General features: G+C 45.0%; 1 long non-coding RNA gene across 1 annotated transcript; it reads right to left on the bottom strand.

Moving 5' to 3' along the window:
- Positions 1 to 46,984: 46,984 nt before the first annotated feature.
- Positions 46,985 to 47,583, bottom strand: LOC126025624 (uncharacterized). The gene is made up of 2 exons (XR_007501489.1): positions 47,538 to 47,583; positions 46,985 to 47,419 (listed from the first exon to the last, which is right to left on the bottom strand). It is a non-coding gene; the product is annotated as an uncharacterized LOC126025624 (long non-coding RNA).
- Between the last annotated feature and the right edge of the window lie 24,506 nt (positions 47,584 to 72,089).

The raw sequence follows: 72,089 nt of genomic DNA, 5'->3' as shown, positions 1-72,089 counted from the left end.
AAGAGTGTATATTTATAAGAAATAAATATTATATTTATTATATTTTATTATATAAGTATGATATAAGTATATATAATAATATCATCTGCAAGAAACAAAGAAAGAAGACTGAAATGTCTGGCATGCATGCCTTGATGACTTTATAGGTCTACATTTTCAAAGAAAGGAGACAGAGTCAGCCTCTCTGGTTGATTTTGTATGCTTCCATCCTCTATGCAGTGGTCCTCAAACTATGGCCCGCGGGCCATATATTGTATTTGTATCTGTTTTGTTTCTTCATTGCAAAATAATGTATATGCAGTGTGCATAAGAATTCGTTCATAAGTTTTGTTTTCACTATAGTCAGACCCTCCAATGGTCTGAGGGACAATGAACTGGCCCCCTGTTTAAAGAGTTTGAGGACTTACCCAGAAAAGTCTTTGAGGGACAGGCCCAGTGGAGAAGTGGACCCCTCCCTCCTAGACTCCCCCTCTGAAGCACAGTAAGGAGAAAAGCAGGACCCGGAGAGATAGCACAGAGGTGTTTGCCTTGCAAGCAGCCAATCCAGGACCAAAGGTGGTTGGTTCAAATCCCGGTGTCCCATATGGTCCCCCGTGCCTGCCAGGAGCTATTTCTGAGCAGACAGCCAGGAGTAATCCCTGAGCACCGCTGGGTGTGGCCCAAAAACAAAAAAAAAAAAAAAAAAAAAGGAGAAAAGCAGCCCAAGGATGTGCTGAAGAGGGGGGCTGGTAGGGTGTTTGCCTTGTGCGTGGCCAACCCGGGTTCAATCCCTGGCAGCCCAATAGTCCCCTGAGCCTGCCAGGAGTGATTAGGCTCAGGAGTGATTTCTAAACACAGAGCCAAGAGTAGCCCCTGAATGACTTCCCTCAACCAAAAAAAAATTTTGCTGAAAAAATTCTCACCATTCTAAACCACCACTAGCTACTGCTGACCTATCTAATCCACTGGAATCTACTGGACAGCATGGCCAGCTATGGCCAGGATGCCTTTGAGTGATATAAGGCTCTGTTCTTCGGAAGGAAGAGACCACATAACTGGAGGATAATCACAGGAAGTCCAGACTCCCCAGGGTGCAGTTTAGGATGCAGAAATCCAAAGCCACCAATGGCTGCCAGAAGCAGATGAACCAAGTCAGCCGTACTTCTGAGCACAGCGGAGAAAATGCTCAAGGACTGTCAAAACTGAGAGTGGGGAATGATCACTCTGGGCCAGAACTGGGTGCTGAAAGGAGGGAAAGCCACAGGCATGGTGTCCCTTCAGCAACAGTATTGCAAACCAGTGTCTAAAGGGGTGGGAAGAGGAGAGACAGACAGACAGACAGACAGAGACAGAGAGACAGAGACAGAGAGACAGAGACAGAGACAGAGACATACAGAGACAGAGAGAAGAAAAAAATGTCTGCCCGAGGCAGGTAGGAGGGAGGGAAACTGGGGACATTGGTGGAGAGAAATGTGCCCTGGAGAAGGGAGTTGGACATTGTATGACTGAAACTCAATCGTGAATAACTTCATAACTGAAAAAGAAACTGTATTGTAAACAACCTTGTAATAAAGGTTAAATAAAATAATTAATAAAGAAAAAAAAGGAATGGTCAAAGTCTTAACCCAACAACCCTTATTCACCCTCCTGGGAGGAGCCTACTTCTACCTACACAGATCACATCTGCAGAAATTTAGCCACTGTATTCTAGGAGGCCTGATTTCAAGGATGCCTCCTTGGACAATTCAAACCAAACTTGGTTTGTGGAGTAGCACAGCCTAACTCACAAAGGAACTATAGGGGGCCGGAGAGATAGCACAGTGGTAGGGTTTTTGCCTCAGCTGCGGTTGACCCAGGACATACTCTAGTTCAATTCCCCATCTCCCATATGGTCCCCTGAGCCTGCCAGGAGTGATTTCTGAGTGCAGAACCAGGAGGAACCCCTGAATGCTGCCAGGTGTGGCCCAAAAACAAACAAACAAATAAAAAAGGAATTGTAAAAGACTATATACACGGTTGTTGGTATGGTGAGAACAACCGAAGCCAGAGCTTTTCGAGGGGAACTTCAGTTCCCAGAGCACGGAGTAGGTCTTCTTGTTCTTAACTGAGCCTGTCAATCATCTGAAGGGCTCGAACCCATGTCATACTGAGTTCAAGATGTTTTCTGAGGCCTCCACTTTCATGGAGCTATTGACAGAACAAGGATTCCAACAGATCGAACACGCCCCCCAATAAGGCATGGGACAAATTTCTAAAGCTGTGGGATGTACCCCGGGATGTGGTTCCAGTGAGTGGTTGCCTCGAGTGTGTGAGGCCCAATTCAATTCCCAGCGCTGCCAAGATATTTTCATCAAATCAAAACAGAGAAAGGACTTGTGGTGCAAGCAGTAGGGTGTTTGCCTTGCACGTGCTAACCTAGGATGGACCATGGTTCAATCCCCCGGCATCCCATATGGTCCCCCAAGCCAGGAGCAATTTCTCAGTCAGGAGTAACCTCTGAGCATCCCCAGGTGTGGCCCAAAAAGAAAAAAATATCAAGCCAGAGAAATAGCTTAATGTGTTGAATGCATGTTCCACCATAATAGCCCCTCAACTTTTTTCGGGGGGCACAACCAGCAGTGTTCAGGGGTTACTCCTAGTTCTGTGCTCATGAACCACTCTTGGTGGTGCTCAGGGAACATATGGGATGCTGAGGATCAAATATGGACTGGACACATGCAAGGCAAGTGTCCTACCCACTGTATCATCTCTCTGGCCCCAAACTCCCCAATCTTAGCCCTTCACGATCCCCTAAATGCCACCAGGTGTTATCCCAAAACTCAGAGTTCAGAGAATTCCCCCAGAGTACTGCTGCAGGTGGTCCCATACAAATAAAACAAATGAATAAAATGTAAAACTATTGAAAGCTAGACAGGGGTCCGGAGAGATAGCACAGCGGCGTTTGCCTTGCAAGCAGCCGATCCAGGACCAAAGGTGGTTGGCTCGAATCCCGGTGTCCCATATGGTCCCCCGTGCCTGCCAGGAGCTATTTCTGAGCAGACAGCCAGGAGTAACCCCTGAGCACTACCGGGTGTCCCCCCCCCAAAAAAAAAAAAAGAAAGCTAGACAAGCCCCTCAAGAAATGGAAGCTATGCACTGCAGGAGCCATTATGAGTGGAGTAGTAAGAAACCTACAGGAAATTTCCAGCTGAATATCATAAATAAAAGGAAAACTATTCATTTGTGTTCAATCTTGGGACTTGGACCTCATCCTGGGAGTCATTCTGCTAACCCAGAATACTCCACAGGCGACAAACAATGACCATTTCCCATAAAAAATTCATGGCTGGTTTCATGGCAAAAGACTTTTATAGCCACCTCAACACAATGGAAAATTAGACCACGATTACATGAGGCTCTCCACTTGGGAAAAGATGTTCCAATAGCTTTAATTCCAAGATGCCTTCCATTGGGAGGGGCTAACCGGGAAAGTGGGAGCCATAACTCAATTTTGCACATTTATGAGTTATGGCTATAATAAACCAATTCAATTAAATTTGTTTAAACTTTTAATGATTATGGTTGTTTAAAAAAAACTATTAACAGATAATAAACCTAACCCTGACTCATCCAGTTCAGCAACAAGGAAATTACCCAGGATTGGCACTGGAATCTAGATTTCACTTGCATGCCCAAAAGCTCAAGAGTCCCCATTTTTATTGGCCCTGATAGGTACCTTCAAAGGGTGGACAGAGGCCTCCCATACAGGCACTGTGAGTGTGACTTGCACTAATAATCCCAAGTTTGGTTTACCCAAGTCTCTACAAAGTCACAAAAGGACTTACTTCTTTTTTTTTTTTTTACAACTTTATTTTTCTTTATTTAAGCACCATGATTACATACATGGTTGTTGTTGGGTTTCAGTCATAAAAAGAACACCCCCTTTCACCAGTGCAACCTTCCCACCACTAGTGCCCCCTATCTCCCTCCAAAGATCACAAAGTAATATGCTGTAGTGCATCATTTCAGGAAGTATAAACTTGATGTTAGAAGCAGTTGTCATATTAGACATCATGATGAAGAGGTAACTCAACTGACTCCTTAGTTCGCAGGGGAAATAATTTCTGGAAGGGAAACAGGAGTAGTCAAGGTCAAACTATGCAGAAGCAAATTCAGGAGAAAAGGGAGGGTGTGACCAGAGCTACTTGGGAAGTTGCGTGTTAGAGGAAGATGGGAGATAAGGTTAGAGGGGAAGGATAAGGCAAGATGATGGAAAAATTTGTTCCTTAGTCCAAGGAGTTTTTCAGGCACAGTGGTTAAGAAATCTATTCTGCATTGCTTACTCTAAATCTTGCCTCAATGAGAGTGTGACTGAGTACTTTAGGAAACCTTTCAGCTTCTCTATAAAATGAAAAATAGAAACATTTACCTTGTAAAGCTGCTAGAGGATTTACTAAATTTACATCTATAAAATGTTTAGAAAAGTGCAGGTACAGAATAAACACTTGATGTTATCCATTCAATCAGTTATTTAATCAATATTAAATGAAAAATCCTTGAAAATATTGGCATTACACAATTCAGAAAATATATCTTTCAGAAAAATTATAGTAAACAGGTAAAATACTTACAGAAATATATCCATGAAGATTAAGGGGAAGAGAAAATAATATAAGTAGCTAACTGCCCTATTAATTATAAATTCATAAGAAAAATTATGTAATATTTATATCAGAAGAAATTTATAACATTAGTAGCTGGGAGTCATTGGGATGCATTAACTGAAATACTTAATGGACAGAAAAATTAAAAAACAATAAACATTCTCCATTGTGATGGATGAGTGAGAACTGTTGGTGACCATCATTTTACTTAAGCATCCTTTGAAGAGCTTTATGAGATCTTCACAACTTGATTACAGTATTTAGAGCAAAAACAGTTCTCATAGATGATCCATTCTCCTGCAATGTTCAAACTGATTTTGTCTAGCCTTTATAACACAAGAGCATGGAGATATCAGATTTTCTTGGGTATTAAGAAAGAGGTTTAATCTGGGCTAATTTATTATGATTGTTAATAACTGTCTTATATTTCTCACTTAGATAATCTATTAAGTATAGCATATACTAGTCCTACAGTAGAAATACTTATGGGTCAGAAAATATATTTATCTCAAACTACAGAAAAGCAAATCAAACCAATGGAGGATGCTGGGGACTTACTTCTTTCATTTCTAGTGTCACACAGAATTCAGTCTCTTCTTTTCAAGGATTGAAACTTTGGTGTGAAGGCAGAGCCCAAGTCCAGTTCAGGGAGAGTTTGCTAGAACAAGCAGATGGCCACAACCAAGACTAAAGAAACAAGTCTGGTTACCACCACTGTGACACTTTTGTCTTATAGATCATGGTGAATGCAGCTAACTTGCTGTCGGGAACTACAATTTTCTATCTCTTCTCTTAGGCTCCACATGCCATGATTCCACCCAGGAACATGGAATTGGAGCAGGGATCACTACAGAAATAATCCAGGTCAAGCTTGAGAGGGTGAAAGATGAGTGGTCAGGAAGCCTTTAGCCTCATGGAACAAGAGAGCTGCCAGCCAGAACCATAGTTTTTATGAAGCACCAAGACCATCCCTGGGTGGGGAAATGAGGACAAAAAGCCTCACTAGAGCCAGCCCCATCCAGGTAGGCTTTTGACATGGAGAGCAGGATGGTAAATCCGGAAGGTCTCTGTTTGGGGTGAAAACAGGTTGTAAACCAGCAAATACAAAGAAGGCAGGGAAAATCTTTGTTTGTGAAGCCAAGTTGAAAACTAACACTTCTTTTTCTCTCTCTGGGTACTTGACCCCAGTAAAAGCAGGAACTAACCCTAAGCTCTTACGTTGTTTCCACACACAACTCTAAATATGTCCCCAGATAGGTCGTGTTATTTCTAGGTCAAGGAAATAATAAAAATCTGGGCCAGAGCAACAGACAGCTGGGAGGGTGTTCGCCTTGCCTGCTGTCAACCAAGGTTTGATGGCATGCATTCCATATGGTTCCTCAAGAATGCCAGGAGTCATTTCCAGAGCAGAACCAAGACTAATTCCTGTGCACTGCTGGATGTGACCAAAAAAATTAATAATAATAAATATTAATATAAAGATCTTTTAAAGTTTCCTCTTGGTTACCACTTAAGGGCATCTAAAAATCTCAATATTGGGCCGGAGAGATAGGATGGAGGTAAGGCGTTTGCCTTTCATGCAGAAGATCATTGGTTCAAATCCTGGCGTCCCATATGGTTCCCCGTGCCTGCCAGGAGCAATTTCTGAGCATGGAGCCAAGAGTAACCCCTGAGCACTGCCGGGTGTGACCCAAAAACCACAAAAAAAAATAAAAATAAAAATAAAAAAATAAAAATCTCAATATAAAATTTTCCAAAGGTTGAGAGCCTTATAAAATTGGTTTCTATGGGTTTCTAAATTAAAAAAAAAAAGACTTAAAAATAAAAAAAAAAAAACATTGGTTTCTATGGGAAGTTCGCAGGTAACCAATACTTAAGGACTTCAGGTGTAGAAGTAAAAAAATCTTACAATAGAAGCAGAACCTATAGATGAGGCACAAGGAGGGCCAGAGGCTGAGCTAAGTAGCACTGGTCAGCAGCCTAGATGCCCCCTACCTCTCATTTACACTGAGATATCATCCTTTCTCTTCAGTCATGCCTGTGGCCAACTGGTATGAGGATTGAAGATTATTTACTTGTTGGGAAAGAGGTATGTTGTCAGCTTGGTATGTTGTCATTCAGAAAATGAATTGCTGTTGTACCACAATCCCAAAGAACTCAAGGGTGCTGAAGAGAGGTGGTGAGGGAGTTTGTCTCTCAACAGCAGAGCTTTAAGCAACACCTTTGTCTTCCATCTGGAGCAGCATGAGTGGGGTGATGAATACCTTGACTAATGAATTAGTGGCCTGACAGAAGTTGGGTGCAAGAGGCTTTGAAGGTGAACCTAAGAGACTGGACATAGTATTACACACACACACACACACACACACACACACACACACACACACACACACGTATAAATATCTTTCTGTACCCTAGGTATTCACTACTGAAAAGATACCAAAGAAACCAAGTCAAAAGAATGGCAAAGCCAATTGAGGTCATCCCCTTCCATTTTTTGACCTCACCAGTGCATGCCCAATGGGCACAAGGAAGGCAGGCAGGGTGACAGGGAAAGAGGCTCTTCAGGGTGCCAATAAGATGAACTCTCACTTATCAAGGCTTGTCTAGCCCTGTTACTCTTGAACATCCAACCTGCTAGAGAGACCAACCCTGAACTCTCAATATGGTACTGAAGCCTCATCCCTCCATTCTTCCTAGGTAACTTGACCTTACCTGCAAGACCCCGCCCATTTCCTGGGAGGGGTCTTGGAAAGGGTAGATAAGGTTATGACCAGAGGGGATTAGCCCTTTTTGGTTTTTGCCAGCATGGAGGTCAAAGGGAAGATGGCTGACAGGAGTTAAGATGCAGGGCTAGCTAAGAATGACTGAATGCGAACCGGCTAAGCTTTGCAAAAGCTGGCTCCCTGTGTGTGACACCAGGCGGGGAAAATCCGCGAAAGTACACCGGCCCAGTGGGGCCCAACTGTGAAAAACTGTGAGTGTGACCTGTCTATGTCTGTCTACTGTCCTCTTGCATGAAACTCTTGCGAGTGGGGCAAAAAGAGGCTCCAGCGGAGCACGGCCGCTCCGCTTTGCTACGCGGCCGTGCGCTCTTTCTAAGGAAAGAACTCCATTGCAACAAGAAGGAAAAATCACACTAAGAACGGTGCTATATCACAGAAGCAAACATTTCTCTCCGTACTGTCTTCTCTGTTGCATGCTCGGGCCTAAGATTTGACCCAGTGTGAGGCTTCATCCATGGAGGACTCCCCTACCTTAGAGGCAAGTCAGCCCATCCAGAAAGGGAGGAGCCAGAGGAGTGTGCTGCCTGCATCATATAGCCAATGAATACCACCACAACACGTAGAAAAACCCACAATACAAGTGTGACAATGGGGAAACAACGCAGGCCAGCATCAGACATAGAGAATGAAGATGACAATTCTGAGGACCAGATAATGACCAACCAACTAATCAACCTCTCAGATAAGGACTTTAGACTAGCAATATGGAAGATGCTCAACGGACTCCAAGAAACCATGGATCGAGTTGAACAGAACACTAATAAGAACCAAGAAAATATGAAGACAGAAATCACAAAACTCCAAACTGAAATAACATGTCAACTAACAGGACTGAAAAAGTCAGTAAACAAAGTGAATGACAAAATGGATAAGCTCTGGGACAGGGTATCAGAAGCTGAGAATAGACTTGGTGCTGTGGAAGATGAGATACATAACAATTCCATACAGCAGGAGAGATTGGACAAAAAACTTAAAGCAAATGAACAGACAATGGAAAAATTAGTCAAAGAATGGGAACAGATGAAAATAGAAGTCTATGATAAGATCAACAGAAACAATTTAAGAATCATTGGAGTCCCAGAGACCCAGGAAGAAAATTTCCAGGAAGAATCAATGGTCAAGAACATCATTAAAGAGAAACTTCCAGAGCTAAAGAATATATGTGATCAAATCCTGCATGCCCGAAGAGTACCAACCAAAAGAGACCCAGAAAAACCACCCCAAGACACATCCTAGTCACAATGACAAATCCCACAGATAGAGACAGAATTCTGAAAACAGCAAGATCAAAAGGGGAAATCACGTTCAAGCAAGCTTCCCTGAGATTTACAGCAGACCTGTCACCAGAAACACTCAATGCCAGAAAGCAGTGGTGGGATATTGTGACAAGACTGAATGAAATGAATGCTTCACCCAGAATACTATACCCAGCAAAACTCACTTTCCGGTTTGACGGAAGAATACATGGCTTCACAGACAAAAAATAGCTCAGAAACTTCACAGACACAAAACCAGTCTTAAGAGAAAAACTGAAAGACCTAATCTAAGACAAGACTACCCAAAAGACACACCAAATTTTGAAATAAAGATGGCGTTAAATCCCAGGACAATTCTTTCTCTCAACGTCAATGGACTAAATGCACCAGTTAAGAGACACAGAGTGGCTAAATGGATCAAAAAACTCAATCCAACCTTCTGCTGCCTACAAGAAATGCACCTGAATAGTCAGAACAAACATAGACTCAAAATAAAAGGCTAGAGAAAAATTATCCAAGCAAACAACACCCATAAAAAAGCTGGAGTGGCCATACTAATATCAGATAATGCAAACTTTATACTCAGGAAGGTTGTAAGGGACAAAGATGGACATTTTATATTAATCAAAGGGTACGTAGAGCAGGAAGAATTCACTCTCCTAAACATATATGCACCGAATGAGGGGCCAGCAAAATATTTAATACAACTGTTGACAAATCTGAAAAATAATATCAACAACAACACAATAATTGTGGGGGACCTTAACACGGCTTTGTCAACACTGGATAGGTCAACCAGACTGAAACCCAACAAGAATATACTAGACCTGAGGAGAGAAATGGAAGAAAGAGGCCTAGTGGATACCTGGATACACATTCTTCTCCAATGTACATGGGACATTCTCCAGGATAGACTACATGCTGGCACATAAAACATACCTCCATAAGATCAAGAGGATAGAAATTTTGCAGACTACCTTCACTGACCACAAGGCTCTGAAATTATTTGTAAACTCCAAAGGGACTCAGAAGAAACACTTTAACACCTGGAAGTTAAACAGCCTCATGTTTAATAACCAGTGGGTCCGAGATGAAATTAAGGAGGAAATCAAAAGGTTCCTGGAAACAAATGACAATAAAGACACAAACTATCAGAACTTATGGGACACAGCAAAAGCAGTACTGAGAGGAAAATTTATAGCTTTGCAAGCACACATCAGGAAGGAAGAAGGAGCTTACCTGGGTAGCTTAATGACACAGCTAATAGAACTAAAAAGTGTTCAACAAAAGGACCCAAGAATAGGAAGACAGAAGGAAATAACAAAGCTGAAAGCAGAAATCAACGAAGTGAAAACTCAAAAAACAATCCGAAAGATCAACGAAAGCAGAAGTTGGTTCTTTGAAAAAATAAACAAGATTGATAGACCACTGGCAAACCTAACAAAGAAAGAGAGAGAGAGAAACTTGATAACTCATATCAGGAATGAAAAAGGAGAGATCACTACTGATATGACAGAGATTCAAAGGGTAATCAGAAACTATTTTGAAAACTCTACGCCACTAAAAATGAGAACCTGGAAGAAATGGATAAATTCTTGGACTCTTATAATCTTCCACGGTTGAAGGAAGATGATGTAGCATATCTAAACACCCCCATCACCATTGATGAAATTAAAACAGTAATCAAATGTCTGCCGAAAAAACAAAAGCCCAGGTCCAGATGGATTCACTAATGAATTCTATCAAACTTTCCAAGAGGAACTACTGCCAATCTTGGCAAGACTCTTTCATGAAATTGAACAAACAGAAACACTTCCAAATAGCTTTTATGAAGCCAACATCACCTTGATACCTAAACCAGACAGAGACGCTACCAAAAAAGAAATTACAGACCAATATCACTGATGAATGCAGATGCAATGATCCTCAACAAAATCCTGGCAAATAGGATTCAATGCCTCGTTAAAAAGATCATCCACTACGATCAAGTAGGTTTCATCCCAGGAATGCAAGGCTGGTTTAACATCCGTAAATCTATCAACATAATACACAACATCAATAACAAGAAAAATAAAAACCACATGATCATATCAATAGATGCAGAGAAAGCATTTGATAAGGTCCAACACCCATTCTTGATCAAAACTCTCAGCAGATGGGAATGGAGGGAACCTTTCTCAATATAGTGAAGGCCATCTACCACAAGCCAGTGGCAAATATTATCCTCAATGGAGAAAAAACTGAAAGCCTTCCCTCTAAATTCTGGCACAAGACAAGGCTGTCCTCTCTCACCACTCCTATTCAACATAGCACTGGAAGTACTTGCTATAGCGATTAGGCAAGAAAAGGATATCAAGGGAATCCAGATAGGAAAGGAAGAAGTCAAGCTCTCACTGTTTGCAGATGACATGATACTCTACTTAGAAAACCCTAAAGACTCTACCAAAAAGCTTCTAGAAACAATAGACTCATATAGCAAGGTGGCAGGCTACAAATTAACACACAAAAATCAATGGCCTTTCTATACACCAATAGTAATAAGGATGAAATGGACATTAAGAAAACAACCCCATTCACAATAGTGCCACACAAACTCAAATATCTTGGAATCAACTTGACTAAATATGTGAAGGACCTATACAAAGAAAACTATAAAACTCTGCTCCAAGAAATAAGAGAGGACACACGGAAATGGAAACGCATACCCTGCTCATGGATTGGCAGGATTAACATCATCAAAATGGCAATACTCCCCAAGGCATTATACAGATTTAATGCCATCCCTCTAAAGATACCCATGACATTCTTCAAAGAAGTGGATCAGACACTTTTGAAATTCATTTGGAACAATAAACACCCTCGAATAGCAAAAGCAATCATTGGGAAAAAGAATATGGGAGGAATTACTTTCCCCAACTTTAAACTGTACTACAAAGCAACAGTTATCAAAACAGCATGGTATTGGAATAAGGATAGGTCCTCAGATCAGTGGAATAGGCTTGAATACTCAGAAAATGTTCCCCAGACATACAACCACCTAATTTTTGATAAAGGAGCAGGAGGAGCAGGGAAAGCCTCTTCAACAAGTGGTGTTGGCACAACTGGATAGCCACTTGCAAAAAATTGAACTTAGACCCCCAGCTAACATCATGTACGAAGGTAAAATCCAAATGGATTAAAGACCTCGATATCAGCCCCAAAACCATAAGATATATAGAACAGCACATAGGCAAAACACTCCAGGACATTACAGGCATCTTCAAGGAGGAAACTGCACTCTCCAAGCAAGTGAAAGCAAAGATTAACAGATGGGAATATATTAAGCTGAGAAGCTTCTGCACCTCAAAGGAAATAGTGCCCAGGATACAAGAGCCACCCACTGAGTGGGAGAAACTATTCACCCAATACCCATCAGATAAGGGGCTAATCTCCAAAATATACAAGGCACTGACAGAACTTTACAAGAAAAAAAACATCTAACCCCATCAAAAAATGGGGAGAAGAAATGAACAGACACTTTGACAAAGAAGAAATACACATGGCCAAAAGACACATGAAAAAATGTTCCACATCACTAATCATCAGGGAGATGCAAATCAAAACAACGATGAGATACCACCTCACACCCCAGAGAATGGCACACATCACAAAGAATGAGAATAAACAGTGTTGGCGGGGATGTGGAGAGAAAGGAACTCTTATCCACTGCTGGTGGGAATGCCGTCTAGTTCAACCTTTATGGAAAGCAATATGGAGATTCCTCCAAAACTGGAAATCGAGCTCCCATACGATCCAGCTATACCACTCCTAGGAATATACCCTAGGAACACAAAAATACAATACAAAAAACCCCTTCCTTACACCTATATTCATTGCAGCACTATTTACCATAGCAAGACTCTGGAAACAACCAAGATGCCCTTCAACAGACGAATGGCTAAAGAAACTGTGGTACATATACACAATGGAATATTATGCAGCTGTCAGGAGAGATGAAGTCATGAAATTTTCCTATACATGGATGTACACGGAATCTATTATGCTGAGTGAAATAAGTCAGAGAGAGAGAGAGAAAAACGCAGAATGGTCTCACTCATCTATGGGTTTTAAGAAAAATGAAAGACACCCTTGTAATAATAATTTTCAGACACAAAAGAGAAAAGATCTGGAAGTTCCAGCTCACCTCAGGAAGCTCACCACAAAGAGTGATGAGTTTAGTTAGGGAAATAACTACATTTTGAACTGTCCTAATAATGAGAATGTATGAGGAAAATGGAGAGCCTGTCCAGAGTACAGGCGGGGGTCGGGTGGGGAGGAGGGAGACTTGGGACATTGGTGGTGGGAATGTTGCACTCGTGATGGGTGGTGTTCTTTACATGACTGAAACCCAAACACAATCATGTATGTAATTAAGGTGTTTAAATAAATTAAAAAAAAAAGAAAGAATGACTGAATGCTTAAAAGGTTATGATATAGGCCACACATGTGGTGGTTAGGGTATGATAAAGCTGATACTTCCTGATGCCTGTCTCTGGATGAGTCTGATTTCGCCATTCACCTAAACCTGATGGCAGAGAAAGATCCCTCCATCCATCTACCTCCATCCAGCAACCATCGTTAATTATTTAACACTACATGGTACCATCGTTCACAGGGCACTGTGAACTATATTTTATTGTGGGTTTTTATCAACATAATACAAACATGATTCATCAACATCATCATGACTCAGGAAGTATCATTTGATAAAGGTCACAGGATCCACCAATCTGGATTCTGCATAACGTTTGACAGGCAACTAAGATTTTCTGGGAAAGGAGGAAGTTTGATAGGAAGGAAATGACTTACTGAAAATACATCACGCTGAAGCTTCTGACCTATAGCCCAGTGTAGCAAGGCATTGATTTTTTTGTTTTGCTTTTTGTTTGTTTGTTTGTTTTGTTTTTGAGAAAGGCTTTGAAGACAAGTAAAGCTTCTGCTTGGAGGATCGGGGTCTCAAGATTTGACCCAAAGAAAACAACCTCAGCACAGCCTGAAGTGTTATTTGGGGTGGTGCTAAACACCTGATGATGCATTCAGGCCCAAATCACAATGAGGAAGTCTCTGTAAAGAACCCCAAACTGAAGCATGCAAATCCTTCCAGGCTACAAGATAAAATCACCATCACTAAAAATTCAAGTTGACAGGTAGACTGGGGATATGCATGACACCCCTCAGTAACTATATTGTAAACCTCAGTGTCTAAAAGAAAAAAAAGGAGGGGAGAATGTCTGTCCCACAGGCAGGCAGCAGGGTAGGAGTGAAACTGGGGACATTGATGGCAGGAAATGTACACTGCTGAAAAGTACTGGATATTGTATGACTGAAACTCCATCACAAACAACTTTATAATTACAAAAAAATAAACCCAGCTGTATTATGAACAACCTTGTAAGAACAGTGTTTAAATAAAGAAATTTAAAAATAATTTTTAAGTAACATCAAAATTTTAGGGCAACAGAGAATTTAAGCTAATATAACAAATGCCCAGAGTTTTAAGAAGAAAACAAGATTAATCACCAAACTCCACTTGCAAACTTGTGTTTTGTTCTTAATTATCTAACTCTTTTGCTGTTTTGTTGTTGTTTTTGTGTTGTTTTGTTTTTTTTGGGCCACACCCGGTGACGCTCAGTGGTTACTCCTGGCTATGAGCTCAGAAATCGCTCCTGGCTTGGGGGACCATATGGGATGCCAGGGGATCGAACCCAGGTCCATCCTGGATCAGCAGAGTGCAAGGCAGATGCCCTATCGCTGTGCTATCACTTTGGCCTCCATTATCTAACTCTTGAGGCAATATTGAGTCCAGGGACTACTTGTCCCCCTGCTACCAGATTGGAATTCTTCAAATAAAACATTCATCTCCTCTTTATTGAGGGTAGTTTCTTTTCTTTTGTTTGGTTTTTGTTTGTTTGGGGGCCATACCTGTCAACATTCAGGGGTCACTCCTGATTCTGCGCACAGAAATTACTCCTGGCACATGGGGAGGTGTTGAGGGAACCCAGGACGAACACATGCAAGTCAAATGCCTTCCCTACTGTGTTATTGAGGTGAATTTCTCTTGTTTTGTTTTGTTTAGTTTTGTTTTGGGGTCACACCCAACTGTGCTCAGGGGTTATTCCTGGCTTTGCACTCAGAATCGCTCCTGGCTCGGGGGACTATATGGGATGCCGGGATTCAAACCACCTCGTTTGTCCTGGATCAACTGCATGCAAGGCAGAGGCCCTACCGCTATACTATCTCTCCTGCCCCCTGAAGTTAATTTCTTTTTTGTTTGTTTGTTTTGTTTTGTTTTGTTTTGGGTCACACCCAGCTCCACTCAGGGGTTACTCCTAGTTCTATGCTCAGAAATCGCTCCTGGCAGGCTCGGGAGACCATATGGGATGCTGGGATTCAAACCACCGTCCTTCTGCATGCAAGGCAAACGCCTTGCCTCCATGCTATCTCTTCAGCCCCTGAAGTTGATTTCTTTTTATTTTTTTTATTTTTTTTATTTTTTTTTTTTTTTTTTGGTTTTTGGGCCACACCCGGTAACGCTCAGGGGTTACTCCTGGCTATGTGCTCAGAAGTTGCTCCTGGCTCGGGGGACCATATGGGACACCGGGGGATCGAACCGTGGTCCGTCCAAGGCTAGCGCAGGCAAGGCAGGCACCTTACCTTTAGCGCCACCGCCCGGCCCCCTGAAGTTGATTTCTCCCTGAAGTTGATTTCTAACGTTGCACTGCCTCTAACATTCCAGACAAAGTCTCAGCAATAGCCAGTTTCCAAATTATTTATGACAAAGATTAAGCATTGTCTGTCTTCGTATGTTTATACAAAATGACATTGCCATAAAGTATGAGCAATATACTAAAGATGTCAAAAAGAGAAAAAAGAAGAAGCAAATGTTCTCATTTGCCTTATGATAGGATACAGCTGACCAGGTCTCTCTATACATCAGAATTAATGAATAATCTGAATAATCTGAATAATAAAATAAGATTAAAATCTTATTGTATTCAAATATGCTACAGATATTAAAACCTTTTAAAATCCTTATAGAAAAAATATAAATGAATAATAAATAAATAAATAAATAAATAAATAAATAAATGAATAAAATCCTTATAGAGGGACCAGAGAGATAAGCACAGTGGTAGGGCATTTGCTTTGCACACAGGACAGACAGTGGTTTGATCCCCAGCATCCCATATGGTCACTCGTGCCTGCCAGGAGAAATTTCTGATTTCTGAGCACAGAGCCAGAAGTAACTCCTGAGCACAGCCAGGTGTGACCCAATAAATAAATAAATAAATAAATAAATAAATAAATAAATAAATAAATAAAATCCTCATAGAAATTTAGCTATTATAGTCATTACTTAAAGATTATATTTTTATAGGATTACTACAACTTTATTTTCCTAGGAGATATGAAAAAATGTTAAGGTACACCTTCAAAAAACCCAGAGTTATTTAGGCCAGAACAATAATAAACCAGTGGGGTACTTACTTAGCATTCAGTCAACCCAGGTTCAATCCCCAAACACCACAGGAGTGATCCCTGAGCACAGAGCCAGGAGTAAGTCCTAAACACTGTAGAATGTGGCCCAAACTCAAAACAAAACAAAATCCAAAAAAGAGTTATAGCTTTGGCTTTAACAGGTTAGTTTAATTCAGTCAATCCAAACATTTCTGTCGTGCTTGATATAATCCATTGTCTGCTCTTACAAAGTAGCTCTAATTTTTTTTTCTTTTTTGGTTTTTGGGTCACACCCGGCTACACTCAGGGGTTACTCCTGGCTCTACGCTCAGAAATCGCTCCTGGGGCCCGGAGAGATAGCACAGCGGCGTTTGCCTTGCAAGCAGCCTATCCAGGACCAAAGGTGGTTGGTTCGAATCCCGGTGTCCCATATGGTCCCCCGTGCCTGCCAGGAGCTATTTCTGAGCAGACAGCCAGGAGTAACCCCTGAGCACCGCCAGGTGTGGCCCAAATACCAAAAAAAAAAAAAAAAGAAAGAAAGAAAAAAGAAATCGCTCCTGGCAGGCTCGGGGCACCATCTGGGATGCCAGGATTTGAACCACCATCCTTCTGCAAACAAGGCAAACGCCCCACCTCCATGCCATCTCTCTGGCCCCAGCTCTAAAATTTTAAGTTACCACACATCTCAGAGACATAATATCCCTAGACATTTCCACCACTCAGTTTAATCTTTTAGCATTCAAGCATGTTTACCAGACATGAACATTCTACTGGTATGAAGAATAAGAGACTGATTTGTCTTTATCTGAGTTAAAAACCTGGCAAGACCAAATCAATTACTTTCCCTATTTAGATAATTAAATAAAACTAAATTAATTTTGATTAATAAATACAGTTAGAATAAAAAATTGTGTCCAGTTTTTTGCTCCAGAAACCTGTATATGTTTCCAAATAAATGACTTTATTTCCAACCTATTCTTACTCTCCAAAATGATCTCATATCCTAAGCACTTAGGGCTAGATTTTCTTTTTTTGTTTGTTTGTTTTTTGGGTCACACCTGGTGATGCTCAGGGGTTACCCCTAGCTATGAGCTCAGAAATCGCTCCTGGCTTGGGGGACCATATGGGATGCCAGGGGATTGAACGATGGTCCTTCCTTGGCTAGCGCCAGCAAGGCAGACACCTTACCGCTTGCCCCACCGCTTTGGCTCCAGGGCTAGATTTTCTAACAATTTTGTGGTAGACAGGTATGCAGGAACAGACCTCTAGTAATGAGATGCTTTGGAGAAAATTAATAAAAAAAAATGTCATTTAAAGAAGTTACCAAGTGGGGGCCAGAGAGATAGCATGGAGGTAAGGTGTTTGCCTTTCATGCAGAAGGTCATTGGTTTGAATCCCGGCATCCCATATGGTCCCCCAAGCCTGCCAGGAGTGATTTCTGAGCGTGGAACCAGGAGTAACCCCTGAGCACTGTCGGATATGACCCAAAAACAAAAAAAAAAAAAAAAAAAAGAAGAAGAAGTTACCAAGTATATCAACCCATAGGCATAAAGGACCAAAGATATCACTCAGATGCAAAAACTGAGTCTCACAGAGAGAAATCTGGGCCCCTCAGAAAAAGAGCAGTTTCGAAAAGAAAAACTGTGTTAATATGAAAAAAGACCATGAAAAATCCAGGACATATTTTCAGAACAGGGTTGGGCTGAGGCCCCTCCACACCCTTCCAACCACAGGAAAATCCATCTACACCTACCTGTGGTTTTCCTGGTCGTAAACAACCCAGCTCCTCTATGAAGCTCCCAGAGACAACAATGGCAGACAACTTTTCTCAGGTGGCCCTCTGGGGCCTTCTCAGAAGAGAAGGGGGCAGATTCCCTTTTCTACATGAACCAGAGCAGCCCAAGTGCCACACCCAACACCCTCCCACAGAAATTGGCCAACTTCTCAAACTCATCAAACTGGCAAACCACTGATTCTATTTTAAATGTAAATCTCAGACCACAAGTGGTCACTTGCAGCTGTATAAGACGCCTCAGTATTTTATAGTAGTATTAGCCCAGGAAATCTGATAGGAAAATTCCATAAAAATCTACCAAGCTCAGTGAGCCTGAACAGTAGTAGCACAGAAGGCTCAACTACCACCAACCACAGCCCAATAAGTTCTTAGACACTGACTTTAATAACATCATGGAGAGAGAAAGAAATCATCTCAAATTGACTTTTGTTGGTCTAAGTGTTGATCATTCCAGTTGCCTTTTGTTGTTGTTATTTCAAACAATATGAAGTCAATTTGTGCCTGCAAGGAGGCAGGTGAGGGTGGTGGGTGGAGATTGGGGACACTGGGGAAGGAAAGGTCACACTGGTAGTAGGATTGGTATTGAAACATTTAATGCCTAAAACAACTGTCTTACAAAGAACTAAGTGTGTCCTGGTGTTATAATTAAAAATATTTTAAATAGGGGCCAGAGAGGTGGTGCTAGAGGTAAGGTGTCTGCCTTGCAAGCGCTAGCCAAGGAAGGACCGCAGTTTGATCCCCCGGCATCCCATATGGTCCCCCCGAGCCAGGGGCAATTTCTGAGCACTTTGCCAGGAGTAACCTCTGAGCATTGAACGGGTGTGGCCCAAAATATTTTAAATAAAAAGAATCCAAGACACTTTCTCTTAACAAAGCCCTACCTGACAACAGACCCTTACTTCCATAGAAGACCCCAAGAGGGACTCTTTCAATAAAATCCTATAAAAGTACCTTTGTGAAGGCAAGAGAGGCATATTCTCCATCCTGAGGAGTCACCTGCATCACTAACTGAGATATCTAATTTCTTTCTTTTACTTGATGGAGCATATTTTCCTTCTTAGGAAAATAGTCTCCAATTCTTGGGGTCTCAAGTTGAGATGAACTTTTGGCTTCTTCCCCTCTAGAGAAATTTGTGTTCTTTCTCTCTCTCTCCTCTCTCTCTCTCCTCTCTCTCCTCTCTCTTTCCTCTCTCTCCTCTCTCTCTCTCTTCTTGCCTCCCTTGCTCCCCAGTAATTGCTCCCCAGTAATAATTACACACACACAGAAGAAAAACACAAGTAGGAAAGACAAACATTCAAATGAAAAAATAAAAAGAAGTATCCCAATTTTGATTTAAAAAATTTCCCTTATCTGGGCTGGAGTAGTAGCACAGTGGTGGGGTGTTTGCCTTGCATGCAGCTGACCCAAGACAGACGGTGATTCGTTTCCCAGCATCCCATATGGTCCCCTGAGTCAGGAGCGATATTTGAGCACAAAACCATGAGTAACCCCTGAGCAACCGATGCCGGTGTGGCCCAAAATTAACACACAAAAAATTTTCCCATATCTTAAAATATAATATTTGAATTACCAGTGTTTGTAAAACCACAAGAAATTTCTCCAAGGTCAATAGTTCTATACCTCTGCTTCAGATATTACCCCTTAATGTGACTGAAATTATGCCTTCATTTGTAAGGAAAAGACAAGTTCCTAATAGATCCTGAGTCTAGACCTGTAAAATAAGGCCCTTGTGTAGTCAAGGTCTTAATCCTTCTTCTAGTAAATGAAGAGGGAAAAAAAAAAAAAAAAGTACAATCACAGACATTTCCTTTCATGATGGCACAAGATATAGCCCAGATTCATAGAAGACAGACACATGTTGTCTTATTCTCTGTAGTCCCTATACTTGAATTAACCTGTAGCAGTTTTTTTCTCTTTGGGTACATGGTTTTAAATTTAGCACAGTTTTTGACATTCACGAGCATTTTTAATGATCCCTGAAGTCTTAAGGTCTGATCTCAGGTTTGAAAAATAAAATCACTTTATTTTATTTTATTACATGGTAATCTGATATTATCTCCTTACCTTTATAATCCATTTCCTCTTTTCCAATAAGAAATTTAGATATGCTACATCCTCTTCCTTGAACCGTGGAAGATTATAAGAATCCAAGAAGTTATCCTTATCTTCCAGGTTCTCATTTTTAATAATCTCCATTTATTAGATGCTCAACAATTAGCATAGAAATAATCCAACTGAACTGCGATACAGCATACTACTAAAAACTTTTTATTAACCAACAGATCCAAAGTTCACTCACCATAAGGCATGAGATAAAAAAAGGAATCCTCATATGGACTTGCTAATCAAGCCTTGGATCTCTTGGAGTCTAGGTCACTCTAGGACCTACAATATTTGCTACTTTTGCTTTTCTTTCTGATTAACAGAAAATACAGAGGCTAGATCCTGCCAGCACATAAAGATCAGAGAAAAGCATGAAGGGGGAAAAATACTCAAAAACCACTCCAACACCCATAACACATAAGACAACAAGAACATGGCACACTAACAGAGAAGCAGCAGACAGGGATGAGAGGATCGTGAGAGCTTCCACTTTTCTAGCTAAGGGACACCTCGGTCTCTAAGAGTTTCCCAACTACATATTGTTTTGTTCTCCCTTCGTGATCCAGCTCATCAGAGCTTAGCACTGTGGCCTCTGCTTTAGACTCTAATGGGGCTTCTGAGTTCTCACAAGGTAGAAGAGAATATGCTCCACAAGAATGTCTCTTTCGGTGAGAGAGAGACAGAGACAAAGACAGAGACAGAGACAGAGAGACACAAAGACAGAGACACAAAGACACAGAGAGAGACAGACACAAAGAGAGACAGAGAGGAAAAATATCTTCCCTAGATACAGAAACAGCGGACATTGATAGCAGAAAATAGGCACTGGTGAAGGGTGTTGGACATTGTTTGACTTAAACTCAATCATGAACAGCTTTGTAAGTGTGAAAAAAGAAACCAACTGCGTTATGAACAGCCTTATAACCATGGTGCTTAAATAGAGGAATTAAAAAAGAGAAATAACAGACATGCATAGGCACAGCACCTAAAGCTAAGAGACAAACATGAAAATGTAAAAGTAGACATGAACCGATTCCCAGACCCAAGTAAGAAATCCACCACTGTGTCCTCTCCCAAAGATTTCTCACAGAATTGCCTGAGCTCAGGTACACCGGGAAGAAAGGGACCCAGAGTTCTTGGCCTTGCACACCAAGGTGACTTCCAGTTCACTTACCTTCAAGCTGCCTCTTGAGAGCCCACCAGGGCAATGAGACTCTGTGGACCAAGGTGTTTTGCCAGAAGTGTCTTGAGGAGAGGTCAGTTTGGTGAGTAGACTCCACTCTTGGCTGGCTCAGCAAACTCTCATCTCAAACATTTGGTTTTCCTGGTACCTGAGGGTCAATTAAATAAATAACAAGGCTGACAGGTCAAAGGTACTCTCTTTTGGCCACTAACCAACAGGTTGGAAACTGAGGAGAGAGGATACATGGCACCTTCCTCAACATAACAGTTTGTGTGTATGTTCACAAGAAGGGAGTTATAGAAAAAAAGAACCAGGAAGAAAGTGCATGTGTGACTCATGGGCTCCAAAACAAACAATAAAATTCTTCATGAACTGGTCCCTAGATGCACACTATATCTTGTTTCACACCTAAACAAAGGGCAAGAAAGAGAAATTGTTATTGTCTTCAGGCTTGGGGAAAGAGAAGAAGATCAGGGCAGGTATCCTTCTCTACAAGTTCCCAATTCTTTGAGCCAGTCTCACCATGCTCAAAAGATACACTTCCAATATAAGGGAGCACTAGGATCGAGTATCAACAGATGAAAGCATTATGGCATGTAAAAAATCAAGGAGGATGGGGCCGGGAGATAGCCTGGAGGTAGCGCGTTTGCCTTCCATGCAGAAGAACGGTGGTTGGAATCCCGGCATCCCATATGGTTCCCTGAGTCTCCCAGGAGCGATTTCTGAGCATAGAACCAGGAGTAACCCCTGAGCACTGCTGGGAGTGACCCAAAAAAAAAAAAAAGAAAAGTAAATCAAGCAGGGTAAAACTTCGATGACTATATTAGCACCAACTGAAGAATTAGTGAGGCAAATGGGATTATTTGATGAAACAGGCAGCCACATCCCACAAGCCTCCATCATATCCACTGAGCAGTCAGCTCCTTCTACTCATTTTCTTTTATTTTTTCCTTCTTTCTTTTCTTCTTTCCTTCCTTCTTTCCTTTTCCTTCCTTCCATTTTTCTTTTCTTTCTTTTTACTTCCTTTTCTTCCTTTCTCCTTCCTTCCCTCCCTCCTTTCTTTCCTTTTTTTTTTTTTTTTTTTTTTTCTTCTTTTCCTTTTCCTTCCTTTTTTTTTTTTTTTTTTTTTTTTTTCCTTCCTTCCTCCCTCCTTTCTTTCCTTCCTTCCTTCCTTCCTTCCTTTCTTTCTTCCTTCCTTTCGTCCTTCCTTCCTTCTTCCTTCCTTCCTTTCTTTCTTTCTTCCTTCCTTCCTTCCTTCCTTCCTTCCTTTCTTTCTTTCTTTCTTCCTTCCTTCCTTCCTTCCTTTCTTTCTTTCTTTGCTCTACCACTTTGCTATCTCTCTGGCTGCTACTCATTTCATTCTTAAAAGAGATGTCAACCTGTTGGTATAACTGGTCTTCACCTACTCAGTGAAACTCTTTTTGTTAGTACTTGGGCAATCATGGGATGGAAGCATCCTCTGGCTTGGTCTCTTACCCTACCTGTTCTCCCCCCCACCAGGGTGTGGTCTTGAGCTTCCCAATAAAGACACATGCACCCCTCCCCCACTCAGGAAAAATCACTTACAGTTTTGGTTTTTCCATGATTGAGTTATCTGCTTCTTGGGAGTGGAAGGCTTGTGTGTGGAAGTTCCTGAACCTGTTTTATCCCCATTAATCATGTGTGAATTATTTTCTGTGTCAGTGTTTGCTTCCAGACCTGTCTTTCCAATCCCCTAAGAATTGGGGCATGAGGCTTCCACTTCATCAACCAAGCTGAGAAAAATTATGGGTAAACCAGCCTCAAAGAGAAAACTGGGGTATTCTTGGGAGAAAGGGCAGGTCAAGTCCCCACTCTGCCAAGGCCTCGGCAGTTGTATCCATAACCCACAAGCTCCTTGACACCAAAAAAGCCAACTTCACCTGCAGAGACCTCTATAACTAACCAAAGCTTCAGGTATGCTTGTATTAAGGCTGAGAACTCCAGTGTCTTCTCAGAGTGAATGTGGGTTTACATGTGCACGCATACACTACCCCACCCTTCCATACTTCTGGAAGCCCTGGCAGTCACAGCCACTTGCCACAACTACCACCATGTCAGCCACAGAACCTGGAATTCCTAGACCATTCAGCCAACACCTCCAGATTTTTCAACACCAACACCCCAGTAAGAATGCACTAAATTAAATGTCAAAGTAGCTTAAAATCCACCTAAGGTTAACAAACAAAACCAGGGACCAGAGAGATAACACAACAGGTAGGGCATGCAGTTGACCTGAATTCAATGTCTGCCATCCTATATGGTCTCTGAGCCTACCAGAAATGATTCCTGAACATAAAGCCAGGAGTAACCCCTGAGCACCACTATATATGGCCTAAAAAAAATAAAAACAAACAAACAAAACGGATAACAGGGGAGTATCAATTAGCACTAAGCAGCTTAGTAAACCTTCAGACAATATTATCATGATCCCATTGTCAAAAAAACAATTTTTACAAATTTTCTTTTGCTAAAGGTTTTGGGGTTTTTTTTGTTTTGTTTTTTTTGGGGGGTTGGGGTTTTTTGTTTGTTTTTTTGGGGGGGGCCACACTCAGTGATGCTCAGAGGTTACTCCTGGCTATGCACTCAGAAATCACTCCTGGCTTGGGGGACCATATGGGACACCAGGGATTAAACCCAGGTCTGTCCTGGGTCAGCTTCATGCAAGGCAAGTGCCCTACCACTGTACTATCTCTCGGCAGCGAGTTTTTTTTAAAATAACTATTACCACTCAGTTGCAAACAAACAACATAAAGTAAATTTTTTCGTGCCTGCTAAGGAGATAAGCATAGAGGTGAGTGGGAATCCAGGGTCAATGGTGGAGGGAATTTTACGCTGGTGGTGGGATTGGTGTTGGAACATGGAATGGAAAAAAACAAATGTATTATGAGCAACTATGTAAACTATAGTGTTTAAATAAAGTAATAAAAATAAGGAAAATAAAACAATTCCAACTTGCAAATACCTAATAATTTGTCCTGGAAATATCCACAAGAATGGTGACACATAATCTTAACATTTCCCCATTAATGAAATAATTGAGCCCAAAACTATAGAAACAAATGGCAAAAAAGAACAAATGTGATATAATAAGCATAATGGGGAAATCACATTCCTAACTTAGCTAAACGTCTGAACTGAAATGTTATGGAAATACACATGTCAAAGTTGACAGGGGCCGGAGCGATAGCACAGTGGTAGGGTGTTTGCCTTGCACATAGATGACCCAGGACAGATGGCGGTTCGATCCCCAGCATTCCATATTGTCCCCCAAGCCAGAAACTATTTCTGAGCACATAGCGAGAAGTAACCCCAGAGCATCACCAGGTATGGGGCCCCCCCCAAAAAAATGACAGGCTATATCTGAAGCTAGAATTTTACATTTTATACCTTTAACTACATAAGTTAAAAAAGTAAGATTGATGAAGAGATAGCATAGAGTTGGGGATTTGCCTTGAACATGGCTGACCCAGGACGAACCTGGGTTCAATTTCCAGCATTCCATATGGTCCCCTGAGCCTGCCAGGAGCAATTTCTGAGTGTAGAGCCAGGAGTAAGCCCTGAGTGCTGCTGGGAATGACCCAAAAAAAAAAAAAAAAAAAGAGAACACACACACACACAAAAAAAAAACCAACCTTATCAAAAATGGGGAGAAAAGATGAACAGAAACTTGCTCAAAAAATAAATGCCAATGGTCAATGACAAGAGAGAGATTCTCTTGTCTCTCACACTACAGAGATCAGCACACATCAAAAAGAACAAGAACAAAACCAGTGCTGGTGCAAATGTAGAGAGAAAGAAACTCTCATTCACTGCTGGTTGGAATGTTGACTGGTCTAGCCTTTCTGGAAAACAATATGGATATTCCTCCAAAAAATAGAATTTGAGCTTCCTTTTGACCCAGACACTCCACTTCTTGGAATATCCTTCAAGGACACAAAAATAAACTGGAGAAAAGTCATTTGTACCCACCCCTGTGTTCCTTGCAGCACAATTCACAATAGCCAAGATTTGGAAACAACACAAGTATCCTAAGAATAGATGACTGGGGGGTGGGGGTGGGGGGAATAACTGTGGCACATTGAGAAGGAAGCCTCAGGCTCCAAAACCAGGACCTGGAGAGATATGGGTCTGAAGCAAATGCTGATGCAGGAAATGATCCACATAGTGAAAGGGGGTAAGAATGTGTTCAGGAATTCTGACTCACAAGCCTTCGGCTCCTAAGAGAAAGGAAGTTTAGTGGAGGAAAACCGGAGCATGAATGCAATGCCTTCCTAATAAAAAAGACCCAGGCTTTATATTAGCAAGAACCAGACCACACCTTAGGTTGGAGAATGAATACTAAGTAGGGTAGAACCCAATAATCCAACAATACATTGCACAATGAAATATTACTCGGCCATGAGAAGAGATACAATCGTGCAATTTGGTGCTCCAAGAAGGGACCTGGAGAGTGTCGTGTTGAGTGACATTAATCAGAGGGAGAGAGACCAACACAGAATGATCTATGAAGAATCCAAAGAAACATAATGATGAATGCCCAAAGACAATGAAAACAAAGAACATGAGGGGGCCGGTGAGATAGCAAAGTGGCAGGGCATTTGCCTTGCAGCCAATCCAGGAGGGACGGTGGTTGTTTAGTAGTTGTTTATTGTGTGTTTTGTAATTGCTTGGATTCTTTTTGTTCTTTTGTTTTTCCCTTTCTTCTTATTAATATTGATAGTTTCTAGACAGACTCCTACCAGCCTTTTTCTCCCAACAGAACCACAGAACTTGAATCATCTTGTTCTGCCTCATAAATTGAGGGGGGAAAAAATTTAAAAAGTGGATGGCACCAGTAGCAAACAATCGCATGAACATTGAGTGGAAATAAAAATAATCAGACTTTGGGGCCGGAGAGATAGCACAGCAGCATTTGCCTTGCAAGCAACCAACCCAGGACCTAAGGTGGTAACCCCTGAGCAACGCCGGGTATGGCCCAAAAACCAAAATATATATATCAGACCTAAACACCAAACCCAAAGTCAACCACAACAGAATCAAGATTCCCAATCTGGGCCGGAGAGATAGCACAGCGGTGTTTGCCTTGCAAGCAGCCGATCCAGGACCAAAGGTGGTTGGTTCGAATCCCGGTGTCCCATATGGTCCCCCGTGCCTGCCAGGAAGTATTTCTGAGCAGACAGCCAGGAGTAACCCCTGAGCATCGCTGGGTGTGGCCCAAAAACAAAAACAAAAACAAAAAAAAAAAAAGAAAGATTCCCAATCTACAAGTTATATGCAAAAGGGACCTATTATGCTAGCAGTCCAGGGGGCAAGTGGGGGAGGTATGGGATGCAACACTGGTGGTGGGAATGGCCCTAATTCACTGTTCAATATGTACCTTAAATATATAACAGTGAAAGACTTGTTATTCACATTCCAATAAAACTTAAAATAAAATAATAAACAAAAATGAATGCAATAAAAGCAAATGATTATCAAGCTAAAAATATGGGAAATAAACAAAAATGAATGCAATAAAAGCAAATGATTATCAAGCTAAAAATATGGGAAATAGACCGATTCAATTTGATTGTGAAATATAGAAAATTAGCTCTGAAATGCGGCCTTCAGACAGACCTGGGATGGTTGCTGGGCAACCCTGTGTGTGAGGAATAAATAAGGACAGACTCAGGAGCAAGCCCTCAGCCCTCACCCAGACAGCTCGGAGAGTTTGAGGAGAGGCAGAGCCTTCCCTGAGCTCAGGCCCAGTGCTTACTGCTCACTCCCCTGCTACAGCGACTCTGAGTTTATCCTTTATTCTCTGAACCAAAGCATATATTTGGCTAGATGGAGGGGGGCATGGGGCTCTACCTAATTTGGTTTTGGTTTTGGTTTTGGGGCCACACCCGGTGGCGTTCAGGGTTCACTCCTGGCTATCTGCTCAGAAATAGCTCCTGGCAGGCACGGGGGACCATGTGGGACGCCGGGATTCAAACCAACCACCTTAGATCCTGGATAGGCTGCTTGCAAGGCAAACACTGATGTGCTATCTCTCCGGCTGCAGAATTTGCTTAATTCTATTACTACATCGCCAAGAACAATTTTAGGAGAGAAAGCAAAAAACAAAATAAAAAACACTTTAACCTCAAGTTGGACCAACCCAGAGCAGGGATATAATTGGTTTTGGTTTTATTTTGGTGCCACACCTGGAGGTGTTCAGGAGTTACTCTTGGCTCTATACTCAGGAATCACGCCTGGCAGTGCTCGAGGATCATATGGGATGATGAGGATCGAACCTGGGCCAGACTCATGCAAGGCAAATATCCTCCCAGCTGTGCTATCACTCGGGCCTTTACAGCACTTTTATAGGAGTTTTTCTGGCAACAGTGAAGCAAAGAGAAGGATATAAGAATGGAGATTATTTTTTAGGGGTTACTTCACTACAACACACTGAGGTACATTGAGGCAAGAGGCACAGCAGGGAACTAAGTAAGGGGGGCCCGGAAACCTTGTTCCTGTTTTAGGTCCTGTAGAGACATTCCTTTACTAATTGATTCATGTCCCGCTCCTGCTGCCTCTGGCTGCCACCCAGCTACCGCGTTTGCTACAGGCTCAAGTTTCCAACTGTTCCCAGCACTGTAACAATACATCAAGACAAGGCATTTCTGGGACCAAAGCAATAGCACAGTTGGGAAGGCATTTGCCTTACAAGTTTGATCCCCAAAATCTTATAGGGTCCCCCAAGCACCACCAGGAGAAAGGCCCCGAGCACAGAACCAGGATGACCCTTGAGCACCACCAGATGTGGCCTCAAAACAAAAGAAACAAAAGAGATGAGTTATTTCTTAATTCAGAGAGTACAGAAGGAGCAGAGCAAAAACTGCACTTTAATCCCTAGAAATCACACTCACTACCTGAACAAGCTAGAGTTCTTCTTGTTCTTTGCCACTTGGCTGAGTTGACAGAGGTCAGAAGTGCCAATGCCATTAGCTTCATTGGAACAAACCGGCACATTTTGAAAAGCATAATGAAGTGGGCAGCAGGACTACCAAAAAAAAGGCAAGATGATAGTTTTTTTTTAAAAAAGCGATCAATAGTTGTTTCTTTGGACAAGAGTCCAAAGAAGTTTCTAGCATATTGTTTAACCTTAGTGTGGTTTCCTGAACTCACTGACCATGTCCCTAAATTTCACCATACGGGCATCCTTAATTTGTTATTTTTGTTGTTGTTGTGTTTTTGGGGCTTTGCAACGTAATTGAGAGACAGAGAACACGGAGCTAGAGAGACATAACACAGCAGGTAAAGTACTTGCCTTGCATATGGCTAGACCTGGTTTGAGTCTCCAGCACTTTCTATGGTCCCCAAGACCCACCAGGAGTAATTCCTGAGCATGAGAGGGAGAACAGTGAGCCCTGAGCACCTCCAGATGTGAGCCCCACCCCACCCCCAACACACACACACACACACAAACACACACACGCATATACTGAAAAGTCAACAGTGATTTATTTATTCTGGGAAGAAATTTTCATGCATTGCTTTCATAAGGAGAAAATCCAGCACAATCCAGAGCATTTTTTGTTCAAAACTTAATGAAAATGATACAGAACAATGAATAAATGAAGTAAACATGCCAACGGATTGAGGACAACAACCTCTCTAGGGGCTGGAGGACACTTGCCTTGCATTCAGCAGACTTGGGAGGGACCCGGTTCAATTCCAGGCATCCCATATAGTCCCCCAGACAGTCAGGGGTGATTTCTGAGTGCAGAGTCAGGAGTGACCCTGGGCACCATTGGGTGTGGCCCAACAACCAACAATCACTCAATCAATCTATCTATCAATAAAGTTAAAAAACTCTTCCACTTTCCAAAGCCAGGGGGCAGTAAAAGGCCTAGCGGCCTAGCCCAATCACAGGAGATCTTTCCAAACTCCCTCAAGCCTTCGTGATAGTTGGTTGTTTCGAGCAAAAGTTCAACACAAGGGCCGGGCAGTGGCGCTAAAGGTAAGGTGCCTGCCTTGCCTGCACTAGCCTTGGACGAACCGCGGTTCGATCCCCCGGTGTCCCATATGGTCCCCCAAGCCAGGAGCAACTTCTGAGCACATAGCCAGGAGTAACCCCAGGAGTAACTGGGTGTGACCCAAAAAAACAAAACAAAAAAAAAAAAAGTTCACCACAAAAGCAGATAATGGAGGGAAATTTACCAAAGTTAATTTACATAAAAATGATGCGAAATAAAGTCATTAAAGTTAGTTGCAATTAGTAGAGGTCATAAGAAGGATGTATTCTGTCAGAATTAACAGTTATAACTGTCTGAGAGAAATATAATGAAAGTCACCAATGTCGTTTTATTTCCCATGACTACAGTAAAATAAAAAAAAAGAACGAGAGAGGGAGAGGGAGGTGAGAGAGGAAGAGGGGGGAGGGAGTGAGGGGGCCGGGAGATTCCCTCAGGAGCAAGATAGGAGGGAACAATTACTAGAGTCTCTCCTAGGAAGGCCTCAGCTTCCCTATTCCTCAGGTTCTTTGGGTGGTTACAACACTTAGCCTGCTCTTAGACCCCCTCCAATATCCTTTAAATTTGTGTGTGTGTGTGTGTGTGTGTGTGTGTGTGTGTGTGTGTGTTTGGGTGTGTGTTTGGGTGTATATGTGTACTCACTAGAAGCTTCTTAATTCCCCCCACAAGTGTCGAGGAATGATGGCAAGGACAATTAGTCAAGACCAACTGGGTGGTTCAGAGTGACCCTATCCCTGAGGAGAAGGCCAAGAGCTTTATCAAGTGGAACATTTATCTGGAAAGGTACAGGTGAGCCCTTTGGCCTCCTCTGGTCTTCGGGGCTGGTTGGCCTCACCAATCCCCCATGCTTCGAGGAAACTCGAGTCCATGATCACTTTTTCTAGTTTGCTGAGTGCAGTGACAGTGAGAGGTGGGAGTGATCACTCTGGAGAAGAACTGGGTACTGAAGGGGATAAAGTGATAGGCATGGCACCCCTTCAGGAACAATAGTTCAAACCACAGTGTCTAAAAGGTAAAGAAAAAGAAGAAAAATATCTTCCAGAGGGGCCGGAGAGATAGCACAACAGCAAGGCATTTGCCTTGCATGAAGAAGGACGGTGGTTCGAATCCCGGCATCCCATATGGTCCCTGGAGCCCGCCGGGGCAATTTCTGAGAGTAGAGCCAGGAGGAACCCCTGAGCGCTGCTTTGTTTGACCCAAAAACCAAAAAAATAAAAAATAAAAATATATCTGCTAGAAATGTGGTTAAAGGGGAGGGAAACTGAGGACATTGGTGATAGCAAATGTGCCAGTCCTTGTGAAGGGAATCGTATTGGAGTATTGTATGACTGAAACTCAACCAGAAACAATGTTGTAACTGTGAATCTCATATCATCAAAAAAAAATTTTTTTTTGGTTTTATGGATCACACCCAGCAGTGCTCAGGGGTTACTCCTAGCTCTAAGTTCAGAAATCACTCCTGGCAGGCTCAGGGGACCATATGGGATGCCGGGATTCAAACCACCGACCTTCTGCAGGCAAGGCAACTGCCTTACCTCCATAGATAGCATATGGTCCCCTGAGCCTGCCAGGAGCAATTTCTGAACGTAGAGCCAGGAGTAAAACCCTGAGCTTTGCCAGGTGCAACCCAAAAAAACAAAAAAATAATAACATATATTATTTTTTAAAATAAAGTCAACTTATGAGAACTGTGAATAGATAGTACAGCAGGGAAAGCAATTTCCTTGTACATGGCCAGCCCAGGTTCCATCCCTGGCATCTCATATGGTCCCCAGAGCCAGGAGTAAGCCTTGAGCACTGTAGGATATAACCTCAAAATCTTTTGAGTTAAAATAAATAAAAGTCAGGGCCGCAGTGGTGGCGCAAGTGTTAGGGCGCGCTAACCTAGGACAGACCACAGTTCAATCCCCCAGCGTTCCCATATGGTCCCCCAAGCCAAGAGGGATTTCTGAGTGCATAGCCAGGAGGAGTAACCCCTGAGTGTCACCGGGTGTGGCCCAAAAAAGCAAAAATAAATAAATAAATAAAATAAAAGTCAACTTAAAACAAAGGAGATGAGAACAAACATGAAAGAGGGGACGGGGCTGGAGAGATAGCATGGAGGTAAGGCGTTTGCCTTTCATGCAGGAGGTCATCGGTTCGAATCCCGGCGCCCCATATGGTCCCCCGTGCCTGCCAGGAGCAATTTCTGAGCCTGGAGCCAGCAATAACCCCTGAGCACTGCCGGATGTGACCCAAAAATCCAACAAAAAAAAAAAAAAGAGGGGAGATGTGGTGATGTGTGCATGTTTGTTTGGGGGCCACACCTAGCAATGCCCAGGGTTAACACTTGAATGAGCTCTGCCCTCATGAATCACTCCCTGGCAGTGAGTGCATGGGGGATCTTATGAGATGCCAGGGATTGATTGCTTTGTTTTGTATTTTTTGTTTTTGTTTTTGGGTCACACCTGGTAGCCCTCAAGGGTTACTCCTGACTCTAAGCTCAGAAATCACCCCCGGCAGGCACAGGGGACCATATGGGATGCCGGGATTCGAACCACTGTCCTGCATGAAAGGCAAACGCCTTACCTCCATGCTATCTCTCTGGCCCCAGATGCCAGGGATTGAAACTAAATCAGCCACATGCAAAGCAAATGCCCTTCCCACTGTGCTGTCTCATGAGACGGGAACTTTCCTACATTCCTACTTAGGCTGGGTGGGCTACGATACGTAAGGGGTCCTCTCCACCTTACATTTGCTCTTCCTCTCTCCACTTCCTTGGAATTTCTAAATAAACCTGTTTAGACTTCTCAGAATTTCTAAATAAAAACCGTTTCTACTTCAAAGCTCATCTTCTCCTGAATTTTTTTTTTTTCTGACAAATAAAAGGCGTCGGGTCTGAAAGGCCTGAGTAAGACCTAGGAATTGTTATGGGGCAAGTTCCAGAACCCAGAACTGGAGGTCACAGCCAAGGTGAGTGGGAATGGGAAGGAGTTCATTTGACCTTACCAAGAGTTCAGGCAATTCTGCCAACTTTCTGCCCTCGGCAAAGAATCCAGGGAGGAAGCAAACGCCTCACACATGCGAAACTGCGGTTGTTTGATGTGGCTTTGAAGAACAAGGGGATTGCACAGAAATTATTTTCGCTTCAGCTGTTCCACCTTGGTGATCCAGATCTATGCCAGTAATCCTCCACCATTTTCCCTTCACTGCCCCTTTTGCCCTTAACTCTGCCAGCTGCCCTCACGGTCCCAGATTTCCATCCATTTCCCTCACACACTGCCTTTCCTTTCCTGCAAAGAGCAAATCCTCATGCCAGCCTGAGAAATCTAGTGGTAGGGGTTAAACTCCCATGCCTGGCAGAACACTGGACGTTAGATGCGGCTAAACAGCTCCTCATGTGGTGCCATGTTGTGAGGTCGATGCCATCTGGGGCTCAGCACAGCTCTTACAAGTCCCAGATTTTTTTGAGTCACTCCCAGGGTGGCAGAGGGAAAGGGAGAGAAGTAGATTCCCTTCGGGTGGCTGTCCTCACTCCCTCCCCATTTCACTGGAGTCACCTGAGGACCTCATCAGCTTCATCCAAACCCTCTCCCATGGCAAAATAATTAGCTTATCCCAAATACTTAGCTCAGGGGCCGGAGCAGTGGTGCAGTGGTAGGACGTTTGCCTTGCACGTGGCTGACCTAGGGCTGACAGCAGTTTGTTTCCCCCCCCCCCCCGTATCCCATATGGTCCCCCAAGCCAGGAGCTATTTCTGAGCACATGGCCAGGAGTAACTCCTGAGCATCACCAGGTGTGCCCCCCCCCAGAAAAACACACACAAATGATACCAAATACTTGAACCCCGAAAGGTTCAACCATGTTCATTAAATGCAGCTCAATGCAATGGGGCCGGAGAGATAGCATGGAGGTAAGGCGTTTGCCTTTCATGCAGGAGGTCATCTGTTCGAATCCTGGCACCCCATATGGTACCCTGTGCCTGCCAGGAGCAATTTCTGAGCCTGGAGCCAGAAATAACCCCTGAGCACTGCCGGGTGTGACCCAAAAACCACAAAATAAATAAATAAATAAATAAATAAATAAATAAATAAATAAATAAATAAATAAAATAAATGCAGCTCAATGCATTAGGGTCCTTTACATTTTCATGTCTGCCAGACTTTGTCCTCTGACAGCTTTTAAATTTCATAAAACAGTGTCTGTCTCCAAATGATATTTTTATTTGTACCAAGGAATGGTGTAAATGTGCCACTGTACATGCATAGAAGCAAATGTAACTGTTTGCTTCGGTGAATCAAAGTACCAAAGTTATGTGATGAGAAAGAGGTTCTCTGACCTTAACCCGAGCTGTAGGCAACTGTTCTGGCCTTTTCTTCTAGGTCTTTGCTTTCAGATATGGGCTGGAAAGGAAGTTACTTTTGTTATAGGGAGACAGGTGGGGCAGGGATGGGAGTGACTAGTAATGTGATTTTGGAAATAATAAAATTTAAAAAGCAATTACCTAGCCCTGAACTAAAATCCAAGGACATGAAAACCACATCTTTTTGATACATACAAATCCTGAATTCTATGGAAAAGAGAAACTGAGGCACCACCAAGGTGCAGAAAACCATTTCTTCCCCAGAGTAGGATGGTGGACCCCTCAGAAAATAAGGTGAAACTACAGAAGAATCCATGAGGCCATGAGGAGACCAGCAACAGTGCAAGTCTTTTTTTGCACTGATGCCCAGATTAACGTTTTTTGTTTTTTTGTTTTAGGTCCACATCCAGTGATGCTCAGGGATTACTCCTGGCTCTGCACTCAGGAATCACTCCTGGCAATGCACAAAGAACCATATGAGATACTGAGGATTGAATCTTGGTCGGCCTCCTCACAAGGCAAACCCCTTCCCCACAGTGCTATTGCTCCAGTTCCCCCTAATAACTCTCTTTTTTGGGGGGGGCAGGGGAGTGTAGGGAGAGCTGGCAGTGGGTATTTCCTAGGAGACTGGGAAGGGAGCCTGGAGCAAGCAGAAGATTTAGATGGCCATGAGGACCCCAGAGGGGCAGCTGCTCTCTCCCTAGGAAGCTCAGGAAGCTCCTCCAGAACTGTATCCTCTGAGCCTTGCAGGGAGGACAGCCCACCTGACTGTGGTGTTTATGTCAAGGGAGCGAGGGGACAGTCTTGGGAAAGGAAGAACCAAAGATGCACAGAGCCATGTCTTTGAGTGGTGAGTGTTTTTGAGCTCTGTGAATGTTCCAGAAGAAAGGGAGAAGATGGGGGATGGTCACAAGGGGACAGGAAGTGTCTTGGGAAGACCAGGCCTGTGTGTTCAGAGAAGGGTGACAACTCTGACATGTGTTCGGAGAAGGGTTGACAACTCTGACATGTTCCTTTCCCTTCTACCCTCCCAGGTTTCCTGAGCCGCTCACTGCTCTGACTAGTCCACCCTCAACAGCCCCTTCCACTCTATTTTGAAAGGGGCAGCCTGGATGGGTACTGTGGCAAATGCCACTGAAGCTAGAAGAGGACAAGTGTTTCCATACCTTTTATTTCCATGGAAACAACACTCAGATCAAGGATTCAGTCTACACTCCAAGCATAAGGACCACAAGGAACCCACAGATTCAACCATGGGCCATCACAGACCTTTATTGTAAAATAAAATCCTAAAGTTGTGAGATCACCCCACGCATTTTATCTCTACCCCCATGTGGATGGGTCTGAAGAAGCAGAGTATCGATGAAGAATTAATAAACCAAGCCAGTCAGGAAAGGAAGATCATGGCATTCATAGCTTTTCACCTGGTGGTCTCTGCCTGAGCCAAAAGCCAGAAAGATCTTTTTTTTTTAATTATCTTTATTTAAAACACAGTGATTACAAATATGATTGTAGTTGTATGGTTGCAGTCATGTAAAGAACACCCTCCTTCACCAGTGCAAGATTCCCACCACCAATTGCCCAGATCTCCCTCCTCCCCACCCCACCCACACCTGTATTCGAGACAGGCTTTCTATTTCCCTCATTCATTCACATTGTTATGATAGTTTTCAGTGTAGTTATTTCTCTAACTGCACTCATCACTCTATGTGGTGAGCTTCATGTCATGAGCTGCACCTACATGGGTAAATGGGGGGAAATAATGGTTGGGACTGAGGCAGTACAAGATCAGAAATGAGCTTTGTAGGGTAGTATCAAGGTCACAATAAAAGATGGATATTATGCATATATAAGCCATATGCATATAATACTATCAATATATATTGTATGCGTGGGGACACTAGCCCCCACCTGGTTTTTGAAATGGAGACCAAGGAGAAAAAATTTCCAGTGACTGTCCCAACATAAACCAGTGCTGCAACGGCCCACCCTCCTCCCAAAGCACATTCCCAGTAGTGTAGGGAGTGGTAGGGGGAAAGCCTGATGCCCCCTATAGAGTCCACCTGGACCAGCACCCAGGGAAGGCCTGGAGTCCAGAGGAGAAAGAGAGGGATGGCTGGGGGCCTGCCAAGCCTCCCAGAACTCCTCAGGCTAGGGAGAAGGGCTCTAGTATGGGGCCTTCCCAAACCCCATACCTGGCAAGAGCTGGTCTCCAGAATCAGAGAGGAAACCGGAAGCCAGATATCTGCCCACCCTCCTCCCCCTGAAGTACAGAGGAAGGGGGGAAGCCTGAGGACCCTTAAGAGTCCACCTGAACCCACTTGCCAGAAAGATCTTTATTAAACCAATACCCTTACACCAGGAAGGGGAAGGTCGAGAGTAATCGACATGGGTTTTTACATATCAAAAGAGATTTATGGGAAAGAGGAAGTTGGGGTGATGCCTTTGTTTTGGGTTGATAGTTGGATGTCATCTTATACTTCATGTCTTACATGGTAGCAACTCTAGGAAATACAAATCTACCTGAGAGAAAGAAAACGCCAAAGGATTGTCTCTGCTTCCTGGGTCTATGATTCCCAGCTGGATCCCACACCTCCCTCCTGGAAACCCACATCCTCCAAACACCCCTCAAGAGTTAAAGCCCCATAGGTTTGCTTCCCACATTCAAAGTGGGGATAGGGAATCCAGCCCCTACAGAGACAAACACGCCAAAGTCAGACAGCATGTTTTTCTACACACACAAAGTCAAAGCTGATTGTTGAAAATAGTTTTCCAAACATGGAATAAATAGAAGAAATATAGAGGGTAAACTGGAAATTTCCTTTTTTGTTTGTTTTCAGGACACACCCAATGATACCCAGGGGTTACTCCTGGCTCTGCATTCAGAAATCACTCCTGACAGATTCTGGGAACCCATGGATGCTGCTATATTAATTATTAATTATAAAGTCCTAGTGGTACGGATGGTGATGAGGCCTTTCTCGGTTTAGCCCAGGGCCTGCAGCCCCTTCAGCATTGGGTCTGTAAGTGTAGTCTGCCAGTGATGAAATGATCCACAGGCAGTCAACTGAAGTTTCAGGAGAAATCCAGCTTTATTACAAGACCCTAATCGCCATGTGCTTTTTCACATGGCCTCTGAACTAAGCAGTCTTTTTCCTACTGCTCTGCATCCATTTTGTGTCTGATCTCTCTCTCTTTGCTGCATCACCTTCTCCCCTCCCCCTGGAAACCTCTAAACTACCAACCTCAGACCCCTCCCAGCTGTGGGTGAATCTTACCATCCAGGTGAGATTAGCATATGGCATGGAGGAGGATAACAGGATGCCAGGGATCGAAACCAGATCAGCCATGTGCAAGGCAAATGCCCTCTCTGCTGTGCTATTGCTCCAGCCCCCCCCCCTTTTTTTTTTTTTTTGGTTTTTGGGCCATTCCCTGTGACACTTAGAGGTTACTCCTGGCTATGCGCTCAGAAATCACTCCTGGCTTTGGGGACCATATGGGAAGCTAGGGATCTAACTGAGGTCGGTCCTGGATCAGCCACATGCAAGGTGGCTCTACTGCTACATTATCGCTCCAGCCCATGAAATGACCTTTCTTTGTGGATTTTGTATCCCCAACCTCTCAGAAAAAGTCCAAGTCCAATGCATCCAGCTAGAACTCAGAACTAACCAAGTTTAGAGCAATGCACTCAAGAATTTCATGTTTGTTGACCATAATAGCATAATTAATAAATCTTAAAGAAATATAGAGGTTGACCGGCCACAGATGGTGACATGAGCCTCTCACTGCCCTCACTCCAGAGCAAGGAGGTGATTCTAAATGTTCCAGGGTACACAGCGGTGCATTTTTATTATTTATCTGCTAAGAAAAGGGAAGCCTGTTCTAAAACCGTGGCTGGTGCTGAGTGGTGTCAGTCCTGCTCTGTTTTTCCCTCTCTTCCTTGACTCGGTAATAAGTGAGTATTGTCTCTTGTATTCGCCATCCCTGAAGCAGAATCACTCCTGTCTAAAATTTCTTCTTTATAAAAAATGAACTGGAGTAGGCTGTGTCAGATACGAAGACATCCAAGAAATGAGTAAGTGTAGCTAGAGAGTTGATAGTCTAAGAAGAGGGTCATAAAAAGGGGATTTCAGGGTTCTTAATTTCTAAATTACCAGAACACCAGCCCCCGCAGAGAATGTTCTGCTGGTGGGAGTCCTGTATTCACCCCTTTGTACTGCCCTCTCGTCTCTCCCACAGGAAGACAATCCAGAGAGACTTTCCAGTATCTTCCTCTTCCCTACACACCCCTTTTTGAGATGTCAAGACCTATTTAGGCTCGATTAGCATCAGATGGGTCTTTGCCTGTTTACATCTGCCCTTCTGCCGTGTAGATTGGCCTTGAACAACAAGTACAGTATGTGGAAGACAATTAGGGCTTTCAGTCCATGAGGAGGGAGCTCCCTGGGCCCCTGTTTTTCTCTCTTATGTCTGTCTTGTTTTCTTAATCTTCGAGACTCCCTGGTTTTAGGCCCATTCCCAGGGGCTGATCTCAGGGAGGCTGGAAAGAGCTCAGAAAGTTGAGTGCAAACAATGCATACAGGAGCCTAGATCCAACCGCAGGCAATGGATGGCACCGCGCCCAACATCCAGCACCTCCAGAAATACCAAAACTGGAGTATCCTTCAAGCACTATGAGGTGTGACCCAAACAAAAACCAGAAGAGAAGAAAAGGAAGAAAAAAAAAAAGACAAACACTAATTCAGAGTTCTCCATAGTCCAGTGGATCAGCACTAGGCTGCATCTTAGTAAAAATCAGAGCATATCTGCCCAATGCATGAACCAATAAAGGATAAGGGAGGTCACATGCTTCCAACACTCCAGCTGCTCTTCCTGAAGGTTCCACTCACTGACCACTTGGCCACGTTCCAAATCAGAGGTTTCAGCTATGTGGAAGTCTGGGTCATTTTATAATCACACACAATTTTTATTTTAACTCTTTGGGTTTTCTGGTTCCTGAGTTCAATGAGTCTGGAACCCCATGTGTAGTATTTTTGAGTTTTGTTTGTTTTTTTGTTTTTTGTTTTGTTTTGTTTTGGTTTGGTTTTTGATTTTTTGGGCCACACCGTTTGACGCTCAGGGGTTACTCCTGGCTAAACGCTCAGAAATTGCCACTGGCTTGGAGGGACCATATGAGACACCGGGGGATCGAACCTCGGTCCTTCCTTGGCTAGCGCTTGCAAGGCAGACACTTTACCTCTAGCGCCACCTCACCAGCCCTTCCATGTGTAGTATTTTCAAGAATGCCACAGATCTAAGAATCTCCCTCAGAGTTCCCAGAAGAATCCAAAGAGATGAAGAACACAAGCTGAAACCAGAGCTGATGGATGCCCAAAACGTCTGGATTTGCACACAGATCAGAGCAGCAACTGAGTGTGGACCATCGTCAACACCAACACACAGAGCCAGGAGCACACACCTGACTAAGTAAGTGCTCATCTGACCCGTAAAGTCACCTGCAAGACAGAATTTCTCCTGTTTCCCTGCAGGCCAGAGTGATGATCACCTGCATTCTCCCAACACCTATTTCTAACCTGGCCCTCCAGGAGAACAGTCTACCATCCTCAGAAGATATTCTCATCCATCATCAGGTTCCTAACACTGACCCTAGAGGTGTCCCACTGTTGAATTTCCCTGTGACACTGCTCCCCAACTGCCTGGCAGATGGAACCCCATAGGGCAACTGCTCTGAGGATTCTCCCGAGGCAAAAGCTCTGGAGACATTGCTCAAGAGGTGGGGAATGTAATTGAAAGATGAGGCACCAGGGCCAGGAAGGTGGCGCTAGAGGTAAGTTGTCTGCCTTGCAAGTGCTAGCATAGGCTGGACCGCAGTTCGATCCCCCGGCGTCCCATATGGTTCCCCCAAGCTAGGAGCGGTTTCTGAGCGCATAGCCAGGAGTAATCCCTGAGCGTCAAACGGGTGTGGCCCAAAAAGGAAGGAAGGAAGGAAGGAAGGAAGGAAGGAAGGAAGGAAGGAAGGAAGGAAGGAAGGAAGGAAGGAAGGAAGGGAGGGAGGGAGGGAGGGGAGGGAGGGAGGGAGGGAGGGAGGGAGGGAGGGAGGAAGGAAGGAAGGAAGGAAGGAAGGAAGGAAGGAAGGAAGGAAGGAGGGAGGGAGGAGGGAGGGAGGGAGGGAGGGAGGGAGGAAGGAAGGAAGGAAGGAAGGAAGGAAGGAAGGAAGGAAGGGAGGAAGGAAGGGAGGGAGGGAGGAGGGAGGGAGGAGGGAGGGAGGGAGGGAGAGAGGAAGGAAGGAAGGAAGGAAGGAAGGAAGGAAGGAAGGAAGGAAGGAAGGAAGGAAGGAAGAAGGAAGGAAGGAAGAGGGAGGGAGGGAGGAGGAGGGAGGAAGGAAGGAAGGAAGGAAGGAAGGAAGGAAGGAAGGAAGGAAGGAAGGAAGGAAGGAAGGAAGGAAAGAAGGAAGGGAGGGAGGGAGGGAGGGAGGGAGGGAGGGAGGAAGGAAGGAAGGAAGGAAGGAAGGAAGGAAGGAAGGAAGGAAGGAAGGAAGGAAGGAAGGAAGGAAGAGAGAAAGAAAGAGAGAAAGAAAAGAAAGAAAGAAAGAAAGCAAGAAAGCCAGGACGGAAGGACGGAAGGAAGGAAGGAAGGAAGGAAGGAAGGACGGACGGAAGGAAGGAAGGAAGGAAGGAAGGAAGGAAGGAAGGAAGAGAGAAAGAAAGAGAGAAAGAAAAGAAAGAAAGAAAGAAAGAAAGAAAGAAGAAAGAAAGAAAGAAAGAAAAAAGAAAGGAGACAGAAAAAAGTAGAATGGAAGGAAGAAAATAGGAAGGAATGAAGGAAGGAAGGAAGGAAGGAAGGAAGGAAGGAAGGAAGGAAGGAAGGAAGGAAAGAAGGAAGGGAGGGAGGGAGGGAGGGAGGAGGAAGGAAGGAAGGAAGGAAGGAAGGAAGGAAGGAAGGAAGGAAGGAAGGAAGGAAGGAAGGAAGGAAGGAAGGAAGGAAGGAAGGAAGGAAGAAGAAAGAGAGAAGAAAGAAAAGAAAGAAAAGAAAGAGAAAGAAAGAGAAAAGAAAGGAAGGAAGGAAGGAAGGAAGGAAGGAAGGAAGGAAGGAAGGAAGGAAGGAAGGAAGGAAGGAAGGAAGGAAGGAAGGAAGGAAGGAAGGAAGGAAGGAAGGAAGGAAGGAAGGAAGGATGAGGCGCCGTCCCCATTAGTGGTTACTCTCACGTTTGACTCCAGACCATCCCTCCTCCCTCACAGAGAGCTCTGGTTAAAGGAGAAATTACCTATCAGCCACTTTTATTGCCCACTCGCTGCTCCCAAGACACTCCTAAGCCCCAAGTGTATCTTCTCTCTGGCACCTCACTACACTTCTATGTCTCTGGCTATGCCACCTTTCACATATACCAGTTCCTCTTAGCCTATAAGAGCTTTGTTGGAATGAAATAAAGTGTCTTCTGGTCATCAGCCTGAGACCTGTTCTTTCCCAGCCATCAACTTAGGGGAACATACCCGGTCCCAAACACGTCAGGAGGATGGAAGTAGACTCTCAATGGCTGAATGAATTGACAGATCCCACCAACCAGTGATACTTTGGAAGATAACTGAGCAGATCCTTCCCTGCCCCAGAACTAACTGGGAAGAACTCAAAACAGTAAGTTATGAGTTCAGCCTATCCCAAGTGCCAGCAGCATATGGACACTTGATGTCAATGGCCCCACTCGAGTATGAGGGGTCTATTCCTATTCCTGAATAAAGGAGTGCACAATGCAGAGGTCTGGTGAAGTAAGAGCCAGACAGATGACGAGCAAGCAGCAGAATAAGGGCTCAAACCCAGAGTCTGTGCTCTTGGCCCCAATGCCAGGGATGAGCCATGGGGCTAATGAGATGAGGTGATCCAGTCTGTCCTCCTTAAAGAGCCGCCAGGCCCTGAGAGTAAGGCCTTCCTTTTCCCATTGAACCTTGCCCCAAATCACCTTTGCCCTGGCTGTTCAGCACCCAGCACCCAGTTAACTCCAATAAAGAGAGTTTCTGTCCTAACTAATTCCATGTCTTGACTTTCCTTTCTTCATGGGACCGTAGGGGAGGGGGGTAGCTGGAGAAGAATCAGCTAGTTTTGCCCCACTGCAGAGTAGCCACTGTGCCCAACCCAGAGCAGAGAAAGGGGTCTGGGCCCTGAGCTTGCAGAAATGGTCACCGACAACATCCATTGTGTAGACACAATCTCTAGGGTGCCCACAGGATGTTACCATAGCAGATAGATCCTCTGGGGTCGTTGGAACTCAAATATTTGCATGGCTGAAGACAGATCATCAGTTTTCCTGGGGTAGGGCACCTGGTCTTTTGTAGGATGCAAATAAACACAGGGACAATTGTTGGAGTAAGAGGTTTATACTTTATTCAGGATAATTCTTTGCATGTGCTTGTCACTGGGCGGGAAGCACTCTGGATTGGCCTTTGCCCCTATATGTACTCCACCCATGGGGGTGCTCCTCCTCTTCCCAATAAAGACCTCAGGGCAGAGAGACTCCTGGTTTGGGTCCACAGTTTGCCTGTCTGCCCGCCGGTACCCTTGGCCTGCTGGCAGTGAGCAAACTTGTGGTGGAAGCTCCTGAGCCTGTTTGATCTACCTAGCCTGTGTGGATTCTTTCCTGTGTCAAGTTTGCTTCCACACTCATAAGTCCTGCAGAGGCAGAGCCTGCAACTTCCGCCAGAACTCAGCTCCAAATTTCACTTCAGTGAGAATGTTAAAGGAAAGCTAAGCCACATTAGCCAGTGCTTTTTACCCATTAGCACTTCGGCTCAAGAAAGGTTGTAGTGCACAGTTGGGAGGGTGTTTGCCTTGCATGCGGCTGACCTGGGTTCAATTTCTTATATACACACACACACACACACACACACACACACACACACACACACACACCTCCAGCATCCCATTATGGTCCCCTGGGCCTGCCAGGAGTGATTTCTGAGTGTAGGGCCAGGATTAACCCCTGAGTGCAGTAATGTGTGGCCTAAAACCAAAAGAAAAGGAGCCAGAGTGATAGCACAGCAGTAGGGCATTTGCCTTGCATGTGGCAGACCTGGGACAGACCTGGATTTGATCCCTGGCATCCCATATGGTCCCCTGAGCCTGCCAGGAGCGATTTCTGAGTGTAAAGCCAGGAGTAACCCTGAGTGCCACCATAAGTGGCCTAAAATCCAAAAGAAAAGAAAAGGTTGTTGACATGGAAGATCCAAAGGGAAGGCCAAGGTCAAGTATATAATGCTTCTGACTTCTGCAGGGAAGGGACCAAAAAGAAAGGGCTCCCTGGTCCCGTTGGTCACAGCCCAAGTTGTAGACAGTTCACTGATGCTGAAGTTGAGACTATTCAATGGGTAAGAGGTGGCTGCAAACATATGCCATCCCTCTGCACCCCAAATGTGGCTAAGTCCCCCAACTATTCCTGAGTCCTCCCCTCTGCCTCTTCTCACTCCCCACCTCATTTCTCTCCTGTTTCAATTCTCTAAGCAGGGAATCCAAACCACAATAACCCCGACACCCACATGCTGGGATGAGGAGGGAACCCAGGGAAAAAGGTGGAGGGAAGTAGATGGGTGTTAGAACATCGTGCCCCAAAACAGATGCAAAACAATGGGGGCAGGGACCAAGGGGACTCAAGTGCATGGGTGGTGTGAAGAAAGAACAGAACTAAACCCCTCCCCCTTAAGCCACAGAGTCAGCAACAATGAAATCATGAGACCAAAACTTTAGTAACCAAACTTAAAAAGTTGCCTAGTAGGATGACAGGCTGGGACAGGATTAATAGAGGTGGCACGAGACAGACTCTGGGCATATTGGTGGAACTTGACTCTAGAGGTGGGATTGGTGTCAAAACATTGTACGTCTAAACCAACTATGAATAACTTCGTAAAAATCAAAATTTGAATTAAAAAATGTTTTAACAAAACTCTTCAAGTGGCAGTAACTAACTTAAATAATCTATGTTTATATTGGATGCTATTCTCAATAAAGTCTTTTATCTTAAAATAAAACACAGATTATGGACACCTTTGTAAACGGTAAATTGTGAAATTATGGGCATGTTTATAAATCACACTTCCAGACTAAAAAATAATTATAACCGGAAAGGAAAGAAATCATGGCTGAGGGGCCAGAGAGGAACTATTTGAACAACCTGGTTTTGATCACCAGCACCCCCATAGGGCTCCAAAATCCCTGTTAGAAGTAAATCCTGAGCAGAGCCAGGAATAAGCCCTGAGCATCACAGGGTGTGGCCCCAAACAAAAACAAGCAAGATAAATCACTGCTGAGACAAGAAGACTCTTTTTCCTTAATAGCATCTTTAAACCAGCGTCTTTTAAGATGGACCATAAGAGGGTTTAGAAAGCTCAAAGTCACAGCATCAGAATTTGGAGGTAGAAGAACAGGATGCATCTGGCACGTGACATACTTAGCCCTGGACCCAGAGAAACCACAGGTCAGCCTGGAGATCCTTCTTTTTAATATGTTAACTGAGGAATTGTGACTAGGAACGTGTAAGTTTTGCTGACCCAGGATTCCAAAACACTCCTTGCTTTGTCTCAGGGTCAGTTACCCCAGCCAATGTTTGAGAAACTTGTCTGAGGGTCAAACCCAGGACTCCTGCACCCAAAGCAGGAGTGCTTCAGCCCTTTGAGCTCTCTCCAGTCTTATACTAACTACAAACTTGTGAAAGGCCTTTCAAGTTCTGGCATGGACTCAGATTAAAATAGACTTTCTGGCCACACCCAGCGATGCTCAGAGCTTACTCCTGGCTCTGAGCTGAAGCATCACTCCTGGCCCTATGCCGCCTCTTTAAATAGAATATTTATATTTATTAGCTGAAGGCTAAAGCTTAAGAAAGAATTTTAGGGGCCGGAGAGATAACACGGAGGTAGGGCTTCTGCCTCGCATGCAGAAGGACGGTGGTTCGAATCCTGGCATCCTAAAATGTCCCCCGAGCCTGCCAGGAGTGATTTCTAAGCCTAGAGCCAGGGGTAAATCCTGAGTGCTGCCGGGTGTGACCCAAAAAGCAAAAAAAAAAAGAAAAGAAGGATGGTAGGAAGGAATGAAGGAATGAATTAAGGAAGGAAGGAAGGAAGTAAGGAAGGAAGGAAGGAAGGAAGGAAGGAAGGAAGGAAGGAAGGAAGGAAGGAAGGAAGGAAGGAAGGATGAATTTTAACCAATTATTTAGAATAAAAGCCAAAACAGCTGCATAAACTTATTTTACTTCATTTTTGGACCAAAGTCAAAGGGACTCAGAAAAAAAATGACATGAAAATTATCTATATTGACTTTCAAAATCCATTCCAAGGGTCGGAGAGATAGTATGGAGGTGGTGCGTTTGCCTTGCATGCAGAAGGATGGTGGTTCGAATCCTGGCATCCCATATGGTCCCCCGAGCCTGCCAGGAGTGATTTCTAAGCCTAGAGCCAGGGGTAAATCCTGAGCACTGCTGGGTGTGACCCAAAAATCAAAAAAAGAAAAGAAAAGGAAAGAAAGAAAGAAAGAAAGAAAGAAAGAAAGAAAGAAAGAAAGAAAGAAAGAAAGAAAGAAAGAAAGAAAGAAAGAAAGAAAGAAAGAAAGAAAGAAAGAAAGAAAGAAAGAAAGAAAGAAAGAAAGAAAGAAAGAAAGAAAGAAAGAAAGAAGAAAGAAGAAAGAAAGAAAGAAAAGAAAGAAAGAAAGAAAAAAGAAAGAAAGAAAGAAAGAAAGAAAGAAAGAAAGAAAGAAAAAGAAAGAAAAAGAAAGAAAGAAAGAAAGAAAAAAGAAAGAAAGAAAGAAAGAAAAAAGAAAGAAAGAAAGAAAGAAAGAAAGAAAGAAAGAAAGAAAAAAGAAAAAAGAATTTAATCAATTATTTAGAATGAAAGCCAAAACAGCTGCAATAAACTTATTTTACTTTGTTTTTTGCACCAAAGTCAAAGGGGACTCAGAAAAAAAGTGACATGAAAATTATCTATATTGACTTTCAAAATCATTCCAGGGGGTCGGAGGAGATAGCATGGAGGTGGTGCATTTGCCTTGCATGCAGAAGGACAATGGTTCGAATCCGGCATTCTATATGGTCCCCCGAGCCTGCCAGGAGCAATTTCTGAGCATAGAGCCAGGAGTAACCCATGACGCTGCCAGGTATGACCCAAAAACAAAACAAACAAACAAAAAATCCATTTCAGGGCTGGAATGATAACACAGCAGGAGGGCATTTGACTTGCAAGTGGCTGACCTGAGTTCAATCCCCAACATCCCATAAGGTCCCCTGAGCAGAGAGTCAAAAGTAACCCCTGAGCACTGCCAGCTGTGACCTAAAAACAAAAACAAACAAAACAAACAAACAACAAACATCTTGCTTCACTTAAAAATAAAAAAACTAAACCTCTTTGGGAAACCATGTGGAGCCTTTTCAGAAAACTCAGAATTGAGCTTCCACATAACCCAGTAATTCTACTTCTTGGCATCCACCCCAATGACCCAAACAACTCAGAAAAGACAGTCACACCTCTGTGCCCAGTGCAGCATTAGATATAATAGTCAAAATCTCTGAGAATGGGTGAGCGGATAAAGAAACTCCGGTACATCTACTCAGCAGAACACTGGTCTGTCTGTCCAAGAAAAGATAGAAGTATGTCATCTGCTGCTACATGGACAGATCCAGAGGGAACGGGACGGAGAGAGCTCAGCCAACAGAAGGCAGACACAGAGTAGTGTTACCTATGGGGACAGGAAGGAGGAAAATGCCAAGGGAGTTGAGGGGTTCTTGGAGACACTTGGGTGGATGCGGTGTTGAGACGCGTGCACAGGCCAGGAGGTAAAAGACAAGGCCCGAACCTTCCAGAAGTGATTGCTGAGCACAGATCCAGGAGTAACCCTCGAGCACCACTGGGTGTGGCCCCAAAACAAACAAAAACCCGCAAAGGCCTTCATGGCGAGTGAGCTGGAGCTCAGAGAAGCAGGCAGAAGGGGCTAGCATGTCCCCTGCAGGATGGACACAGAGCGCCTTTTAGGGGTTCCTCTCACCAAACACCTGTCTCTGTTGGGGGGCCAGGCCTGGAGCCTTGATCTCAAACATCAACAGGGAAGGGTCTGATGGTTCTTAGCCAGGTTCTGAGATCCATGCTGACCCAGGCTACTTCCCATTTCTATGGTTCCCAAGGACTGAGCTGAGACAGAGACCAGGATGTGTGATGGCAGCCTCATGCTCCAACACCAGGACATTGAAGAGACGCTGGTCTAGAAGTAAATGTCGATGCAGGATATAATCCACACACACTGAAGAAAGTGAAATGGGTTCAGGAATTCAAATGTGGAAGCTTTTCACTTTTAAGAAGCAGGTAGCTCAGTGGGAAAAGCCAGAAATGCAAAAGAGCGTTTTCCTGAGACCCGAGACTTTTATTAGAAAGAACCAAACTACATCCTGGCGTAGAGAACAAGTGGTCTCAACACCAATCCAAGGTGCTCCATTGAAAGGTGTTTCCAACCAATGAATAACAAGGGTATACTAAGTAAGATTTCACCCAGTTAATCCAACAGGCGTGGAAAGCACACAGCTAGAGGAACTAGACATGGCGGGACAGGTGGGTATCTGGTTCAGCCCTCCTAGGGCATCGCTTGACCCTCTAGAATGCCCCCCAGAGTCTGGGGCTTAGTAGGTAAAGACCCCAGGAGAAATGTCTGGCGTGGGTGTCACTTGGGATCCTACAAAGGAACCCAATCCTAGGGAAGGCTCAGGCTTGTCATGGCACCACACAGTGTCGCTGGTCTGAGGTCAACAGAGAAATTCAAAGAGGGGTTGGAGTCTGACTCAGGGGTACCCCCAGGGAGGCCTCCACCACCACCTCCTCCATAACCTCAACCACCATCACCACCTCAACCACCACCACTACTCCATCACCTCCACCATTACCATCTCTGCCACCATCACAAAATCTCCACCGGCACCACCTCCACCATCACGATCTCCACCATCAAAACTCCATCACCTCCACCACTAGCTCCTCTTGGCTTAATTCCGTGCTCAGAACCCAAGGACGTCCCTGGTAATGTCTTCCCATTGTACCCACTTGAATTCCTGGGAGAGCCCCAGACCTTCTTTATAGACTCTCCTTCATACCACCAAGTCCCACCTGGAAAGCAAAGAGCAGCCTTGTTCTCGGGGCAAGCAGGAGGGCCCCAGAGTAGCAACATGCAATATTTGTGAAGATTCTAAGCCGAATTCATGAGTTCACAGAGTCGGCTCTGTCTTAGCTCTGACTGACAGTCGTGCAGGGGGCGTTCTACGGGTGATCTTGAGGGTGAGGATAAACTCTGAAGGTGCTCTGGGAGCATGGATGACCTCATGCTTTCCATAATGACACAGGATCCAGGACATGCACCCTCATGGCTAAGGGAGGTGGGGTGCTGCTAAGGCCTGATAAAAAGCACACATTGAGGAGCTGGCTAGGAGGGGACCCCAGAGAGGAACCCAAGGGTGTGAGTATCAGGCTTCCGGACAGACTCTGAGGCCTCTAAAGCTATCGATTCCCCAGGGGGAAGTAAGACTGACAGCCTGCTCCTGTGGCTATACCTTGGAATGAAAGAAGGACAGGATCCCCCAACACTAAGGATGATTTGATGGGTGCTAAGGGGGCATGGTGAGAATTCACAGAGGGCTCACATCCCAGTTCCCAAAGATGGTCACCCCCCTCATAGAGGGCACCCCTGTCCCTTCTCCCCATTCCTCCTACTTCCCCACCCCCTGGGGAGGTTCCCACACACTGCCATCCAGACTTCCCTTATCACCCCCAAACCATTATGTTTGAGGAGCCTGTGCAGTGTCCAACACAGCGGGAGGGCTGAGCTCAGGTTGAAGGACAGTCTTCTCCCCGGGAACTTTCCAGAGCTTTCCAGTACTTGAGTATATTTTGTGGCTTGACGTGGTGGCAGGCCACGAGCCTGCGGAAGCGGCAGGTGGAGAAGGAGAGCCCCTCGGGGAAGAAGGTCTGCTCGGAGTGGAGGGCCTCGGGCACGATGCCCACCTGCTGCAGGCACAGACCCACAAACACGTCCTCCAGCTTGATAAAGGGGACGATCTCAGACACGTTGAACACCAGCCCCGCCACATCACTGGAAAACACGTAGCCGGTGCCCGAGCAGAAAGGGGGGTACCTGTCGCCCGGGTACTCGTGCCTACTGATGAACCACTTGCTGTACTTGGCCCGGATGGGGAGCTCGTTCATCTTCAGGAAGCCCGTGAAGAACCTTCTGGTCCTGTTCCTCCTCAGCAGCAGCTCCACCAGGTAGGGCACGTTGATGAACATGTCCGAGTCTGTCTTCATGACGAACGAGGCCTCGGGGCAGAAGTGCTGCACCCACTCCATGCCCATCATGGTCTTCAGGGTCAGGTTGGCGTAGACATCCACGAAGTCCTTCTGGAGGATGTCCCCGTGTTGCCGGGCTCTCCTCGGCCACTCTGGCCTGCATGTCCTGAGTCGGGGTCCTGCCCAGGAGGAAGAAGGCTCTCACCTGCCTCCCCTGGACCGTCCTGGTGCCCCCCCAAGTGTTCCGGATAATGGTGCGGGTGGAGGCCTGGTCCTGGGACGAGGTGACCAGCAGCACCAGGAAGGGCGGGTTCTGTCCACAGTTGATGTCCGGGAGCTGGAGGAACTTGCCGCTGTCCTTCCTGAAGATAAAAGGCTCCTCTCGGAACAGACTCAGGCTGTCTGTGCTGAAATACACACAGAGGACGCCCAGCACCACCAGGCCCAGGTACAGCAGCCTCAGCTTCAGGTATGGCATCTGGAAAGAGGCAAAGGCACCAGGGGTCAGATCTCAGGAGGGCTGCAGAGACAAGATGGGGGGTCATGGCACAGGCCCTGCATGCGGCCGACGCCAGCTCATCTGAGACCAAACAGACAGGAGCCCTGAGCACCACCTGTTGGGCTCCAGAGCTTGAAACACAAGCAAAGCCAAGATCTAGACAGGCCCCAAGCGGCAAGGCCTGGGTCTGCTTTTGCTCAGGAGGGAAGAGAGGAGGCTTAGCAGACTGGAACAGAAACTCTGATGCCCGTGGCATCATCAGAGGCAGCCTCTTTCTGAAGAGAGGGAAGCAGGGCACTGGGCCTGGCCTCTCGGACATCTGACCCTTCCCAGAGATGTCTCCCGGCAATGACTGACTCTGGGGTCTCTCACCAGGCTCCCTACCTCTAACTCCTGCTGGAGTTCTGCTGTGGACCCAGAAGGCTGCACCCCTGTGTTCCACAAGGTTCTAAATATCAGAACGTTTCATTTCTGTTCTTCCCACCACAAATGCAAATTTGTCCCTGAAAGAAATAAGAGCAAATGGAGGAAGGGAAGGAGAAAGAAAGGAAAGTTGGGAAGGAAGGAAAGTTAGGGAGGAAGGACGAAAGGAAGGGAGGGAGGGAGGAAAGTAAAGAGGGGAGGGAGTAAGGAATGAGGAAAGGAAGGAAGGAAGGAAGGAAGGAAGGAAGGAAGGAAGGAAGGAAGGAAGGAAGGAAGGAAGGAAGGAAGGAAGGAAGGAAGGAAGGAAGGAAGGAAGGAAGGAAGGAAGGAAGGAAGGAAGGAAGGAAGGAAGGAAGGAAGGAAGGAAGGAAGGAAGGAAGGAAGGAAGGAAGAAAGAAAGAGGGCCCGGAGAGATAGCACAGCAGTGCTTGCCTTGCAAGCAGCCGATCCAGGACCTAAGGTGGTTGGTTCGAATCCCGGTGTTCCATATGGTCCCCCGTGTCTGCCAGGAGCTATTTCTGAGCAGACAGCCAGGAGTAACCCCTGAGCAACGCCGGGAGTGGCCCAAAAACCGAAAGAAAGAAAGAAAAGAAAGAAAGAAAGAAAGAAAGAAAAGAAAGGAAGAAGAAAGAAAGAAAGAAAGAAACATAGAGAAAGAAAGAAAGAAAGAGAGAGAGAGAAAGAAGAAAGAAATAAAGAAGGAGATAAAGAAAGAAAGAAAGAAAAAGGAAGGAAGGAGGGAGGAAGAAAGAAAGAAGAGAGAGAGAGAGAAAAGAAAGAAGAAAGAAAGAAAGAAAGAAAGAAAGAAAGAAGAAAGAGAAAGAAAGAAAGAAAGAAAGAAAAGAAAGAAAGAAAGAAAGAAAGAAAGAAAGAAAGAAAGAAAGAGAAAGAAAAGAAGAAAGAAAGAAAGAAAGAAGAAAGAAAGAAAGAAAGAAAGAAAGAAGAAAGAAAGAAAGAGAAAGAAAGAAATGAAAGCAGAAAGCTATCAACGAAGCTAAGGGCTAGGCATGTAAGTCTGTGACAGACACTGACTCACCTTCCTCTGTGCAATGCAATGATCTGCTCCGAAAGCCTGTCCACGGATGGACTCCCAGAGGAAACTGCTCTGAAGAGTGCCTGGCACCTATCATCAGCACTCCAGCTTCTGGGCTGGGCAGGGATGCTGTTCTTCCTCTGGCCCACTAGGATATAAGAAGAAAGAGACTTTCAAATTCATCAGGCCTCTAGGTGACTCTCAAATCCATCAGGCATCTAGGTGATGTCCTGGCACCAAGCGAGTTTCAGAGCCCACCCACCCTGGCACCCACCTCCGGGTCTCCGTCCTCTCTCATCTCTGTCCTCCCACCCTCCGAGAAAGCACATCCCGGGGCTGGCTCAGCAGGGCTGCCACACACACAGCACTCTTTAGGGACTAAGAAGCCGGGACACCCTCAGAGCTCCTCAGGAGACTCCTGAAATGACTCCAGTTTCAATCCGGTTTTTCTTGCCCCTCACTGACCTCTCAACACTAAGCCCACACATTGAGCTCATGGCCAAAAAGCATTTAACCCACACACAGCTCAAACCCACAGCCTCCAACTGTTGCATACTGGGAGAGCAAGCACGCAAAGTAACAGGTAAGACCAGAATTGAGGTTTTACTGAATATTAGTGGTAGATAGATAGATAGATAGATAGATAGATAGATAGATAGATAGATAGATAGATAGATAGATAGATAGGTAGGTAGGTAGGTAGATGATAGATAGATAGATAGATAGATAGATAGATAGATAGATAGATAGATAGATAGATAGATAGATGATAGGTAGATGATAGATAGATAGATAGATAGATAGATAGATAGATAGATAGATAGATAGATAGATAGATAGATAGATAGATAGATAGATAGAACCTGCCCATTTTCACTGAACCTCTGTTCTGGAGTTTGTTCCATACTCAACAAAGAAACACAAGCCCGGTGCTAAAAAACCAAGTTGTAGGCCTGGAGCATTAGCACAGCAGCAGGAAAGGCATTGGTCTTGTAAGCAGCTGACCTGGATTTGATCCCCAGTATCCCATAGGATCCCCAAACCTGCCAGGTGTGATTCCTGAAGCAGAGAGGAAAAAACCCTGAGCCCCAAAAATCAAAAAAAAAAAAAAAAAGAAGAAGAAGAAGAAGAAGAAGAAGAAGAAGAAGAAGAAGAAGAAGAAGAAGAAGAAGAAGAAGAAGAAGAAGAAGAAGAAGAAGAAGAAGAAGAAGAAAAAATATCTTGACTCAGAAGCACTTTCATACATGGGTCATGTTTTGCCACCAGCTTAAAACAAGCCAGTCTGGGTGCAGGCCACAGGGAAGGCGCAGGTTGGGCCTCTGATGGGACCTTAGGCTCCCCCAACTCTCAGGGTCTTGGACTGTCCCCCAGCCCTCTGGGTTAAGACCCATTTGCAAGAGGAAGCCAAGAGCACATTTCATTCAAGGCAGATGAAGAATTCCTCCAGCTGCCCATGCTAGCTTGTGTGGGGCGGGGTGGGAGGGAAACAGTTGGGGGTTGGTCACCTCCTGATAAAGGAAGAAGAATGAGGGCCGGGTGTCCTGGGAGGAAGGAGGGGGATTCACGACAAGCAGGTCTGTGTGCGTGACCAAACTGTCCCAGAATGCCTGCCTCCCTTGAGATGGGTTCTCTGATAAAAAATAAAAGGCTCTTTCCGGAAATGTCCCTTGCAGGGCAGGCTGCATTCTTTTTTCCTTTCTCTATAAATAAATGCTTTGATCAAATCACTGTGTGAACAGTTACTAAAGTGTTCATGATTGAGTTTCAGTCATAAAATGCCCCACACCCTTCACCAGGGCACATGTCCCGTCACTAACGACCCCCAGTTTCCATCCTCCTTGTCACATACCTCTATGGCAGATATCCTCTCTCTCTCCCTCTCTCTCCCTCTCTCTCTCTTTCTCTCTCTCTCTCCCTCTCTCTCTCTCTCTCCCTCTTTCTTTTTTTTTTCTTTTTTCTTTTTTTTTTGGTTTTTGGGCCACACCAGCGGTGCTCAGGGGTTACTCCTGGCTGTCTGCTCAGAAATAGCTCCTGGCAGGCACGGGGGACCATATGGGACACCGGGATTCGAACCAACCACCTTTGGTCCTGGATCGGCTGTTTGCAAGGCAAACGCCGCTGTGCCCCTCTTTCTTTTAGACACTGTGGTTTGCAATATTATTACTGAAGGGGTACCATGCCTCTTACTTTATCTCCTTTCAGCAACCAGTTCTTGTCCAGAGTGATCATTCCCAACTCTCATTGTCACAGTGCTCCCTGCTCTGCCCTCACTGCATCCCCCACTCTTTGCGACAAGCTTCCTTCTCTGAATTGGTCCTCCTGGGCCTCATCTCTTTTATCTCTGTATAATATTACCATGCTATCATTTTTTAATATCACACAAATGGGTGTTGTCATTCTCCCTCTGACTCATTTTATTCAGCATGATCCTCACCATCTTCATCCATGTCTAAGCGCACGTCATGACTTCATTTTCCTCAACAGAGGATACAGTCTTAAAGGCTGAGTCTCCCGCACATTGCCTGAGCACCAGGGGCATGAGAGCACACACTTGGGAGAGACACAGAACGAGCTGTGTGGGGTTTGGGGACCCGATCCCATCATGCATGTCACATGGACAAAGAAGGCTCTGGGCTCGTCCTTGAAGAACAGTGCTAAGGGGCAGGTAGAAAGTCCAGTCCAGAGTGCAGAGCAATACCAGTGTGGAGTGGTTTTGCCTTGCATGCAGCCAACCCTGGTTTGATCCCCTGCGTTCCATATAGTCCCCTGGGAGGAGTGATTCCTAAGCGCCTCTGGGTGTGACCCTAAAACCAAAGTGGAAAGAGCAGCAAAGTTGCAGCAGGCAACATGTGCTGCTGCAGCCAGTTCAGCACCCCAACCCCAAGAAGATCTGAAAAAGCCCAGAGCATCCAAGAAGCAGGGAGCAGCGGTGTAGACACAAGTCCCTGGGAAGAACTCAGCTGCTCACTGGTCCCAGGCGGTGCCCAAAGGCTGGGTACCCACCTGAGACACCATGACCCCTTCCTTGCAAAGTGGGTTCCCGGGTGCCCTGACATTCGGCCAAACATGATTCCGAACCTTATGGGGGTGAGATGAAAGTGGCAGGAAAAGTGCCAGAGAGATAGCACAGTGCTTGGGCGTTTGCCTTGCACTTGGCCAACCCAGGAGACATGGTTCGATTCCCAGCATTCCATAAGGTCCCCCAAGCCTGCCAGGGGTGATTTCTGAGTGCAGAGCCAGGAGTAACCCCTGAGCACTGCCAAGTGTGACCCCCCAAAAAATGAAAAAGAAGGGAAGAAAAATAAAGTGGCAGGACCGGAGAGATAGCACAGTGGCGTTTGTCTTGCAAGCAGCCGACCCAGAACCTAAGGCGGTTGGTTCGAATCCCAGCATCCTATATGGTCCCCCGTGCCTGCCAGGAGTTCTGAGCAGATAGCCAGGAGTAACCCCTGAGCACCATCAGGTGTGGCCAAACCCCCCCCCCCAAAATAGAAAAGAAAAGAAAAAGAAAGTGGCAGAAAGAAAAGGAACCGATTTTACCCAGCATCGCCAGCAGGCAGGCATATAAGGCTGCTCCCGTATGTTAGCAACTGTAAAGGAAGGACAGTCCCATTCCCACCTACAGAAGTGTAGAGCAGAGCTGGCCTACAACCACATGTCCCCATAACATCCAGGTAAGGGAGCTCATCCTGTTCATCTACTTGATGCTGTGCATTTTCTCCTCTGCTTTCAGATTATATGAAAATCCTGGGCCCCAAGTTTGGCAGTTTTGAGGCTGGAATGACAATGTCCCCTCCCCTGGCTCTCCAGTTGGTTCACTGCAGATCCTAGGACTTGTCTGTTTCCATATGCATATGACCATGTTTTCTAGGACAACTGAGAGAGAGAGAGAGAGAGAGAGAGAGAGAGAGAGAGAATATGTGGTACGTAGATGAAAGGACAGATAAGAGACAGGTAGATATGTAAGTAGGTAGGTACACAGAGGTGGTTAAATGATAGAAACAATAGATCCATCAGTGACGCAAAGATAACTGTGACTGATAGATTACTATATATGATGGGTACATAGATGTATAAACATACATGATAAATGGATGAATACATGAATGGATAGATAGATGGATGAATAGATGAATTGATGATTATATGGATGCAAAGATGGATAGATGGATGAATATATAATGGGTAAATGGATGGCTAGATAAATGAAAGAATAGATGGATGGATTGATGAATAGATAGGTGAATAGATGAGATGGATGGGTGGGTGGATAGGTGGATGGGTGGGTGGATGATGGATGGATGGGTGGATGGATGAGGTTTCTAGAACATAATCTTTCTCATCTTGGACTAATCATTTTAAAACAGAACACCCAAAAGAATTTCAGTAAAGAGGTACAAATAACATATAAAAGATACTGCTAAGGAATGGAGAGATAGAACAGAGGTAAAGCACTTACCTTGCATGCAGCCACACAGCCAATCCCTAGCTGAAAACAGAACCAGGAATAGCTCCTGAGCATGGCAGGGTGTGGCACCCCATCTACCGGATATGCCACCAAGAGTCAAAATAGAAACCAAAGCCAATCCCTGGGACCTTTGACTAAGACCTATTTAGCAGAAACATTTTAAAATAACTCCTATGAATGAATAAGTACCAGAAACCCCCATGAGTTAAAAATAAAAATGAACTGTGTCTAAGTATGTTATGAAAAAAAACAGAGAACCAAGGGCAAAGACCACACAGCAAAAACAGGCATCCTCGGCAGCAGGGAGATGCCACTTAGAGCAGGGCACATGCCAGCAGCCCCCAAAGTCCAGCAAACCAAAACAGGGCCAGGGGTCTCAAACTCAATTTACCTGGGGGCCGCAGGAGGCCAAGTCTGGGTGATCCTTGAGTGCAAAGTCAGTAGTAACATTGAACTTTGGGGGGTGTGACCCAAACAACTAAAACAAAAAAAAAAACAAAAAAAAAGAATCTTCTAGTGTAGGGCCACAAAATGTACGGAGGGCCGTTTGTGGCCCATGGGCCACGAGTTTGAAACCCTACTAGACTGTGACAACTGAGTCTCTGTCTTACCAATTGGCACCCACCCAATCAGCGTGAGCACTTTGGGGCTTAGTCTTTTACTCTGTACTTATGTGTGTGTGCTAGGACCCAGTCAACTGGTTTCTGGACACACCCCACACTAAAAGGCCCCTCAAAAGGGGATAATAAAGGGACTGGATCAATGGCGCAAGGGGTAAGGTACCTGCCTTCCCTGAGCTAGCCTAGGAAGGACCATGGTTTGCTCCCCCTGTTTTCCATATGGTCCCCCAAGCCAGGAATGATTTCTGAGCACATATCCAGGCGTAACCCCTGAGCGTCACCGGGTGTTGCGCAAAAAATAAAAGGGGGGGGGGGGGGCAAAAAGGCTCCCATTGCCAAACCTGCTCATCACTGGGGTCTGATCCGAGGAGAGACATTCTGTGGGCATGTGGGTGAGGTAGCACAGAAATCGGGCACCAGTTTCCAAGAACGAGGGCGTACAGGGTTCAGAGAGCCAGGATATGTGCCAACAAGCCCCAGTTCTCACAGTCCTAGGATGGATCGTGGAGTCCCACAGCACCGGTCGAGGAGGAAGCCCACTGCAGACTCAGCCTCAGTAGACCACATGCAGCTGCACAGAAACCAGTGGCTGCCACAGAGATCTTGGATGGAAGCTCTGAGCAGGACTGAGGAGAAACGCTAAGAGTGACAGAACAGAGATCTCACGGCGTACCATGTACCGGGCAGAGGATGAGTCACCAGCACCGCTTCACTTCCAGGAGCCCAGAGACTTCACTGGAACCAATCCCTGACGCAGATTCCAGAGCATTACTGAGAAGGAGAAGCGTCCCATTCAGAGCAGAACAAATTTTGCTGTCCTGCTGAGTATTGAGCCATTGGCCAGGGCAAGTGAGGGAGAGGACCAGCCCTCGGGGAGTGTGCATGGGTGAGGCCACTGAAATAAAGTTCAAAGCCAAGCAACAGGTCTCTCTGCCCTCGTGTAGAGTTGTGGGAAACCGTCTGGATCAGCCCTGTGCAAAACTGTATGGAGACTCTCAAAAAAAGCAGAACCAGGGGCCCTCGGAGAGATAGCACAGCAGTAGGGTGTTTGCCTTGCATGCAGTAGGACGGTGGCTCTAATCCCGGCATCCCATATGGTCCCCCAGCTTCAGGGGGCGATTTCTGAGTGTAGAGCCAGAAATAGCCCCAGAGTGCTGCCAACTGTGACCAAAACAAAAAATAAGATTCTGAAGCTACCCAGCGAGCGAGTGAGTGAGTAAGAAATGGCTGGCTGTGGGGGTTGCCAGGCAGAGTGTTGATTGCTCTACCTGCAGAGTCTCCGCCCTGCTGTGTTTCTTCTGAGGAAACTGAGGACCTGAAGGGAGCCCTGTCCTGTGCTTCTCTGTCTTTCCTGAATTCTTGAAGCTCTCCTCAGAGTCCTGGGAAGTGAACCCAAAAAATACTGCATTCTGAAGCTGCCCAGCGAGCGAGTGAAAACTACGCCTGCCCAGTGGGGCCTGACTGTGAAAAACTGTGAGTGCTGCCTGTGTGTGTCTGTCTACTATCCTGTTGCGTGAACCTCTTGGGAGTGGGTCGAAAAGAGGCTCCAGCAGAGCACTTTGGCTCCACTTCGCTACGCGGCCGTGCGCTCTTTCTAAGAAAAGAACACCATCGCAACAAGAAGAAAAAATCACACTAAGAACTCTGCTGGATCACAGAAGCAAGCATTTCTCCCTGGACTGTCTTCTCTGCTGCGTGCTCGGGCCTAAGATTTGATCCTGTATGAGGCTTCATCCATGGAGGATTCCCCTCCCTTAGAGGCAAGTCGGCCCATCCAGAAAGGGCGGAGCCAGAGGAGTGTGCTGCCTGCATCATATAGCCAATGAATACCACCACAACACGTAGAAAAACCCACAATACAAGTGTGACAATGGGGAAACAACGCAGGCCAGCATCAGACATAGAGAATGAAGATGACAATTCTGATGACCAGATAATGACCAACCAACTAATCAACCTCTCAGATAAGGACTTTAGACTAGCAATATGGAAGATACTCAACGAACTCAAAGAAACCATGGATTGAGTTGAACAGAACACTAATAAGAACCAAGAAAATATGAAGACAGAAATCACAAAACTCCAAACTGAAATAACATGTCAACTAACAGGCCTGAAAAAATCAGTAAACAAAGTGAATGACAAAACGGATAAGCTCTGGAACAGGATATCAGAAGCTGAGAATAGACTTGGTGCTGTGGAAGATGAGATACATAACAATTCCATACAGCAGGAGAGATTGGAAAAAAAAACTTAAAGCAAATGAACAGACAATGGAAAAATTAGTCAAAGAATGGGAACAGATAAAAATAGAAGTCTATGATAAGATCAACAGAAACAACTTAAGAATCATTGGAGTCCCAGAGACCCAGGAAGAAAATTTCCAGGAAGAATCAACGGTCAAGAACATCATTAAAGAGAAACTTCCAGAGCTAAAGAATATATGTGATTAAATCCTGCATGCTCGAAGAGTACCAACCGAAAGAGACCCCAGAAAAACTACCCAAGACACATCCTAGTCACAATGACAAATCCCACAGATAGAGACAGAATTCTGAAAACAGCAAGATCAAAAGGGGAAATTACATTCAAGCAATCATCTTTGAGATTTACAGCAGACCTGTCACCAGAAACACTCAATGCCAGAAGGCAGTGGTGGGATATTGTGACAAGAATGAAATGAATGCTTCACCTAGAATACTGTACCCAGCAAAACTCACTTTCCGGTTTGACGGAAGAATACATGGTTTCACAGACAAAAAACAGCTCAGAAACTTTACAGACTCAAAACCAGTCTTAAGAGAAAAACTGAAAGACCTAATTTAAGACAAGACTAACCAAAAGACACACCAAATTTCGATATAAAGTTGGCATTAAATCCCAGGACAATTCTTTCTCTCAACATCAATGGACTAAATGCACCAGTTAAGAGACACAGAGTGGCTAAATGGATCAAAAAACTCAATCCAACCTTCTGCTGCCTACAAGAAATGCACCTGAATAGTCAGAACAAACATAGACTCAAAATAAAAGGCTAGAGAAAAATTATTCGAGCAAACAACACCCATAAAAAAGCTGGAGTGGCCATACTAATATCAGATAATGCAAACTTTATACTCAGGAAGGTTGTAAGGGACAAAGATGGACATTTTATATTAATCAAGGGGTATGTAGAACAGGAAGAAATAACTCTCCTAAACATATATGCACCAAATGAGGGGCCAGCAAAATATTTAATACAACTGTTGACAAATCTGAAAAATAATATCAATAACAACACAATAATTGTGGGGGGCCTCAACACAGCTTTGTCTCAACACTGGATAGGTCAACTAGACTGAAACCCAACAAGAATATACTAGACCTGAGGAGAGAAATGAAAGAAAGAGGCCTAGTGGATATATATATATATATATATATATATATATATATATATATATATATATATATATATATATATGACATTCCATCCCCAGAAACCTGGATACACATTCTTTTCCAATGTACATGGGACATTCTCCAGGATAGACTACATGCTAGCACATAAAACATACCTCCATAATATCAAGCGTATAGAAATTTTGCAGACTACCTTCGCTGACCACAAGACTCTGAAATTATATGTGAATTCCAAAGGGACTCAGAAGAAACACTTTAACACCTGGAAGTTAAACAGCCTCATACTCAATAACCAGTGGGTCCGAGATGAAATCAAGGAGGAAATCAAAAGGTTCCTGGAAACAAATGACAATAAAGACACAAACTATCAGAACTTATGGGACACAGCAAAAGCAGTACTGAGAGGAAAATTTATAGCTTTGCAAGCACACATCAGGAAGGAAGAAGGAGCTTACCTGGGTAGCTTAATGACACAGCTAATAGAACTAGAAAGTGCTCAACAAAAGGACCCAAAAATAGGGAGACAGAAGAAAATAACAAAGCTGAGAGCAGAAATCAACGAAGTGAAAACCCAAAAATCAATCTGAAAGATCAACGAAAGCAGAAGTTGGTTCTTTGAAAAAATAAACAAGATTGATAGACCACTGACAAAACTAACAAAGAAAGAGAGAGAGAGAGAAACTTGATAACTCGTATTAGGAATGAAAAAGGAGAGGTCACTACTGATATGACAGAGATTCAAAGGGTAATCAGAAACTACTTTGAGAAATTCTACGCCACTAAAAATGAGAACCTGGAAGAAATGGATAAATTCTTGGACTCTTATAATCTTCCACGGTTGAAGGAAGAGGATGTAGCATATCTAAACACCCCCATCACCATTGATGAAATTAAAACGGTAATCAAATGTCTGCCCAAAAGCAAAAGCCCAGGCCCAGATGGATTCACTAATGAATTCTTTCAAACTTTCCAAGAGGAACTACTACCAATCCTGGCAAGACTCTTTCATGAAATTGAACAAACAGAAACACTTCCAAATAGCTTTTATGAAGCCAACATCACCCTGATACCTAAACCAGACAGAGATGCTACAAAAAAAAAAATTACAGACCAATATCGCTGATGAATGCAGATGCAAAGATCCTCAACAAAATCCTGGCAAATAGGATTCCATGCCTCATTAAGAAGATCATCCACTACGATCAAGTAGGTTTCATCCCAGGAATGCAAGGCTGGTTTAACATCCGTAAATCTATCAACATAATACACAACATCAACAACAAGAAAAATAAAAACCACATGATCATATCAATAGATGCAGAGAAAGCATTTGATAAGGTCCAACACCCATTCTTGATCAAAACTCTCAGCAAGATGGGAATGGAAGGAACCTTTCTCAATATAGTTAAGGCCATCTACCACAAGCCAGTGGCAAATATTATCCTCAATGGAGAAAAACTAAAAGCCTTCCCTCTAAATTCTGGCACAAGACAAGACTGTCCTCTCTCACCACTCCTATTCAACATAGCACTGGAAGTACTTGCTATAGTGATTAGGCAAGAAAAAGATATCAAGTGAATCCAGATAAGAAAGAAAGAAATCAAGCTCTCACTGTTTGCAGATGACATGATACTCTACTTAGAAAACCCTAAAGACTCTACCAAAAAGCTTCTAGAAACAATAGACTCATATAGCAAGGTGGCAGGCTACAAAATTAACACACAAAAATCAATGGCCTTTCTATACACCAATAGTAATAAGAAAGAAATAGACATTAAGAAAACAACTCCATTCATAATAGTGCCACACAAACTCAAATATCTTGGAATCAACTTGACTAAAAATGTGAAGGACCTATACAAAGAAAACTATAAAACTCTGCTCCAAGGGCCCGGAGAGATAGCACAGCGGTGTTTGCCTTGCAAGCAGCCGATCCAGGACCTAAGGTGGTTGGTTCGAATCCCGGTGTCCCATATGGTCGCCCGTGCCTGCCAGGAGCTATTTCTGAGCAGACAGCCAGGAGTAACTCCTGAGCACCACCGGGTGTGGCCCAAAAACCAAAAACCAAAAACCAAAAAAAAAAAAAAAAACTCTGCTCCAAGAAATAAGAGAGGACACACGGAAATGAAAACGCATACCCTGCTCATGGATTGGCAGGATTAACATCATCAAAATGGCAATACTCCCCAAGGCATTATACAGATTTAATGTGATCCCTCTAAAGATACCCATGACATTCTTCAAAGAAGTGGATCAGGCACTTTTGAAATTCGTTTGGAACAATAAACACCCTAGATTAGCTAAAGCAATCATTGGGAAAAAGAATATGGGAGGAATTACTTTCCCCAACTTTAAACTTTACTACAAAGCAATAGTTATCAAAACAGCATGGTATTGGAATAAGGACAGGTCCTCAGATCAGTGGAATAGGCTTGAATACTCAAAAAATGTTCCCCAGACATACAATCACCTAATTTTTGATAAAGTAGCAGGAAATCCTAAATGGAGTAGGGAAAGCCTCTTCAACAAGTGGTGTTGGCACAACTGGATAGCCACTTGCAAAAAATTGAACTTAGACCCCCAGCTAACATCATGTACGAAGGTAAAATCCAAATGGATTAAAGACCTCGATATCAGACCCAAAACCATAAGATATATAGAACAACACATAGGCAAAACACTCCAGGACATTGAGACTACAGGCATCTTCAAGGAGGAAACTGCACTCTCCAAGCAAGTGAAAGCAGAGATTAACAGATGGGAATATATTAAGCTGAGAAGCTTCTGTACCTCAAAGGATACAAGAGCCACCCACTGAGTGGGAGAAACTATTCACCCAATACCCATTAGATAAGGGGCTAATCTCCAAAATATACAAGGCACTGACAGAACTTTACAAGAAAAAAACATCTAATCCCATCAAAAAATGGGGAGAAGAAATGAACAGACACTTTGACAAAGAAGAAATACAAATGGCCAAAAGACACATGAAAAAATGCTCCACATCACTAATCATCAGGGAGATGCAAATCAAAACAACAATGAGATACCACCTCACACCACAGAGAATGGCACACATCACAAAGAATGAGAATAAACAGTGTTGGCGGGGATGTGGAGAGAAAGGAACTCTTATCCACTGCTGGTGGGAATGCCATCTAGTTCAACCTTTATGGAAAGCAATATGGAGATTCCTCCAAAAACTGGAAATTGAGCTCCCATACGATCCAGCTATACCACTCCTAGGAATATACCCTAGGAACACAAAAATACAATACAAAAAACCCTTCCTTACACCTATATTCATTGCAGCACTATTTACCATAGCAAGACTCTGGAAACAGCCAAGATACCCTTCAACAGACGAATGGCTAAAGAAACTGTGGTACATATACACAATGGAATATTATGCAGCTGTCAGGAGAGATGACGTCATGAAATTTTCCTATACATGGATGTACACGGAATCTATTATGCTGAGTGAAATAAGTCAGAGAGAGAGAGAAACGCAGAATGGTCTCACTCATCTATGGGTTTTAAGAAAAATGAAAGACATTCTTGCAATAATAATTTTCAGACACAAAAGAGAAAAGAGCTGGAAGTTCCAGCTCACCTCAGGAAGCTCACCACAAAGAGTGATGAGTTTAGTTAGAGAACTAACTACATTTTGAACTGTCCTAATATTGAGAATGTATGAGGGAAATGGAGAGCCTGTTTAGAGTACAGGCGGGGGTCGGGTGGGGAGGAGGGAGATTTGGGACATTGGTGATGGGAATGTTGCACTGGTGATGGGTGATGTTCTTTACGTGACTGAAACCCAAACACAATCATGTATGTAATCAAGGTGTTCAAATAAAAAAATTAATTAAATTAAATAAATAACCAGAGCCATTGGGGCTGCAGTGTTACCATAGTACTTGCCTTGCTCACGGTTGATCCAGGTTTGATCCCCAGCATCCCATAGGGTCCCCCAAGCCTACCAAGAGTGATTCCTGAGCATAGAGCCATGAAGTAATCCCTGAGCACCACCAGGTGTGGCCCCAAAACAAAACAAGCCATTTTAGTACAGTGGAGAAGGTATTTGCCTTGCACATGGCTGATCTGGGTTCGATCCCCAACGTCTCATCAGGTCCCACAGAGCACCACCAGGAAATAATTCCTAAGTGCAAAGATAGGAATAACCCCTGAACACTGCTGGGTGTGGGTCCCCCAAAAAAGTTAGAACATGGCTCCCCTAAGATCTAGCAATTCCACTTCTTGGCATCTACCACACTCCCACACACAAAAACATTCATTTGCAAATGACAAATGGACACTTGTGTTCAGTGCAGTGCTTAGAACAAGAGCCAAGATGTTGAAACCACCCGACACACACACCTGGAACACAGATAATGATGAAGAGGCCTCACCCAGGTTATGCAATGAAATATTGCACAGCCAAGAGATGCGGTTCTGGGCCCGGAGAGATAGCACAGCGGCGTTTGCCTTGCAAGCAGCCGATCCAGGACCAAAGGTGGTTGGTTCAAATACCGGTGTCCCATATGGTCCCCCGTGCCTGCCAGGAGGTATTTCTGAGCAGACAGCCAGGAGTAACTACTGAGCACCGCCAGGTGTGGCCCAAAAATCAAAATCCAAAAAAAAAAAAAAAAAAGAAAAGAAAAAAAAAAAGAGATGCGGTTCTGTGGTTCAGTGCAACCTGGCTTGACCTGGAGACTATCAGCTTATGCAAAGTAAGTCTAAGAGAGGGGCCAGAGCGATAGCATAACAGGTAAGGCGTTTGCCTTACCTTGCCCACGACTGACCCAGGTTTGATCACCACCATCCCCTAGGATCCTCCAAGCCTGCCAGGAGTGATTTCTTAAAAAAAAAAAAAAAGGGGGGGGGGGGTGCGAAGAGATAGCATGGAGGTAAGGCATTTGCCTTTCATGCAGAGGGACGGTGGTTCAATCCCTGCATCCCATATGGACCCCGTGCCTGCCAGGGGCGATTTCTCAGCATAGAGCCAGGAGTAACCCCTGAGTGCTGCCGGGTGTGACCCCCCCCCCAAAAAAAAAAAAAAAAAAAGCTTTATTGGGGCCAGAGAGATAGCATCAAGGGTAGGGCCTTTGCCTTGCATGCGAAAGAATAGTGGTTCGAATCCTGGCATCCCATATGGTCCCCCGAGCTTGCCAGGAGCAATTTCTGAGTGCATAGAGCCAGGAGTAGCCCCTGAGCACTGCTGGGTGTGACCCAAAAACCACACACACACACACACACACACACACACACACACACAAGCTTTATTGATTGATTGATTGGTTGGTTGGTTGGTTGGTTGGTTGGTTGGTTGGTTGGTTGTTGGGCCACACCCAGGGTTACTCCTGACTTCGCACTCAGAAATGGCCCCTGGCAGGCTGGGGGACCATATGGGTGCCAGGAATCAAACCCGGTCCCTCCCAGATTGGCTGCATGCAAAGCAAATGTCCCACCTCTGTGCTATCTCTCTGGCCCTCCAGGAGTGATTTCTGAGCACAGAGCCAGGAGTCACCCCTGAGCACTACCAGGTGTGACACCCGCCCCCCAAAGGTGCAAGCATTAGGGCTGGATTGATGGTACAGCAGGGAGGGCGCTTTCCTTGCATGCAGCAAATCTGGGTCCCCCAGCATCCTATAGTGTCCTGGAGTTGCCAGAGTGATCCCTGAGCGAAGAGCAGGCAGTAACCCCTGAGTGGTGGCCTCAAAGTCAAACTGGGTAAAAAAAAATTCAAGCACAAACCAATCACCCCAGCTTAACAGCACCTTCTATTAAATATTTTGCTCTGTGTTGATTTTTTTTGGGGGGGGGCGCTACATTCAGCAATTCTATAGGCTCCTCCTGCACTCAGAGGTCATGTGGTGCCAGATTGGAACCTGAGCCTGGCCCTTCTCCACTGTGCCACACCCCTCCACCCTGCACCCAAGCTCCTTATCGTGGCTGGAATCTCCCAGCTGCCAAACATCCCCTTTATTTCTGTTTATCTTTCTGCCCCATCTGAATTTTGTCAGAGTGGCCAGTTCCTTCCTGAGGTTTGCCCGCTAAAATGTTGGATCTCAGTGGATTGTGCGGACTTCCCTTTCTTGGAAGTCCCGTCCCTCGATCTGGAGGCTCCCTGGAACAAAGGGGGGCAGGGCACCCTAAGTGGAGTAGAAACTCACATCTGAACTGGCCAAGGTGGAACTGGAAAGAAGACGGGGCTGTGGGAACCCAAGTTTGGGAAGCCCCTCCCATTCCCAGACTCTCCAAACACAGAGTCCAAACTTTGTGGCTGGTGTGGGGACGTTGCCATCCTGACTGTGCCCAGGTCCACCTGACTCTGTGCTTGGGAGCCAGCGGACCCTGAGGCCCAGCAGTGCCATCCATAGAGGCAGGATGGCCCACGAGCCAGCACCCTAAATCCAGCCCCCAATGACACAGCTACAGTTGAGCCATCCCTGCCTTGCTGGGGTCTTCTCTCCTCTCTGGCCCACCACCTGGCTCACTGCAGTTCCACACAGCTCCAACAGGAGGCACCCTTCCCTCTGGGAGTGGGGGTGCAGCTGGGGGAGCAGAGGAGGATGGCAGGGAGATCAGGGGTCGTCTGTTTCCCTCTCCTCACACCACGCAGCCTGGACAGAGCGAACGGGCATCTCTTTCCTCCATCCCTCCCCTTCTGCAGGGGAGGTGCCCGGCCTTCTGGATACCGGATACTGATGCTGAGTCTACAGATGTCTCCATGCAGCAAGACCTTTCCCCCTGTTCTCTCACAGAGGTTCCTGAGAGTCCTGGCTGGGGAGGGCAGGCTGGTGTCCAGTGAGAGGAACCTTTGCAGCTCAACCTCCTGACCATGGACACGGCGTCCATCTCCACAGCTCAAGCAAGAATCCAGCTCCGTCCCCAATGCCCAGGCATTGAGTCTGATCACATTCTCATCCCTTTTCTGAATATGCACAGAGAGAGAGAGAGAGAGAGAGAGAGAGACAGAGACAGAGACAGAGACAGAGACAGAGAGAAAGAGAGATACATAGAGACAGAGAGAGAAATAGATGTATGCACACACAGAGACATTACACACAGAGACAGACACGTGCACACAGAGAGAAACAGACACAGAAGACACAGACACATGATGCATGTACTCACAGAAACACATACTCATACAAACACTCAGATTCATACAAACACACATGTACACACAGACATACACAGAGACATATCTCACAGAGACTCACACATATTCACACACAGCACAAAGTGGGTACTTTTTTATTTTTGCAAATCAAGGGGGATGCAACTTTTATCATGTGAAGCTTTTTTTGAGGGTTTGTCTTTTTCAGTCACACTCAGAGAACCATCTCCAGTTTCAGTGGACCGTATGCAATGCTGGGGAACTTAGCAGGGTCAGGACAAGCAAGTCCTTTCATCTCTGAACTTTCTCTCAAACCCTGAAATTTTTTGAGGATGGAGGAAGGTGGGTACATCTGGCTTTGCTCAAAGCTCACTCCTGGCTTTGCACTGGGGGGGGGTCGGTCTTGGCAGTTTGGGGAGACTAACTGGGGTACTAGGGATCAAACCTGAATCGACCATGTTCAAGACAAGCTATACTATTGCTCTGATCCCCAGAAGCTTGTTTTTTTATTTTGAGGCCACATCTGGGGAAACACTGGGCTTACTCCTGGCTCTGTGCTCAGAAATCATTCCTGGCGGGCTCTGGGGACCATATGGGATGCCAGGGATCTAACCCAGGTCAGCCACATTCAAGGCAAACCCCATCCCTACTGTGCTATCGCTCTGGCCTCCAGCTCTTTGTTGTTGTGGGATTTTTTGTCATGTGTGTTGTCATGATATAAAACATGGGTGCCATGATGATAAGCTGAAAGGGATGAGCTCCAAGTTCCTTTTCTACGAGGCACCTTGAACAGAGGAAGGAAAACCCAGCAGTTCACACTGTGGCCTTTAAACTCTGAGACATGATATTTCCTGCCCTGACAACAAGCCACCACATCTCTAAGATGAAAATCAGACCATCGGCCCCTGACAAGTCAGTACCAGCGGGTTTGTTTCTCTCTTTGGCCTCCTTACTGCTTCCCTCAGGCCACACACATTCCTTTTCTGGTCCCCGACCTTCCTGTTCTTACCGCCAGGCTGCTTCCCCCACTGGAGGTCTTTTTTTTTTTTTTTTTTTTTTTTTGCCCCTGGAGGTCTTGCCCACACTCTCCACCTGCACCTCCATCTCACTTCCCAGTAGACCCCCAATAACCCCTCACTGCAGACACCCAGCAATGCTGCTCCTTTGGACTCTCCTGACATTAAGAATGAAAAGTTCGGGGCCGGAGAGATAGCACAGCGGCATTTGCCTTGCAAACAGCCGATCCAGGACCTAAGATGGTTGGTTCAAATCCTGGCATCCCATATGGTCCCCAGTGCCTGCCAGGAGCGATTTCTGAGCATAGAGCCAGGAGTAACCCCTGGGCGCTGCCGGGTGTGACCCAAAAACAAACAAACAAAATAAGAATAAAAAGTTTGGGGCCCAGAGAGATAGCACAGCGGCGTTTGCCTTGCAAGCAGCTGTTCCTGGACCAAAGGTGGTTGGTTCGAATCCCAGTGTCCCATAGGGTCCCCCGTGCCTTCCAGGATCTATTTCTGAGCAGACAGCCAGGAGTATCCCCTGAGCACCGCCGGGTCTGACCCAAAAACCAAAAAAAAAAAAAAGAATGAAAAGTTTGGTCTTCAGTGGGGATCAAGGGACCCAACGATGATGGAGTAACTCCATCCATCAGCTCTGGAGTAACTCCTGAGCACTGCCAGGTGTAGTCCCAAAAGCAAAAAAAAAGAAAAAAATTGGTATAAATACACCACAATGCCACAAAGGGAAAAAGGGGGCCAGAACAGTAGCAGACTGATACAAGAGTGGGAGGAGGGTGCTTGTTTTGCATGTGGATGGCCCAGGTATAATCCTCGACATCCCACATGGTTCTCTGAGCACCACTAGGAGTGATTCCTGAGCACAGAGCCAGGAGTGACCCCCTGAACATCGATGGGTATGGGCCAAAAACAAAAACAAGAGAAAATGTGGAGGTGCCTACCATAGAGGCAGGCTAGGTAGGAGAAGATGTTTGAGACAGGGTACTGGACATGACTTTGAGGTCTCAGGGATGACACATCTGTGTCATGTTGACAAAGGCATATTGAGCATAATCATTGACAAGCATTAAATCGATGTCATGCTGATGTGGCAACATGCCATGTTAACATTTCAAAGTGTCCTACTGACAGCATGACATACTGGCAACAATCAGACTGATAGCGTGACATACTGATAGCATGTCATGTCATATTGATTGACAACATGTCAATGTCATAGACCAAACTCATTGACAACTGTGCTGTACAGGCAACCTATCATCCTGACAACATATCAAAGTGTCACATTAACATTAGTCATAATATTGACAACATATGTATCGTGTTGGCAACATATGAAACTCTAGCCAACAGTAGCGTCAAGAAATGTGGTCACCCCACTACACACAGCCTCACACTGGTGACCTGGGCCTCCCCTAAGGCTGAGCACACTCTCCATTCCTTCTGTCTCCAAGGGACACAGCAAACAATCCTGACCTGAGGCCTTCTCACTCAGCCTCCACAAAATGTGGCAAACAAACTTTGCCCGTGGGATATTGCTGCATCCTGAAAACTCAGCAGAGGAGAGACAGAACATTGTCCCATCTGTATGTCCAGGAGCCCCAAGAACCCCAAGCTTAGCACAGAGGGAAGAAGAGAGTGAACCGCATACAGGTCAGCTGAGCCAAGAGTCTGACATGAACCACTGGGGCAGCGTCTGTGTCCACAGACCAGGATACCAGTCCCTGCGTCTCTCTGCTGCTCTGCCCTCAAGGTGGGAGCACATGCATTCACAGCCTGTCCTCAGCTGCCAGCCTCTCCGGAAATGGGCTTCCATGTGGGATGTGGGGGTCTGGTACTGAATTCCTTCCACATAATGGAAATTTATTTTAGACAGAGCAAGGCAAACAAAGGACAGGAGACCACCATTCTTCCCCACATCACGAGCCAAAAATGTAATTATGGAGCCAGAGAGGTAGCACAATGGGTAGGCATTATGGGCTGCAGGGCCTGCCAAGAGTAACCCCTGAGCACAGCCGGGGGTGGAGCAAAAACAAACCAACAGGCAACATTCCAACACCTGAATCCCTTTTCTTTTTTTGTTTTCTCTTCAGGCCAAACTGTGTGCGTCTCTTTCACTGCTCCCTCCACTGAGCAGTCTTCACTCTCCAGCCCCCACAATCTGCTTTCACTGGAAGTGTCTGTCCCAAAGCTCTCCCACAAATATCACCAACTGTCTGCTCTGGGCACAGAGAGAACTAAGAGGAGGGACTTATTACCCATTCCTCAAAGGAGAAGGCACTTCTAAGAGGTATTTATTACCCTCTCCTCTGCCCCAAAGCCTGCAGTTACCAACTTGTGCTTTATATAGAACTGGACTCTTAGATGAGGGATGACTTAAGATGTATTGAAAGGGTAGAAAAGCGGGGCTGGTGGGCCCGGAGAGATAGCACAGCGGGGTTTGCCTTGCAAAGCAGCCGATCCAGGACCAAAGGTGGTTGGTTCAAATCCCGGTGTCCCATATGGTCCCCCGTGCCTGCCAGGAGCTATTTCTTTTTTTTGTTGGTTTTTTTTTTTTTTTTTTTGGTTTTTGGGTCACACCCAGCCGTGCTCAGGGGTTACTCCTGGCTGTCTGCTCAGAAATAGCTCCTGGCAGGCACAGGGGACCCTATGGGACACCGGAATTCGAACCAACCACCTTTGGTCCTGGATCGGCTGCTTGCAAGGCAAATGCCGCTGTGCTATCTCTCCGGGCCCCAGGAGCTATTTCTGAGCAGAGAGCCAGGAGTAACCCCTGAGCACCACCGGGTGTGGCCCAAAAAAAAAAAAAAAAAGAAAGAAAAGGGGGGCTGGAGGGATAGCACAGTGGATCGCGTGTTTGCCCTGCACATGGCTAACTCAGGCTCGATCCCCAGCATCCCATATGGTCCCCTGAGCCTGTCAGGAAGGAAGGAAGAGAGGGAGGGAGGGAGGGGGAGGGAAGGAAGGAAGGAAGGAAGGAAGGAAGGAAGGAAGGAAGGAAGGAAGGAAGGAAGGAAGGAAGGAAGGAAGGGAGGGAGGGAGGGAGGGAGGGAGGGAGGGAGGGAGGGAGGGAGGGAGGGAGGGAGGGAGGGAGGCTCTAATTCATGATGACTAAGTAAAGCAGACGTTTTAATTTTCAAAGAACTCTCATATGACCCTGTGATTCAATCCACTATTTTTAGTTGAACTTGGTCACTGAAACTAAAGTTCATACGTAAAATGAAAGAAAAAATTTCAACACTTTAAAAGAAAAGAAGTATGGAGTAATTTGATCCACATATTACAAGTTATTGCAAGACCAGATGGACAGGCCAAAGTTAACTCATTAAATTTTACCTCCCCCACTACAAATTCTAAACCAACTATTAGTGTATTTTAAAATGGGTCTTTTCAGGATCATTGAGGTTAAGTGAGGTCAAAGGGTAGAGTTCTAGTCTAAGGGGACCCGTGGCCTTAGAAAAAGATCATTCTCTGGAGGCCAGAGCGATAACAGAGCTGGGAGAGCATTTGCCTTGAGCACAGCTGATCTGGGTTCGATTCCCAGCATCCCATATGGTCCCCCGAGTACCGCCAGAAATAATTCATGAGTACAGAGCCAGGAGGAACTCCTGTGTTTTGGATGTGGCCCAAAAGCAAACAAACAAATCCCTCTCAGGCCAGAGAAATACTAAAGCTGGTAAGGTGCTTGCCACAGACTACCCGAATTCAATCCCTGCCATCCCACAAGGTCCCCAAGCCCCATCAAGAGTGATCTCTGCACCCAGAGCCAGGAGTAAGCCCTGAGCACTGGGTGCAGCCAAAAAATAAAAGATCTTTTTCTCTCTCTCTCTTCTCCCTCTAGGCATATCTGTCTCTGTCTCTTGGTCTCTCTCTCTTGGTCTCTCTCTCTGTCTCTCTCTCTCTCTCTCTCTCTCTCTCTCTCTCTCTCTCTCTCTCTCTCTCTCTCTCTCTCTCTCTCTCCTGCTCCCCACACACACCATGACAAGTGAACACACAGTTAAGAAAAGTGCCATCTGCCAGCAGGAAGCGCTTTAAGCAGAACCCAACCAGCTGGCAGCCAAGGTCTCTCATCCACCCAAACTGCGAAAATTCTCTTCAGTTGCATTAGCCACTGGCCAAGGAGCCTTGAGCAGACCAAGATGACTGTCACGCAGAGTGGCCCTTCCAGAGGGCGGTAAGAAGTGTATGGCCAAAAAGGGCAACCGATACTGTCCTGGTCAGGAAAGGCCCCTGACCCCCAAGATCACAACAGCCAAAAAGTCAGTCAGGAAAATCATGAGCTACTCAAAAAAAGGAAACTCAATGGGAAGATTTAAGAAGAATCCATTTTTAAACCTTGAATATGTGGGGGAGGATCTTAGGACACAGAAAAGCACAAATTATAAATGGGTTTGATAAAGTGGATCAAATTCAAAATTATTCATTCCCCCCCCCATGCCAAGTTCTAATTCTCACACTGAAGAAATATTAGCTATCTTTTGTTGTTGTTGCTGTCGTTGTTGCTTGTTGTTTTATAGTTGTTATTTTGTGCCACACCCAGTTCAATGTTCAGGGGTTACTCCTGGTTCTGCGCTCAGAAGTCACTTCTGGTGGGCTCGGAGACCACATGGGATGCC

Source organism: Suncus etruscus, chromosome 13 (genome assembly GCF_024139225.1).
Source record: "Suncus etruscus isolate mSunEtr1 chromosome 13, mSunEtr1.pri.cur, whole genome shotgun sequence".
NCBI classification, from domain to species: Eukaryota; Metazoa; Chordata; class Mammalia; order Eulipotyphla; family Soricidae; genus Suncus; species Suncus etruscus.
The sequence above is the reverse complement of the archived record's forward strand: the minus strand, read 5'-3'. Positions and strand labels throughout refer to the sequence as shown.